Below are 72,089 nucleotides of genomic sequence, written 5' to 3'. Positions count from 1 at the left end.
GTCTCTTTCCCAAATAGAAAATTCATTTATATCAGTGTGAACTTCTGCAGGTTTTATTTTTTCAATTCAATACTACATATTGATTACATTGCTCAAGTTCTTCCAGATTTTTCTATTGGGAGTTGTTTCAGTAGTTTTATTTGTCATTTTTATGTACTTCTGTCATTTTAATTTTTGAGGACTTCCTTATTTGCTGGAGCTACAAGATGCATAGAGTCTTAGAGTTAGCCATATTTTCAAGGAGCCCCAGTTATTTTATTGAAGAATGATTTTGAAAATACAGCTTCTTATTTTTCTATATGATTTATCTTCACAGCTTATTTTGATTCTACTTTATCACTACTACTAGATTACTAATTATACATCTTTGTTTTACTGAAATTTCTGTGGTTTACAATATGCATCTTTTATCACATTCTAATTTAAAATAATACCATATTTCTACATGTACACTGTAAGAACCTTAAAGCACACTACTTCCATTCCTTTTGCCCAACCTTTGCTATTAGGTTTAGTCATTTTGCTTCTGTAAATGTTGATAATACCGTAGTATATTATTTTTGCTTTATATAATTTAATGTGTAATAATGATTTTTAAAATGGAAATAATTCTATATTTATCCATTTATTTCCTGCTGTATACATTGTTCATTATTTTGGTGGAGATTCAAATTAGCATGTGGTTTCATTTTCCTTTTGTCTGAAGAGACTCCCTTAATATTTTATGTGGTTTTTGTTCACTGAAAAAAATCATCTTACCAGAGTTTTGCCTGGAATTATGGGATCAGATGGTAATTTTATGGTTAACATTTTGAGAAACTTTGGCACTGCTATTTACACATTTGCATTCTCACCAATAATGTATGAGGATTCCATTTTCTCCACATCCTAACCAATACTTTCTTTTTCCTTTTTTAAAATAAAATTATAACCACCATAGTGGATACAAAGTGGCACCACATTATAACTCTGATTTGCATTTACCTAATTGCTAATTATGTAGAGAATCTTGTCATGCTTGTTGGCCATTTTTATTTCTTTTCTGGAAATATGTCTATTGAAGTTCTTTATGCATTGTTTGGTTGTTTGTCTTTTTATTGGTGAGGCGTAAGTGTTCTTTAAATGTTCTAGAAACTACATCCTTATCAATAACTGTTGATAGGTTTTTTATTATTCATATATTTGCAGGACTTTTTAGTTGTCATAATCTCTAAAGATGTTACTCTATTGCTGTATAGATTGCACAGTTTTTGACAAGAAGTCTGGTGTTATTTCTATGTCTCTTATTTTAGTAATACATGTCTTTTCTTCCGTTGCTCTTTCCAAGTTTTCTCTTTTCCACTTTTTTCCATAAATTTGATGTAATGTGTCCTGGTACAGTGTTTTTGTTATTGTTTTTGTTTGCTGTTTTTGTAATTCTCTTGATGTTCATTTAGTTTGAGCTTCTTGGATTTACAGATTTAGTTTATAACAAATTTTGAAAATTTTCAGCCACTATTTATATAAATGTTTTTATCACTCCCCTGCCTAGCTTTCTTTTTTTCTGTAATTCCAATAATATGTATGGTAGACTGTTTTATATTGTCCCACAGATCATTGCTGTTTGTTTGTTTTTTCAGTCCTTTCTCTCCATACTTTATTTTAGAACATTTGTTTCTATGTGTTCTATACACTTATTTTTTTTTCTGCAACATTGTAATCTGCTTTTCTGTTCAGTTATTTTCATCTCCTACTTTATTGCTAAATATTCTATGTTTTAATTAATCTTCCACTTTTGGCTTCATTATGTTCATATTTTCCTTTAAGCTCTTAAATATGTGAAGGGCTTTATAATAACTGAGTTTTTTAACCATTCTTACAATGAATTACAATTTCTCCACGTTCTCTTTCTGTTTGTATTTATTTATCTCCCTGTTATGGATCACATTTTCCTGCTCTGTATGCTTTATAATTTTTAATAGACGCCAGACACTGTTAATTTTACAATGTTGGCATTAGCTTTTTATTGTACTCCTTTACATAATGTTGGATTTGACATTGACATGCAGTTAAATTACTTTGAATAATATTGTTTCTTTGAATATTTTTCTTTAAACTTTATTAGAACAAATTCAGAGAAGTCTTTAGCCTAGGGCTAATTTATTCTTAATAAGGCAATGTTCTTTAAAGAACTCTAAGCAATGTTATGAGTACTTTAGATTTTTCCACTTTGGCTGTTTTTAAAATTATTTTCACACATATGTGGCCTCCAAAAATTGTTCAGTTGTCTTGTTTTTCAGTGGTTCTTTCTTTTTTCAAATGGGATTTTTCTTAAAAATTAACAGATTGGCAGTCAGTCACAAACTCAATAGAATCCCTCTGCAATTCACCTAATCTTTCTCTTTTTACCTCCTTCCTCTCCAGGAATTTGCATTGCAGTCTAATCAACTTGTCTTACCAGACCATTATTTCTCTACTATCAATGCAATCAGACTTTTAGATTCTTTTGCGTTTTCATAATTGCACTGTGGCCTGACTGTGTTTCCCAGGCAGTAGACTGAGGCAATTGTATTTGCTTTCCTCTTCACAGGAATCAGTCTTCCATTGCTTGTTGTCCAGGATCTAAAAACCATCTATTTTGAAAAGTAATACTTAACATTACTTTTCTGGTTGATTAAGGTAGGAGAGTAAGTCTGATCTCTGTTACTCTATTACAGATGGAAATTGCACTAGTCTGTTGTCACGCTGCTATAAAGAGCTTCCCGAGACTGGGTAATTTATAAAGGAAACAGGTTTAATGGACTCACAGTTCTGCATGGCTCAGGAAACTTACAATCATGGCAGAAGGGAAAGCAAACACGTCCTTCTTCTCACGGTAGCAGGAGAGAGAAGTGCAGAGCAAAAAGGGGAAAAGCCCCGTAGAAAACTATCAGACCTCATGAGAACTTTACTATCACGAGAACAGCATGGGGGAACCGCCCCCACGATCTAATCACCTCCCACAAGTTCCTTCCCCTATCAGGTGTGGATTACAATAAGGGGATTAAAATTCAAGATAATATTTTGGGTGGGGTCACAGCCAAACCATATCAGTAATGAAAGTTTTTGTGTGTATCTTTAGTTTGCCCTTATCACTTTTTCAGAATATTCTAATGTATAGTTATAAAACAATTTATTTTTGCAACATCTTGTTGGTAAATATTTGATTGTTTTGACTTTGAGTTATTGTGATGGTAATATTAAGTGTTGGGTGGATTGAAAGATGTGAAGTATTGTTTCTGGGTATGTCTGTGAGGGTGTTACCAGAGAAGATTAACATTTGAGTCAGTGTACTGGGAGAAGCAGACCCACCTTCAATCTGAGTGGGCACCATATAATCCGCTGCCAGCACAGCTAGAATAAAGCAGGCAGAAGATGGAAGAGCAGACTTGCTGAGTCTTCTGGCCTTCATCTTTCTCCTGTGCTAGATGCTTCCTCTCCTTGAACATCAGACTCCCAAGTTCTTTAGCTTTTGGACTCTTGGACTTACACCAGTGGTTGCCAGGGGATCTCAGGCCTTTGGCCGCAGACTGAAGGCTGCACTGTTGGCTTCCCCGCTTTTGAGGTTTTGGGACTCCTCCTGATCCACCACTGACTTCCTTGCTCCTCAACTTGCAGATGGCTTATCGTGGGACTTGACTTTGTGATCATGTGTGTCAATTCTCCTTAATAAGCTTGCTTTCATATATATATATACACACATATATATACATATATATACACATATATATACATATATATATGAAAATGCAAGCTTCAGACTAGAAGAATATTTGTAATACTTGCATCATTCACAACCAGAGTGTGTGTATATATATATATATACATATATATATATACACACACACACATATATATATATATATATACATATATATATATGAAAGCAAGTTTATTTGTCAGGGTTCTCTGGAGTGACAGAATAGTGTATATATATAAATATTATATATTATATATAATATAATATACAATTATGAACACGACTGCTAGAAACATTCTTGTCTTTGTGCTTTTACGGGCATATAACTTTTTTAGAAAATACCTAGGAGTTAATTTCTCAGTCATAGGAAACCTGTGATTCGTTTTCTTTCTTTAGGCACTTATTTAGCTTGAGCAGATATCACCAGTTTTCCAAAATGGTTGCAGAAATGTATACTTCTGATACTAATGTGTAAAAGTTACAGTTATTTCACATTCTCACCAACATTTTACAATGTCTGTCTTTTTAATTTTAGCTATTCTGTTTGGTGTGTAGGAGTGCCTCACTGTGGACTTAATTTTTATTTGCTGACTAATAATGGTGGTTACCCTATCCTTTCCTTATAAGGTGTTTAAATATTGTCTTTTCAGAAGTGTATGTTCAGGTCTTTTCCTGCTTTTTATGTTTTATTTTTATTTTCTTATTAACTTATGGAAACTAAGTACTCTGTGAGTGATGCAAGTATTACAAATATTCTTCCAGTCTGAAGCTTGCATTTTTTAACTCTTCTAATGATATTATCCCTTTTAATGAAGTTCAGTTTATTAACTTTTTATTTATATTTTACTTATTTAATGTTGAGTGCCTTTTATGTCCTGTTTAAGAAATGCTTACTTGCTCCAAGTTTATGATATAATCTTTATGGCATTTGTATTCAGGAATCTCTAGATAAATAGAACCAATAGGATAAACATTTGCATATAAAAGGAGATTTAAAATGTGAATTAGCTCATGTAACCACGGATGGCCTGGGAAAGAAGGGAGTGGAAAAATGGTCTAAATCTCAGAATCTGAAGGCCTCAATACCTGGAACTCTAATGTCTATGAACAAAAAAAGATGGATATCCCAGCTACAGAGAGAAAGCTAATTCTTCCTTCCTGTGCCTCAATAGATTGGATGGTGCCCACCCATGTTGTTGTGGGCAGATCTTTACTCAGTCTTTGATACAAATGCTAATCTCATCTGGAAACACCTTCACAAGCACACCAAGAAATAATGTATTACCAGCCATCTGAATATTTCTTGACACAGTAAAGTTGATACAAAAAATTAACTATCACAGTGTTCTTCTAGAATAGACATACAACTAGTTTTTGTGTATGGTTTAAGGTAGAGAAATTCAACAAACAAAATTTCTATGTTTTTCCATACAGGTATGCAATTGAATCAGCATCATTTCTTTTTTTTTTTTTTTTTTTTTTTTTTGTTGAGGCAGAGTCTGGCTCTGTCACCAGGCTGGAGTGCAGTGGTGTGATCTTGGCTCACTGCAACCTCTGCCTCCTGGGTTCAAGCGATTATCCTGCCTCAGCCTCCCAAGTAGCTGGGACTACAGGCACATGCCACCACACCCAGCTAATTTTTTTTTTTTTTGTATTTTTAGTGGGGATGGGGTTTCACCATGTTGGCCAGGATGATCTCGATCTCTTGACCTTGTGATCCGCCCACCTTGGCCTCCCAAAGTGCTGGGATTACAGGCATGAGCCACCGCGCCTGACCCATCATTTCTTATTCATCATAGTGTCACTTTGCTTGCATATCATCTGCCTTTATATATGCAGATCATTATCAGGATTCTATCCTTTTCTTTGGATGGTTTGGTTAACCTTGTGCTAATATCACACTCTTGGTTATCAAAGCTTTATAATTGTTTTTGATATCTAGTAGTGTAAATCTTCCAGATTTATTTTTATCCCTTCAACATACTTTGGCTGTTTTTGACCCTAATTTTATCCAAGTTAGTTTGACAGTTTTTTCAAAAAGTAATTTTTATTGCAATTGCATTGCATTTACAGATACATATCAGGAGAAATGACATATTTAAAGTGTTGAATCTTTCAATCCATGGGCTTAGCATATTTTCCGTTTATTTGGATCTACTACAGTATTGTCAAAAGCCTGTCATGATTTTGATCCTTTGTATGTTTTATTATTTTTCCTTTTTCCGTTTGGATACAGAAATGTGATTGATTTTATATTGATCTCAATTCAGTGATCTTTTAAAAATTACTTATTAATTTTGATTATTTGTTTATACACTCTTTTGCATTTTTAGGTACATACTGATAGATTCAGTAATAACGATACTATTATTTCCTTATAACTTGTGGTTGTTTTTCTTTCCTTATTCCACTAGCTACATCATTTAGCTCAATGTTGAATACAAGTCATAATAACAGGATTTCTTGCATTATTAGCAGTTTCAGAAAGAAAAATTTCAGTATTTCAACCTTGCATGTGTTCTCTGCCTTAGGATTTTTAAGATATTCTTTATTAAATTAAAAAAGTATTTTCTATTCCTATTTGATAAGTTATTCCTATTGTTTTTATTCTAAATCAGTGTTTAATTTTGGCAAATGCTTCATTCTGTGTCTATAGAAATGATGATATAATTTTTCTACTTGTTTTATCTTGTGTCTGCAATATCCTGGGAAGTGGTGGGTGGGTAGGATAGGATGCCTTATGTTCATCAGTTCAAATTGAAAAATTTCCTCTCCTCTAAAACTTAGTTTATTATTTTCATATTGCTCTCTTAGTATTTGCATATTAAAAATATATTTCTAACAAAAGTAACCAGACCTATTTGTTATAGTGGCAACCTGAGAAAGCCTTCTGCATATTATCTTAAATGTATGTTCTATCTTCTTTTCAAAAATTTGTGTTTTGATTGATTCATTAAATTTTCTGTTTTTTTATGTTTTACATTGTGAACTTCAGTTTTGTCTCTACTGTTGCTTAATGCTGTCTTTTTAATATATACTGAAAATTTAGATGCTCTAACTTTTATGTATGTTGTAAATCATTCTTTTGATTTTATCATGTATATTACAATATATAATGTCTTCAGCATCATTATCTTTAAAAGATTCTACAATATTGTTTCTATTTCCACTTTCACCAGAAAGATTTAATAATAACAATTTAGCATACTTACATGATAAAGGTATTTAACTATTTTGTTACTGGTTTCTAGTTTTATTGCATAGAGATCAAAGATAATAGTGATATATATTCTACTTCATGGAATTTATTGCTGTTTTCTTTGTGGTATGTTAAATAGTCAATTTTTATTATTTATACTTTGTATATTATTACATTTGAATATATAAGAGCAAAGTTATTGATAATAATTTTGTTTTATGCATTATTATTTATTTATTTATTATCCAATCGAGTTGACTGAGACTGGGAATAGTATGTTAAAATTTCTTATTGTTTTGTTCTTTCTATTTGTAGCTTTAGTAATTTCTACTTTATGCTATTTAGTGTTGATTTACTTCTAGTACTGGTAACTGCATTGCAAATGTTGGCCTTTACAAGGTGTTCTTTTTGGTCTAATTTAAAACATTTTGCCTGATTTTCATTTGTCTTCTTTCATTTTATATATTTGCCTGACCTTTGCTCATTCATTTGGTTTTAGTTCTCTGAATCACATTGCTTTGTGCGAGTATCTTTTATATTGCCTTTTTTACGAGCCAATCTGAATTTCTTTTTTCTTTTAGGAGGAATTTAAAATGTTGTTGTTAAATCAACATTTACATTTGTTGACATACCCGATATGTGGAGTCTAAATTATATCTTATTCTCCTGTTATTTTTCTGTGTCACACTCTTTGTGGGAATAAATGTCTTTATGTTTAACAACCTTATAAGGTATATTTGATGTATACAGAATTGCACATTTTTAAGGTGTATAATTTGATGAGTGTAGACATATGTTAACATGACAAGATAATAGACATATCCAACACCTCTCAAATTTTCCTTGTGTCCCTTTTTAGAAATGTAAAGTGTTTTATTTTAAAATTCTTTTGGTATATGATAAAAACATTTAACATGAGACCTACTCTAACAATTTTTTTAAGTGCACAATATTGTATTGTTAACTATAGACATTATGTTATAAAGCAGATGTTTAGTACTTATTCATCTAACATAACTAAAACTTTATACTCATTGAACAACCTCTCTCTGCTTCCCCAATCCCAGCTCCTGGCAGCCACTATTGTATTGTCTATGTAGGTCTATGAGTTTAAGTATTATAGATGCATTCTAAAAGTGGAATTTTGCACTATATGTTCTTCTGTGACTCATTTCATTTATAATGTCCTCTAGATTAATTCATGTTGTCACAAATTACAGGGTTTTCTTCTTTTGAAGGCTGAATAATATTAATATTCCACTGTATTAGCTTCATGGACTGGAATACCTAACAGCCCAACCATCTGGGCACAGAAGGCTTGGAAGAAAGCTAGTTTGGTGTGCTAGATGCTAGGGCAGCCATCAGAATGAGACCCAGTTGAGGGAGAGCAAGCTGGGTGATCCCCACAGCTGTTCGCTGGGCCAAAACACCAGGCTGTGGGTGCCATGTCAGCTGCACACCCATAGCAAACACACTGTGTGAGGAAATCCACTGTCCTTGACCTCCTATATCAACAGACCACCTACAGGTGTACTCTGAAACCTGTCCTGACTTTGCCAAGCATGCTGCAGGTCTTCTGATGACCTAATTTTTGATTGGGGCTACCCCTAAACAACAGAAGAGCACAGCCCACCACAGCTCCCCTTGGGGCTAAGGAAGTGCAGATACTGTGCCAGCGATTGGAGGGGACTCCCCGAAGACCCAGAATGGACCTGGCAAGGGGGTCATTATGTACCCCTCATCTCATCTACCACAGGGCACTGCTGCTAATGTGATGAAATACAAGAGCCCTGTGACAGTTAGACCCTATTTGCTGACCATTACTCTCAGACATCATCTACTGGATCTTAGCCTGAATTACAAGACCAAAAAAATTATTCTGGTATATATCACTTGTGAAAAACCCAATCCGAGTATCTAGCCACAGATAAAGATCCCAAACAAAGCTTATTTGTTTTGGGGTGATTTCAAAGGGCCAAAGCTTTGTTTGGGATCTTTATCTGTGGCTAGATTCTTGGTTTGGGTTTTTCACAAGTGATATATACCAGAATAATATTTTTAGTCTTATAATTCAGGCTAAGATCCAGTAGATATAAATGATCTAAATGCCCCATGTAGAAGGCATAAAGTGGCAAGCTGAATGAAAAACAAGACCCAACTGTCTGCCGTTCTGAAGAGACCCATCTCACATGTAATGACCCATCTTACACTCACTGGTTCAGAGTGAAGGGATGGAGAAAGATCTATCATTCAAATGGGAAAAAAAATACCAAGGGTTGCTATTCTTATATCACATAAAACAGACTTTAAGCCAACAACAGTAAAAAAGGACAAAGAAGAGCATTGCATAATGATAAAAGTTGTCATTCAATAAGAAGATTTAACTATACTAAATATATACATACCCAGGATTGGAGCACCCAGATTCATGAAACAAATTCTTCTTTAGCTACGAAAAGACTTCGACAGCTGCACAAAAATAGTAGGAAGTTTTAGCACCTGACAGACTGCATTAGAAAGATCATGAAGGCAGAAACCTAACAAGTTCTAGATTTGAACTTGACTCTTGACCAATTAGACCTAATAGACATCTAAGTATATTCCACTCCCAAAACAGAATATACACTCTTCTTCTCCTCTCACAGAACATAATCTGTGATTGACCATGCTCAGTCATAAAGCAACTCTCAATAAATTTTTTTTAAAAATCAAAACCTTACAAAGCACACTCTCAAGCCATAGTGTGTGTGTGTATATATATATATATATATATATAAATACCAAGACGATGTCTCAAAACCACACAATTACAAAGAAATTAAACAACTTGCTCCTGAATGACTTTGGGCAAATAATGAAATTAAGGCAGAAGTCTAAAAATTATTTGGAATTAATGAAAACAGAGATACAACATATCAGAATCTTTGAGATACAGCTAAAGTAGTGTTAAGAGGAATATTTATAGGGCTAAATGCTTATATAAAGAAGTTAGAAAGATCTCAAGTTAGGAATCTAACATCACACCTAGAGCAACTAGAAAAATAAAACAGGAGAAAACCAACACCATAGGTAACAGAAGAAAAGAAATAACCAAAATCAGAAAGGAAGAAACTGAGTTCCAAAAATCTATGCAAAACATCAACAAAACTGAAGTTATTTGAAAGAATAAACAAGATTGATAGACCACTAGCTAGTTTAAAAAGGAAAAGTAAAAGAGAAGGGCCAAATAAGCACAAGCAGAAATGACAAAGATGACGTTTTAACTCATCCTTCAGAAATGCAAAAGATCCTTGGGCGCTATTATGAATACCTCTATGCACACAAATTAGATAATCTATAGAAAATGAATACATTCCTGGAAACACACAAACTTCCAAAATTAAACCAGGAAGAAATGGAAAATTTGAACAGAACAATAATGGGTTCTGAATTTACATCAGTAATAAAAAATTACTAACCAAAAAAAGCCCTGGACCAGATGGAGTCTCAGCCTAATTGTACCAGACGTGTAAAGAAGAACTGGTATCAATTCTACTGAAACTATCCCAGCAACTTCAGGGGGTCTCCTCCATAACTAATTCTATGAATCCACCATTATCTTAATACCAAAATCTGACAGAGACACAACAAAAAAAGAAACTTCAGCCAATATCCCTGAAGAACACTGATACAATAATCTTCAACAAAATACTAGCAAGCTGAATCCAGTAGCGTATCAAAAAGTTTATTTGCTACAATCAAGTAGGCTTTATTCCTGAGATACAAGGTTGGTTCAACATATGCAAATCAATAAATGTGACTCACCACATTAACAGAATTAAAAGATTCAAAATCATATGATCATCTCAATAGATGTATAAAAAACCTTTGATAAAATCCAACATCCCTTCATGATAAAAACCCTCAACAGACTAGGCATCATAGAAACACACCTGAAAATAATAAAAGCTATCTATGTCAAACCCACAGTCAATGTCATACTGAATGGACAAAAGCTAGAAACATTCACCTTGAGAACTGGAACAAGACAAGGATTCCCACTTGCATCACTCCTGTTCAACATGGCCACTCCTGGAAGTCATAGCCAAAGCAATCAGTCAAGTGAAACAAATAAAAGACATTCACATAGGGAAAGAAGTGTTCAAACTATATTTGCTGATGATATTTTATACCTAGAAAATCCTAAAGACTGCCAAATGCTCTTGGAATGAATAAACTAGTAAAAATTCTGGATATAAAATCAACGTACAAAAATCAGCAGCATTTCTACAAACTAATAACATTCAAGTTGAGAGCCAAATCAAAAATACAATCCCATTTATAATGATCATAAAAAGAATAAAATAGGAATAAATCTAACCAAGGAGGTGAAAGATCTCTACAAAGAGAACAACAAAACACTGCTGATACAAATAAAAAATGACACAAATAATAAAAGGAAAATTATTCCATGCTCTTGGATTGGAAGAATCAATATAATTCAAATGGTTATACTGTTAAAGCAATTTACAGATTCAGTGCTATTCATATCAAACTACCAATATCATTTTTTACAGAATTAGAAAAATCTATTCTCAAATTCATATGGAAAAAAAAGGATCCCAAATAGCCCAAGCAATTCTAAGCAAAAAGAACAAAGCTGAAGACATCACATTGCCCAACTTCAAACTATAGTACAAGGCTACAGTAAACAGAACAGCATGGAACTGGTACATAAATAGATGCACAGACCAATGGAACAGAATAGAGAATCCAGAAATAAACTAGCACACCTACAACCATGTGATCTTCAACAAAGTCTACAAAAATAAGCAATGGAGAAAAGACTACCTATTTAATAAATGATTCTGGGATAACTGACTAGCCATATGCCAAAGAATAAAACTGGATCCCTACCTCTCACCATATACAAAAATTAAGATGAATTAAAGACTTAAATGTGAGACCTTACACTATAAAAATCCTAGAAGAAAACCTAGGAAATACCCTTCTTAATATCAGCCTCAGTAAAGAATTTTTGGCTGTTATCAAAAGCAATTGTAACAAAAACTAAAATAGACAAGTGACACCTCATTAAAGAGCTTCAGCACAGCAAGATAAACTATCAAGGGAGTAATTAGACAACCTAAAGAATGCGAGAAAATATTCAGAAATTAGACATCCAACAAAAGTCCAATATCCAGAATCTTTAAGTAGCTTAAACACATAAACAAGCAAAAAATAAATAACAGTATTAAAAAATGGGCAAAGGACATGAACAGACACTTGTCAAAAGAATGCATACAAGAAGCCAACAAATATATGAAAAAAATGTTCATCCCCACTAATCATCAGAGAAATATAAATCAAAACCACAATGAGATGCCGTCTCACGTCAGTCAGAATGGCTATTGCTAAAAAGTCAAAAAATAACAGATGTTGGCGAGCTGGAGAGAAAAGGAAACACTTATACATTGTTTTCTGGAATGTAAATTAGTCCAACCACTGCACAGAGGAGCTTGAAAATTTCTCAAAGAATTTAACTACCATTTGAGTCAGCAATCTCATTACTGGTTATATACCCACAGAAAAATAAAGTATTCTATCAAAAAGACACATGCCACCCATATGTTCATTGCAGCACTGTTCACAATAGTAAAGACTCAAAATCTACCGATGTGCCCAAAACAGTGGACTGGGTAAAGAAATATGATTCATATACACCATGGAATACTGTGCAGCTGTAAGAAATGAAATCATGTGCAGCATCATGGATGCAGCTGGAGGCTGTTATCCTAACTGAACTAATGCAAAAACAGAAAACCAAATACTGCATATTTTCACTTACAAGTAGAAGTTAAACACGGTACACAGGAACATAAAGATGGAAACAATGGACATTGGGGACTACTAGAGGGGTGAGAGATGGAGTGGGGCAAGGGCTGAAAAACTACCCATTGGGTACTATGCTCACTACCTGGGTAACAGATTTATTCATACTTCAAACCTCAGCATCACACAGTATACCTTTGTAATAAACCTGGACATGCACCCTCTGATTCTAAAACAAAAGTTAAAAAAAATTCCACTGTATGTATGTACCACCATTTCTTTAATCATTCATCTGTTGATGGACAGTTAGGTTATTTCCATATCTTGGCTATTTTAAATTTATATATACCTCTTCAGGATCCTGATTACAAATTTTTGGACATATGGCCAGATATGGGATTGCCAGATTATATGGTTATAGTGGTACAAATATGTATATGGCTCACTTTCTTCCATTTCATAGATTTCTTTTTTATTCTGTTGATTTTTTCCTTTGATGTGGGGAAACTTTATAATTAGATATAGTCCCTCTTGTCTACTGTTGCCTGTGCTTTTGGTGTCAGACTCGAAAACTTATTGCCACAATCAATATCAATAAGATTTTCCTAAAGTTTTCTTCCAGAATGTTTACAGTTTTCAATCTTATGCTTAAGTGTTTAATCTATTTGTAGTTGAGTTCTGTGTATGGTGTAAACTAGGGTTCCATTTTTATTTCTCTTGCTTGTGGGTTCCAGTATTTCCAACACTATCTGTCGAAGAGACTATCCTTTTCCCATTGTGTATTCCTGGCACCCTTGTCAAGATCAGTTGACCATATGAGTGTGGATTTATTTCTGGATTTCCTATTGTTTCATTGGTTTATATATCTTTATGTTAGTGCCATACTGTTTTAATTACTGTAGCTTTGTAATGTTCTTTGAAATCAGGCAATATGATGTCTCCAGCTTTGTTCTTCTTTCTCAAGATAACGTTGGCTCTAAACCTTTGTGGTTCCACATAAAACTAGAGGCTGCTTTTTCTATTTCTGTAAAAACTGTAATTGGGGTTTCAATGGGGATAACAGTAAACGTGTAAATCACTTTAGGCAGTATGAACATTTTTCCAATATTAAAGCTTCCTTCTCATTAGCACAGGGTATTTTACATTTATTATTGCCTCTTTCAATTTTTTCATCAATATTATTTTGCAGTCTTCAGTGTACAAGCCCTTCAGTTCCTAGTAAAATTTATTCCTAAGTATTATGTTATTAACCTTATTACAAATGTGACTATTTTCTTATTTTCCTTTTTGGATAATTCATTATTAGGGTATAGAGATGCAACATACTTTTGTTTGTTGATTTTGCTTCCTGTAACTTTATTGAATTCATTTGTTAGTTCTAACAGGACTTTTGTTTTGGTTTTTGTGTGCAGTCTTTATAGTTTATGATATATAGGATCATCTCATGTGCAAACAGATTATTTTACTTCTTTCTTTCCCATTTGGATTCTTGCCTAATTTCTCTGGCTATGACTTCCAGTACAGTTGGTCTTTGGTAGCAGTGGAGGTTTGGTTCCAGGACCATTTACAGATACCAAAATATGAGGATGCCTGAGTCCTTTATGTAAAATGGTGTAGTATTTGCATATAACCCATACACATCCTCCTGCATATTTTAAATCATAGCTAGATTACTTATAATACCTAATACAATCTAAATGGACATAATGTAAATGTTATGTAAATAGTTGTCATTCTGTATTTTCTAATTGTGTTACTGTTTGTTTTTGTGTTATCTTTATTTTTTTATAATATTTTTGATCCATGATTGAATCTGTGGACGCAGCACGCATAGATGTAGAGGGTTGACTGTATTATATTGAATAGAAATAGAGAGTGAGCATGCTTTCTTTAACACCAATTTTAGGGAAAAACATCAGTTTTTCACTGTTGAACATGATATCTGTGTGCTTATCACTTTGTTTATTCTTTCTTATTAGGAAAGGGTGTCAAATTTCATCACATGCTTTTTCTGCATCTGTTGAGATGATCATGTAATTGTATCCTACATTCTTTAGTGTGGTATATCACATTTATTGATATGCACACAGTGAACCATCCTGGCATCCTAGATATAAATCCTACTTGATCATGGGGAATGATACTTTCAGTGTGCTGTTGAATTTGGTTTGCCAGAATTTTGTTGAAAGATTTTATGTCTATGTTCTTCATAGATATTGGAATATAATTTTATTTTCTTTGTCTGACTTTGGTATCAGGATAAGGTTGGCCTCATAAAATGAGTTTGGAAGTTCTACTTCCTTTTAATTTTTTAGAATAAGTTAAGAAGGATTGGCATTAATTCTTTTAACGTTTAATAGAATTCACCCTTAGCCTTTTCTTTGTTGAGAGTTTTTGATTATTGATTCTGTTTTTGCTCATTATGAGTCTGTTCACATTTTCTATCTTTATGATTCAGTATTGGTGGACTATATGTTTGTAGAATTTTATCCATTTCAGCTAGGTTATCTAATTTGTTGTACATAATTGTTCATTGTAGTATCTTATGATCTTTTATTATACCAGTGGCATCGGTTATAATAGCTCCTCTTTCATTTCTGACTTTATTTGATTATCACCTTTTTTTCCCTTATTCTAGCTAAGAATTTGTCAATTTTGTGTATCTTTAAAAAAAAAAGAAAAAAAAAGTTGGTTTCTTTTGTTTTCCCAGTCTGTATTTCATTTATTTCTACTCCAATCTTCATTATATTCTTTCCTCGGCTAACGTTGGCCTTTGTTTATTCTTTTTCTAGCTCCTTATAGTGTAGTTAAGTTGTTTATTTGAGATGTTTCTTCTTTTTCAACGTAGGTATGTAAGGCTACAGGCTTTCCTTTTAGTACTGCTTTTTCTATATTCCATAAGTTTTGGTATGTTGTATTTTAATTTTCATTTTATCACAGTACTTTATGATTGCCCTTTTGATTTCTTCTTTGACCCATTGATTGTTTACAAGTGAGTTTTATTTCTACATATTAGTGATTTTTTCAATTTCACTTCTATTATTGATGTGAATTTTATTCCACTGTGGTCCGGAAAGTTACCTGGTGTAATTTTTACCTCCTTAAATGTGTTAATATTTGTTTTGTTGTCTAACATTTCAATCTTGGACAATGTTCTATATGTGCTGGAGAAAAATGTGTATTTTGCCACTAGTAGATGGAACATTCCATATATGTTTGTCAGGTGGTCCATTTGGTCTATAATATTATTCCAGTTTGATGTTGGATGTTTTATCTATTGTTGAAAGTAGGTTATTAAAGTTTTACTGCTATTACTGTATCCCTTTATGTTTCTTCAATTCTATTAATATTTGCTTTATATATTTATGTTCTCTAATGTTGGATGCCTATATATTTATAATTTTTATATCTTTCTAGTGACTCGATCCTCTTATTATTACATAGTATTCTCCTTTGTCCATTGTGACAGATGTTGACTTAAAGTGTATTTTATCTAATGTAAGTGTAGCCATCCCTGCTATCTTTTGTTTACCGTTTGTATAGACTGTCTTTTTCCATTGCTTTACTTTCTATGTGTGTCCATAAATATAAAGTGAATCTTTAATATAGAGCATATAACTGGTCCTTGTTTTATTATTCATTTAGTTATTTTATCTCTTTTGATTGGAAGGATTAATTCATTTATAACTAATGTTATTGTTAATAGGTAATGATTTAATATTTCCATTTTTTAATTGTTTCGTCTGTTTTGTAGTTTTAGTCCTCTTTTTCTCTATTGCTTTCTTCTTTTTGTTAATTTCTTTGTAGTACATTTAAAAAATTTGTTTCTTTTTTTCTTTTATGACTCTTTTATATATTTTTTGTGCTTACCATCAGGCTTACATAAAATATTACAGTTATAGCAGTCTATTTTAACCTAGTATCAAGTTAACTTTAATCACATATAAAAACTCCATAATTTTAATTCCCTTTCACACTCTATATTGGTGATGTTAATTTTAATCTTTTTATCTTGTGACTCTAGTAACACATTTGTGTAGTTATATTGTTAATTTTGTCTTTTTATTTTTACATTAAAATTTAAAGTGATTTTTACACCGCAATCACAGAATTACAGTATTTTGTGTTTGTTTATATATTTACCTTTACTAGTATATTTTATTCTTTCATATGTTTTTATGTTGCTATTGAATATTGTTTTATTTCAGCATGAAGTATTGCTTTTAGCATTTGTTGTAAAGCAAGTCTACTGGTGATATAGTTCCTCAATTTGTGTTTGGGAAATCTTTATTTCCTTGTTGTTTTTGAAATTTAGGTTTGCCAGCTTTAGTCTTTTTGTTTGGCAGGGTTTTTTTTGTCTTTTCTTATTTCACTACTTTGTATTTATCAGCTCACTCCCTTCAAGACTGCAAGGTTCCTACTGAGAAAGTCAACAAAGGTCTTATGGGGGCTCCATTGTACATGCGAAATTGTTTTACTTTGCTGCTTCAAAACTGATCTCTTTCTCTTTTATTTTTTTACAATCGGATTATAATGTATCTCTGTAGATATCATCTACTTCATTCTATTTGGAATTTTTTGAGCTTCACTAATGTATCACTCAGGGTTCTCTAGAGGAACAGAACTAATAGGCTATGTGGATATATGAAAGGGAGTTTATTAAGGAGAAATGACTCATGCGATCACAAGGTAAAGTCCCACGATAGGCCGTCTGCAAGTTGAGGAGCAAGGAAGCCAGAGGTGGATCAGTAGGAGTCCCAAAACCTCAAAAGCAGGGAAGCTGAGAGTGCAGCCTTCAATCTGTGGCCAGGGCCTGAGATCCCCTGGCAACCACCGGTGTAAGTCCAAGAGTCCAAAAGCTGAAGAACTTGGAGTTTGATGTTTGAGGGCAGGAGCCATCCAGCACTGGAGAAAAATGAAAGCCAGAAGACTCAGCGAGTCTTCTCTTCCATCTTCTCCTGTGTGCTTTATTCTAGCCGTTCTGGCAACTGATTAGATGGTGCCCACTCAAGAGAAGTGGGTCTGCTTCTCCCAGTCCACTGACTCAAATATTAATCTCCTTTGGCAACACCCTCACAGGCATATCCAGGAACAATACTTTGCATCCTTCAATCCAATGAAGATGATACTCAATATTAGCCATAACAGTGAATGTAGAGGTCAATTTCTTTCTCCAGATTTGAGAAGTTTTTTACCATGATTTAAGAAAAAAAAAGATTTCTAATCCTTTCTGTCTCTTTTCTCCTTCTGGAATTCCTATCATACATACATGGGTTCATATGTTTGTGTCTCATAAGTTCCATAGAATTTCTTCACACTATTTTTTTTCTTTTTCTATTATTGGATAATTTTAAATGACCCATCTGCAAGTTTGCTGATTCTTTCTTCTGCTTGATTGAGTCTTTTGAAGTTCTCTTTTGATGTAGTCAGTTTAGAAATTGTGATATTTTACTCAAAAATTTCTGATTCTTTTATTATTTCTGTCTGTTGATATTTTCATTTTGTTCATGTATCATTTTACTGATTCTATTTGTTAATCTGTGTGCTCTTGTAGCTCACTGAGTTTAAGGTGATTATTTTGAATTCTTCATCAAACAATTAATTATTCTTTATTTCTTTAAGCTCAATTACTTGACCTGGATTTTGTTCCTTTAGTAGTGAGTTCTTTCCCTGATTCTGTATGTTCTTTGTCTGATCCTGTGTGTATTTTATTTACGGTGTTTCTGTGGTCTTTCTCTGTCCTTTCTTCTGTCTTTCAGTCTCCATCTCTGCCTTTTTCTTTACTTTCATCCTAGCTCTCACTGTTACTTTCACTCTTGTGCTTGCTCAATCTCTTTCTTGAGTGGTTGATCTCTTGCTTTTTTGCTCGCTCCCTTAGAAAGAAAAACAAAAAGCAAAAAACTTTTTAATGTTTTGAACTGTGTATGTGTGTGTTTGTTTGTACTGATTTACATATCTATGGTTAATTTTATTTTAAAAATACAGTTCAAAATGCCCTTAGTGCCCCTTTTTTTTCTTTTTGTATCTATGTTTTTCCTGTTTAGCTTATCTGATTAATTTTTATCATTTGGTTTTAATCTGTTTATGCAATAACAATGAATTTATTCTGTTTTCTTCTTTCTTACTCAATTCTCCTCTCATTTATTTCTACTCATCTTTTATTTATCTTATTTATTTCTACGCATCTCATTTATTTCTCTTCATCTCCTCTCATCTTATTTCTACTATAGTAGAATCTTATTTCTACTATATAAATTTTTTTCATTTTTTACTCTTCTTTCACTCTTATTATATTTTTTAAATTTTATATTTGCAATTAAATGTATTTGTTTGCTTATCATTTAATTTGCCAAAGCTTTTGTGTTATCTCTTGTTGGATAAATTTTATTCTTTAATAGATTTCTCACAAAAGGCTTATGAGTTCAGGTATCTCATTGGTTGTACATGTCTATTGTCTTGATATCTTATTAGTAGCTTGGCTAGTTTGAAAATTCTTCTACTTTGTTTTCTATTTTACTCTATTTCTTCTTACTCATATGCTGCTGTGCAGAAATTTGATGTTAACTTCCTTTTCTTCTTTTTGTAAATGTCTTAGTCTTTTATGCTTTGAAGCCTCCAATAACTTTTTTTCTTTTATTTTTGGAGTCCAGTTATTTTACTAGACTATATTTTGGGGTTGAGTGTTCCTTGTTAACTTTTTTTAGTAATAGGTCCATTTATTATGGAGATTCAGGTTTTCTTTTTATTAATGGGTAGTTTTCCTGAAATACATTTAAAATATTAATTTTCATTGTTTTGTTTTTCTTCTAAAAGAAATTTCGTGTTACTTTTCCCTTTTTTCTGTATTTATCATTTACCATCTGATGCATTTTATCTAGTTTATGATTTTATTTGTGTTTCTTGACTCTTTTCATAATACTTCTCAATGTCCATTAGTAGATTTTTATTTTTATGAAATCTACACTAACTGGTTTATTTCGTAATCTCTGATTCATTACTGAGTTTATTTTGCCTTTTCTGTCTCAGTGTACACAATTGTCATTTCATATCTTTTTTCTTATTTCTTCCCTCATTGATTTATTCATTTCTTTTAAAAATATCTGCTTCAGAATGCTCTTATTTTCTGCAGTTGCTTGTTTTAAGTTACTTAGTTTTTTGTAATTACTGTTACAAGTTTTTGCCATTGTTTGTTTTGTTCTGCTTTGTTGTTTCTTGGGGTAATATTTTCTTCAGCTGAAATGTTTTAATTCTCATCTTGTGTTTTATTTTTATAGCAGCATAGTAAGAATGCTACTTCCTATTTTTGCTCATTTTTAAATGTCTTATATTTTCTGGGACTGGCAGTAGAAAATGTCTCTATGCCAACTAGGGTGAGGAACTTCATTGTGTTAGTATGTTTCTTACATAGAAGGTGTTCTTGTCTGTTAGTAAAGTGAAACAGAGTTCATCCACTGGATGGCAACTTTCTTTGTGATGGGAGACGTTGATGTGCCTTATTATTTTTTATCTTTTTATTTTCTTAATTGTCTATTTTCATTTTTTTTTTTCTTGCATATCCTGCTTCCAACTGACGCCTTCTGTTAAGTTACCTCACTCCTTCCTGGCAGCAATAGTTTCCCAAGACTGCCAACTTCTCTTCCTTGGTAGTTAACATTCTGGTCAATGAAGCTCTAGGCATCGGTATTACAATATTTAGCCAGTTTTCACACACTGTATGCCTCATCTCTGTAAGCATATCTACTGCACATGCTAAAAATAATGTACTTCCTGTTTCATTAGTGAGATTTCAAGATTCATTTATTTATTCAAGTAATATATGCTGACAATTTACCATACTAATGAGGGATAATAAGTAAAATGAATCCCCAAACTTACATTCTAGAAGATCCAACTAATAACCTAAATAGTTGTAAGTGCCATAATATTTATTTTAGAGGCCACAGCTAAAGTTAGTTGCCTTAATTCATACATACTTTCTAGAGGAAACAGAGAGAGATATTAATTAAGCAAAGAGATAAGAATAAGGATGCCACAGGCAAGACAAAACAACAATTGGATCTCACACTCAACAAAATACAGAATGAATGTTTATTTGATGTGTTATTTGTACTTTGCAAGTTGATATCACAAATCATTTTCAAATGGATTTAGATAATAGTTTGAAGACACTTTTCTCCATCAAATTCAATTAATAAATCAATTGCTTTAAGTGTTGTGTTTGCAAACATTTTAAAATGCTTTTGTTTCTAACATTATTGTCTTTCCTTAATAAATTTATTATTTTTGACATCTCTCTAAAATTCTCTGAAATATAAGAACACTGGATACATCTAGTTTTGCTTTGGTTGTTTGTTTGTTTTGTTTTGTTTTTACATTGAGTCTCACTTCATCACCCAGCCTGGAGAGCAGTGGCGCAATCTCAGCTCACTGCAACCTCCGCCTCACAGGTTCAGGCAATCTTCCCACCTCAGCCTCCTGAGTAGTTGGGACTACAGGCATGTACCACCACACCCAGCTAATTTGTGTGTGTGTGTGTGTATGTATGTATGTGTGTGTTTATATGTATATGTGTATATATGTATATATACACATATATACATATATACACATATATATACACATATACACACATATATACACATATACATACATATATACACATATATATACATATATATACTATATATATACATATATATACAATATATATACATATATACATATATATACAATATATATACATATATACATATATATACAATATATATACATATATACATATATATTTTTTATTTTTAGTAGAGATGGGGTTTTGCCGTGTTGTCCAGGCTGGTCTCGAACTCCTGACCTCAGGTGATCCACCTGCCTCGGCCTCCCAGAGTGCTGGGATTACAGGCGTGAGCCACCACACCCAGCCTCATCTAATTTTTTTTCTTTCTGTTTTTGTAAGAAATATGTCAATTAGGCTCTGTCTTAGCCTTAGAGACTTAGTTCAAATCTGAGATAAGCAGTGGAATCAGAAAAGCATGACATCAATTATTAAATTAATATCCACTGTCTAATATAGTACAGTGAATCGAGAAATATAATTTAACATTCTGAACTTGGAAGAGTTATTTACTATATGTTAAAATATTTTTAAAATGTATTCAGGATGATGGTGAATCAAGCAAGGATTCTGAGGACTCTCCATTTGAAGCCATCTGCAAATTTATCACAGCTCTTGGAACAAATTTTAGTATAACATTACTTTTTGTCTATAGTAAGATAACATTCATCCTATAGTACCTCTAGAATTATGCACATGCTCATACTTTTTTCATTCTTAGTAATGAGGTTTTGGTTCTCATTACCTTAGTTTTTAAATGACAAATTCTCATTCAAATCTAGTTCAAATTTCTTCTCTATGCAAAGTGATGGTACCACCTTCCATGATTCAGCATTTAATAAATTGCTTGGCAAATAATCATGTCATAAATATTGAACTAAAACTTTAACATTTTATTTCCTTTCAAAGTATAAGCAAAAAATGTTATAAAATGTTACAACATACATGTATCCTGATTTAGAGTAAACAGATATTAATACTGTGATAATTTGCTTCAGATTTTTTTTTCTTCTTAAGAAAGAGACAGAGAAAAATCAAAATTGGAACTAAATCTTGTATGCTCCCATCCACAGGTATAACTCCTCATTTTTCTCAGATGAAATCATTATGAATTTGAATATTCTTCATTCTGTATTATGTTCTACTATATATGTGTGTTTTATATAGTAGTGTTTAGTATTTTAACTTACTTATGAAATACTAAATAAGACATATAGAATGATAAATGAATTATTTTAATTTATTTTAAGACATACTATTTTAAGATTAATGGTATCTATATAAAATTTATTAATTTTATTTCTATAATGTATAACATATAAATATACATTTTTATGCATTCCCTTGTTGATCAAATTTTGTTACAGGCATGGTAGTTGATGCTTGTAGTCCTAGCTACTTGGGAGTTGGAGGCAAGAAGATTGCTTGAGCACAGGAGTTTGAGGCTGTGGTGAGCCATGATTGTGCCATTGCACTCCAGCCTGGGCAACAGATTAAGACCCTGTTAAAAAAAAATAAATTGTTAGATTTTCCTATTTTTTTCTTTATTACTAAATATTAAGCAGTACTAATTAAGTACATCTCTATGTGCAAATGTACAAGATTTTCTCTAAAAAAATTTACAGATTAAATTAGTTAAATATTGGTTACATTGTTAAGTCATAGATAATTTGCATTTTCAATAATAGTTTTTCCATCATTACCTTTCAAACGTATTTATAACATACAACTCTATTAGCTGCATATAAGGAGGAGTTTCTTTAAATTCATCCTTGCGCATACAAGTTATTTTGAATTTTTTTGCTAAGCTTATTTCATATGACATCTGTTTCTTTAAAAATACATTATCAGCCAGGCGTGGTGGCTCACGCCTGTAATCTCAGCACTTTGGGAGGCCGAGGCGGGTGGGTCACGAGGTCAGGAGATCAAGACCATCCTGGCTAACATGGTGAAACCCCATCTCTACTAAAAATACAAAAAATTAGCCGGGCATGGTGGCGGGTGCCTGTAGTCCCAGCTACTGGGGAGGCTGAGGCAGGAGAATGGCGTGAACCTGGGAGGTGGAGCTTGCAGTGATCCGAGATTGTGCCAATGCACTCCAGCCTGGGGAACAGAGCCAGAACCCTTCTCCAAAAAAAAAAAAAAAAAAAGATTATTTTAAGGTTAAAACTCGTTCATGTTTATTGTACATATCATGTGTTTATGTATTACTTGTCCTTTTAAAAATGCACCTTTTTAACTTGTAGGAATATATTTATTTATTCTTTTAAAAATGTATTCAGGAAATGCATTGAATGCCTCCTATGTTGAAAGCAAATCACTGTTACAGATTATAATCTTACAGCCACAAACAAGATGGAGTCCCTGTGCTTGTAAGTCAGTACTCTGCTGAGAGACAATAATACTGTGAAGAGCTGAGATTTAAAATGAAAGTACAAATCTTAGTAATTTCTTAAGAAAGAACATTCCAGAAAAAAAAAAAAAAAGAAAAACGTGAAGTATAAAGATTTCCAGTGGGGATGCGGTGGCTTTTCCCAGGAAGAGCAAAGACTATGACAGGTGACAAACAGTGATTATGGAGAAGCGTTAGGATCATGATGGATATGGTGACCACGCTGGATTTTAAGTGTGTTGAGAAATCATTGGTAAATTTTGATGAGTGAACTTTTACCTGTTTGCGTATTAAATAAATGGTCCAGATAAGTAGCTTTCAACAGGGAGTGATTATTCCCCCCAGGAAATATTTGGGAATGTTGGAAGATACATACACAAACACACACACACACACACACACGTATACATATGTGTACTTACATGCATACACATTACACATATGCATACGCACGTGTACACATACGTATATGCACGTGTACACATATGTATACACATGTGTGCATATGTATACATATGTGTATATATATGTATTTTATGTATATATATGTGTGTGTATATACATATATATATATAATTTCAAACAGGCGGGTTCCAGTGTTGTCTAGTTAGTAGCGGTGAGTTACAGCTAAATACCTTACAATGCTCAGGGCAGACTCTCCCAAACAGTTATCTAGCCCAAAATGTTAATAATGCTGAAGTTGAGAAGTCTGTCCTACTCCTACATCAATCTAAAAGCAGTGTATTGATTGTGAATTTTCTCTATTGGGGTGAGGAAATTACTAATTTGCTGATTTTTTTTCTTTTTACTTTGCCTTGGTTGATCTCTAGATTTATTTTTCTATATGAAGTTAACATTCAACCTATTTAGGAAATTATTTCGTGGTGATTCTTGAGCAACTTACAGTTTTGTGACATGGCAGCTTTCTTCTTATCCAAAATATTGGGTGGTTTTTATTTTCTTCTAAAAATTATTTTGTCTTTTTATTTCAGTTGTTTTGTAGCATGTCTTCTCTAACTTTGGTCTTTTCTTCATTGTACTTATTCTTATATATACGTGTGTGTATATGCATATATGTATGCATATATAGATATGTGTATACAAATATGTTTATCTGTATATATACAGTCTCTACAAATGACCTCCTGAATAAGTGGTATTTGGGGTAGACAGTGACACAGCTGCTTTTAACTACTGTATTAATGATTTCTGATCTTCCTTGTCACATTCTCTTTGGGCATGTGTGTGGAAAACAGTGTGTGGTCTTCTTAATCATTCCATGGTACATTTTTCAAATCCTCCATCTCCCTACTACCTCTCTAGTTTCTGAGTAGTAATTGTTTTGTTTATAATCGCTACTGTTGTGAGAAATACTGTTGACAAAGCATGTATAAGCTAATGAAGTGATGACAAAGTCATTGTGGCACAGAAGGCCAAACAAAATTGACGTAGCTTATTGGTGACTTAATTGTGACTTGCTTTTTAATATCTTAGTTCTAATTTTAAAAAGCTAAGTCTGAAAATGTTTGAAAATTAGACTTGTGAAAAATTCACTCAGTTTTCATATCTATCTCTCTGTCTATCCAGCTATATTTCACTGACTTTTTTTTTTTTTTTTTTTAGACAGAGTCTAGCTCTGTCGCCCAGGCTGGAGTGCAGTGGCACTATCTTGGCTCCTGCAGCCTCCATCTCCTGGATTCAAGCAATTCTCCTACTTCATCCTCCCTAGTAGCTGGAATTGCAGGTGTGCACCACCACATCCAGCTAATTTTTATATTTTTCATAGAGACGGGTTTTCACCATGTTGGCCAGGCTAGTCTCGAATTCCAGACCTCAAGTGATCCGCCGGCCTCAGCCTCCCAAAGTGCTGGGATTACAGGCATGAGCCACTGCACCCAGCCAATAGCTCACTGACTTCTATGGTAAGAGCTTGGAGGTTATGGCATTCAGTATCTAATTAAACATTTGTTGCTATATTTCAGTGGGTAAATTTAGGCTATGCAAAGAAAATCAAATGGATATTTTCATGTAATATAAAAATTCAAATAAGTACAAGCCATCACTGGTCTGGAAGATGTTTCCTAGTTTATGAGGTAATAAAAAGAGTGCTTTATCATTCACTGTGAAATTTTTCCTCTGTCTATTGTCTTATATATCTATGTTTCTAAAACGTATGGTATTGAAAGATTTGAGTTCTGATGTCAAATCTGACTCTTGGTCACTTGATGTTGATCAAATTATGTTCTAATTTCAATCGGTTTGCTTATTTGTAAAATCTTCATGCAGCAGTTTGAGTGTTATTGTAATGGAGGGTATTTAGAGGTTAAAATACTTCTTTCTAATCATTGCTTTACATATTGGTCACTTTTTTAAAACTAGTCTAAATAATATAGTGGTTATACTACAAAATGGTAAGTGAATATTTTAAAGTATGTTGTAAACACTCATATTCTCCAAATGTACAGAAATTGTAATAAGATCAAAGCAAGTTAGAGCCACATTCCTATGAATTTAGCAAGGACAAATTATGTATTTGCATTTGAAGGTGAAAACTAATGATGTAAGTGTTATGCATTCCTATAATGACAGCATCTAAAACCTAATACAAAGATATTGTCTATAAGAAATTTACCTACTGATATTGGAAAAGGTAACTACTAAAACCAACCCAGAAGGAATCATAAGAAGAGAGAAGATACAAAAGTAGTGATAATACTAAGATCTTTTAGAATTTTCTGACTTTGCCACAGATGATTACTTAGTTCAGAGAGGCCAAAGATACATTCATGACCACGAGAGTTCTCCGGAGATGAAGGACCATTTGTTGACCAACTGTGCAAATTCATTCATGAAAGTGACAGCACTCTTTTTTCTCCCTGAGTCTTTGAATACCCTTTTATCTTAAAAAAAAGTCTAGAAATCTATAAACTATAAAGAAAAGTATATTTTGGCCACACAAATACAGCCTACAATGATGAAACATGGAGAATATAGCCTCTATAAACATTCCTGTTACAAAAATGAATAATGGGAGGCTTACAGCAGACAGTAATCTCTAGAAATTCTGAAATCTCACTGGGCAGATTTATTAGGTTCATTACCTTGAGGGTAGAAAAGCTTATTTGGTTTGGCCCCATTTCTGTTTTCTTGGAAGGGATTTGCCACTTTACTTTTTATTTTTTTTATGACTCCTGATTCTGCTGCTCAGGAATATTCTTGCTTTGTCCTCATTCTACTGGACTACTGCTGAAGAGGCAAAGAAGAATATTCCATTCTTGGTAGCTGAGTAGAGTTCTCAGCCTGCTTTGTGTCTGTTGAAAGTGGAGGGACCAGAGGTATTTTCATGATTGGAATGGTCATGGACTCTTTAGATCAAGTTGGTGGTGCATTTGAAAACACAGCTTTTTCAAAAAGTTTTAAAGTTTTCTATGCATTCGATACTAACCAACTCCATTTATTAAAGCTGTGCTTAACAATTTTTTGAGGTTTGTTGCTCTCATATATATAACCATAACCTCTTCGAGTTCATTAAATGTTCTACTCTTGCCATATTTTTGTCATGGCAATAGCAGAAGCCCGAAAAAAGAAGCACGTTGTGTAAACCTATCTCAAGACTCTGGTTTACATCATTGGGTAAAAGTAGTTACATGTCTATGAGCAATACCAGAGGAGCAGAAAAATATATTTTCTGCATGTAGGTCAAAAGGGATGTAGTGAATATTTGCAAAATATTAATTCAACATATCAAACTCACCATAACAGTGATAAGCAGGATATCATAGGAGTTCCAGAGCTGAAAGAAAAAGCAAATACATTGAGTTACCATAGAAATTCATTGAATTAAAGAGTTAAAAAAAAGACAACACACAGACACATTCAGTGATGTCACACTCACATCCGTCACGGTGATAAATTACACTCTGAAGACCAGAAATTAGTCATTTCTTATTGGCAATGGTGTAGGCATAATGGAAAGAATAGAGTAATACCAAATTTGAGTCAAATGGGGTGTGTAACCTTACACAAATTATGAACCAATTTGTACCTAGTTCCTCTTTAGCTAAATAGGAGTAAATATTGCCTGGTTTACATAATAGTAGAAAGGTTTTATCTATCTCTTTACCTAAAGAGAAAAACCTACATTTTTATCATTATTTAAATGTTATATCCCTCTGATTCCTACTGTCAGCACACACACGTATCTGTGTTTGTTTTTCTCTTCATTGCAACTAACAAAAAGGATCAGATTTCAAAGTGAATTTTTGTACATAGTAATATGTACAGTTATGATTAAAAAAAGAAAATATTGTTATAAAGTCTTCTATAATCAGGAATAATTATTTCATGTAATGGTATATAAAATTGAGTACATTTTGGATTGTGATTTGGTAAATACCTCAAACACCACTAAGCATGTTCAGACTGTATCTACAGTGAATATTTATATCAACTTTAATTGTCACACTGAAGATTGATTAAATAGGTTTTGGTTTATATCCTTTCTCTAAGTGGAAAAAAGATCATTTTTATTGAACTGTGATTAAAAACAAAACTATGCACCCATTTTCATACAAAAGTCACAAAATCCTAGTGTATCAATCTGCATAATGCATCTTAGATACAATCTGCTAGACATCTGTATTAAAAGGGCAATTTGAGCACAGACCTAAATCATCCCTTCTTCTCTAAATTCTTAGTAATGCTATACAAAATGTACAAACACACGTTAAAGTACATATTTGCATTTAATAAGAGAAGAGACAAAATGGAAAGGAAGCACCCTGTGGGTGAGTAGGAGATGAGGCTTCTTTGTCCAGGGATTCTGAGATCAGCATTGAGGGCTGGAGATTAAATGCCAAAGAACTATCTGCAACAGATCTAGGTTTAGTACAGTATGAAGATGAAACTCTGGGTCCATTTACATGTCTTGTAGGGAAGCTGGAGGTGAGGCTTAGACTTAGTATTCTTAGGAAATCATTGATTGGTTCTGGGATTGGAAATATTTTTTCTGAGACATGGCAGGATCATTACTCAATAAAAATTTTACAGCCTGTTTTCCTCATACCAGCAGTCAGAAAACCACTGATAGGGTAGTCTCACTGCCCTCAGAAACCAGTCTTTTCGTAACAAGAGATACTTGCAACAAATTCCAATGTCTAAAGATCTTACACACTTATCTCAGACCAGAATGAAATAAAAAGCAATGATGAACAACAAAAGCAAAATAATCAGTCAACCAAATAAGTAAATTTTTTTGTTTGTTTGAGACAGAGTCTCGCTCTCTCACCAGGCTGGAGTGCAGTGGCTCAATCTCGGCTCACTGAAACCTCTGACTCCCTGGTTCAAGCAATTCTCCTGCCTCAGCCTCCCAAGTAGCTGGGATTACAGGCACATGCCACAATGCCCAGCTAATTTTTATATTTTTAGTAGAGACGGGGTTTCACCATATTGGCCAGGATGGTCTCAATCTTCTGACCTCGTGATCTGCCCGCCTCGGCCTTCCAAAGTGCTGGGATTACAGGCGTGAGCCACCACGTCCAGCCAAGTAAAATTTTTAAATGTGTAAATACAACAGAACAAGCTTCTAAACAGTCCATGGTTTAAAACATAAAAGTTAAAATTGTAAAATGCTTGCTTTATTTTCATTTTTTAAATGTTTATTCAGATTCAGCATGAGTGGTATTTAGAAGTAAACTCACGGCCTTAATTCCATTTTTAACACTGTATGAATATTTATAAATGAATTAGCTGACCATTGTACTCACAAACCTAGAAAAAAAAGTCAACAGAATAAATTTTAAGAAAGAAAAGAAAATAAATTTAAAGTACTGAAATAGAATAGGGATAGACATACAGATCAATTCAATAGAATTGAAGAGTCTAGAAATAAAGCCACACATTTATTATCAATTGATTTTTCAACAACAGTGCCAAGGCAATTAAATGAGGGAAACAATTATCTTTTAAACAAATGATACTGAGACAACTCTATATCCACACACAAAAATTTGAGTTTGGAATCTATCTTACACCATATACAAAAATTAGCTTATAAAGGATCAAGGAGTTAATGTAAGAGATAATACAACTGTTTGAAGAACGGAGATGTAATTTTCAAGATCTTGGTTTAGGCATTTTTTAAAAATACAACATTAGATGCACACAAATGTGATAAGGAAAAATAGATAAATTGAACTATATCAAAATGAGAAAATCTTGTGCTTCAAAGACATAATAAAGCAGCTTGGCATAGTGGCTTACACGTGTAATCCAAGCATTTGGGGAGGCTGAGGCAGGTTCTCTTAAGGCCAGGAGATTGAGCACAGTCTGGGAAATATGGTGAGACCCCACCTCTACAAAACTATTTAAAAATTAACCAGTCATAATGACATTTATCTGTAATCCTAGCTACTCAAGAGGCTAAGGTGGGAGGATCGCTTGAGCCTAGGCTTCTGAGGCTGCAATGAGCTATGACTGCACCACTGTACTTCAGTCTCAGCAAATAAGTAAGACCCTGTCTCTAAAAAGTAAACAAGTAATAAGTAATTTTTTAAAAAAGTGAAAAGACACCTAACAAAATATGAGAAAATATTAACAAATTATATATCTGATGAAAATCTGTATGTAGAATATATAAGAAAATTTAAACTCAGCCATAAAACACGATGCCAATTAAAAAGTGGGCAAAAGATATGAATAGTAATTTTTCCAAATAAGATTTAAAAATGGCAAATAACCATATGAAAATGCTCAACATCATTAATAAGGAAATATGAATTAAAACCACAATAAGAGATACCACTTCACATTCACAAAATGAATACAATAAAAAAGACAGACCAATCCCTAATGTTGGCAAAGATTTTGAGAAGTTGGAACCCTCAAAACTTTGGTGATGGGAATGAAATATAGTATATCCACTTTAGTAAATGTTTTGGCAGTTTCTCAAGAAGTTAAACATAGAGTTACTACGTGACGCAGCAATTTCACTCTAAAATATAGATCCAAGAGAAGTGAAAACGTAATTCACTCAAAAACTTGAACATGAATGTGCATACAGTATTATTTATAATAGCCAAAAAGTGGAGCCAACCCAAATGTGCATACACTTATGATAGTCACAAGGTGGTACACCCTTCCAGTGGAATTTTATTACCCCCAATAAGGAATGAAACCCTGGTATATGCTATGACTTGGATGAACCTTAAAATTTCAAGCTAAATGAAACAAGTCAGTCACAACATAAAAATATGACAATGAATAATTCTACATATATGAAAAATGCAGAATAGCCAAATCTATACAGACATAGAGTAAATTAGTGTTTGCTTAGATGTGGGAGGGACAGGGAGAGGATGGAAAGTGATTAATAATGGTTACTTTTTTTTACATAATAAAATGTTCTAAATTTAGATTGTAATGATGGCTGCAAAACTCAATATGTGAAAACTACTGAATTGTATACTATAAAGGCGAATTTTATGACATGTTAATATCTCATTATAGGTAGTTTTAAGTCAATGAAATAAAATACAAGCAGACACAATATAAATAATTTAGAAAACCATATTTATTATTTGAAAAGACTAATAAAATGATAAAATTCTGAAAAGACTCTTCTGTAATATAGGAGGGATGATGCATATTCCGTTCTTAGCTATGAAAGAAGTAACTTATCTACAAATCATTTATATTAAAGAGAAAAAACTATACTTAGGATGTTATTTTAAACCTTTATGGGCATAAAATTTATATAGCATGAAATTGACCCACCCATTTTATGAATATAGTTCAATAATTTTAACTAAATTTATAGTTTTAATACCATTAACATAATTCAGTTTTAGAACATTTCCGTAATGCCCCATCCAAATTCCCATGAGCCCAGTTGCAGTCAAATCACACTCTGCCCTTAGTCCCAGGCTACTGATGATCTGCCTTTTTCATGTATAACTGCACCTTTCCTGATATTTTATATAAATGAAATTATACATTATATAGTTTATGTGTATATGGCTTTGTGTGTATTTGTGGGCATGCATTTAACTTAGCATAATATTTCTGAGGCTCATTTATATTTTAGCTTGTTTGCATCTGTATTTCATTTCTTGTTATTGCTGAATATTATTCCATGGCATGGATATGTTACATTTCCTTTATCCATTCTCCATGATAGATATTTTTAATTTTGGCTACAATAAATAATGCTGCTGTGAACATTTACATACAAATCTTTGTTGAATATAGGTTTTCCTTCTTGTTAGATTCTTTCTTAGATTCTTAACAGTAAAATTGGTAGTTTTTATTTCTACTTATATGTAACTTTGTAAGGACTGCAAAAATGTGTTGTAGTTTCTCCACATCTTCACCAGCTTGTAGAATTAGCTGCCTTTTTATTACAGCCAGTGGGTGTGTCTCGTTGTGGTTTTAAATTGTATTTCTCTAATGACTAACGATCACAAATACTCTTTCATATACTTATTGGTCCTTTATATGTCTTATTTTTATGAAATATTCAAATATTTTACTCATTTTAAGTTAGGTAGTTGGTCTTATTACTCAGTTGTAAGTATTCTTTATGTATTTTGGTTAAGAGCCTTGTGTTAGATATATAATTTGCAGATATTTTCTCACAGTCTATGAATTGTATATTTTTCTAAGCGTCATTTAGAGTGTAATTTTCACTTATAAAAATAATTTTAAAACGTTTTAATTTTTGTGGGTACATAGTAGGTGTATATATTTGTGGGTTACATGAGATGTTTTGATACAGACATGCAATACATAATAATCACATCATAAAAATGGGGTATCCATCTCCTCAAGCATTTATCCTTTGTGTTATAAACAATTCAATTATACCCTTTTAGTTATTTTAAAATGTACAATTAAATTATTGACTAAAGTTTACATGTTGTGCTATCAAATACTAGGTCTTATTCATTCTTTTTAACTATTTTTTATATTTATTAACCATCTCCACCTCCCTTTAACCCTCCCATTATCTTTACCAGCCTCTGGTAACCATCCTTGTACTCTCTATTTCCATGATTAAAATTGTTTTGATTTATAGATACTACAAATAAGTGATAACATGTGATGTTTGTCTTTCTGTGCCTGGCTTACTTCACTTAACATACTGACCTCCAGTTCCCTCCATTGTTCCAGACGACAGGATCTCATTGTTTTTGATGGCTGGATAGTACTCCATTGTGTATAATTATCACATTTGCTTTCTCCATTCATCTTTATCACATTTTCTTTATTCATTCATCTGCTGATGGACACTTAGTTTGCTTCCAAATTGTGGCTATTGTGAACAGTGCTACAACAAACATGGGAGTGCAGATAGATCTTTGATACACCGTTTCTTTACTTTGGGGGTATATACCCAGCAGTGAGATTGCTGGATCATATGCTAGCTCTATTTTTACTTTTTTGAACACCCTCCAAACTTTTCTCCATAGTAATTGTGCTAATTTACATTTCTACCAACGGTGTACAAGGGTTCCATTTTCTCAACATCCTTGCCAGCATTTGTTATTGCCTATGTTTGGATGTAAGTCATTTTAACGCGGGGTGAGATGATATCTCATTTTAGTTTTGATTTGCCTTTTTCTGATGATCAGTGCTGAACGCCTTTTCATATACCTGTTTGCCATTTGCACTTCTTCTTCTGAGAAATTTCTATTCAAATATTTTGCCCATTTTAAAATCAGGTTAGTAGATTGTTTTCCCTATAGAGTTGTTTGAACTCCTTATATATTCTAGTTGTTAATTCCTTGTCAGATGGGTAGTATGCAAATATTTTCTCCCATTTGGTGGGTTGTCTCGTCACTTTTCTTATTGTTCCCTTTGCCGTGTAGTAGCTTTTTAACTTGATGTGATCCCATTTGTCCACTTTTGCTTTGGTTGCCTGTGCCTGTGAGGTATTGATCAAGAAATTTTGGCCCAGAACAATGTCTTGGAGAGTTCCCTTGATGTTTTCTTGTAGTAGTTTCATAGGTTGAGGTCTTAGATGTAAGTCTTTAATAAATTTTGATTTTATTTTTATATATGGTAAGAGACAGTGGTCTAGTTTCATTCTTCTCTATATGAGTATTCAGTTTCCCCAGCATCATTTTATTAAAAAGACTGTCTTTTTCCCAGTATATATTCTTGGCACCTTTGTTGAAAATGAGTTCACTATAGGCATGTGGATTTGTTTCTGGGTTCTCTATTCTGTTGCATTGGTCTATGTTTCTGTGTGCCAGTACCATCCTGTTTTAGTTACTATAGCTCTGTAGTATAATTTGAAGTCCAGTGATGGGATTCTCCCAGTTTTGTTCTTTTTGCTTAGGATATTTGGGCTATTCTGGGTCTTTTTTGGTTCCACATAAGTTTTAGGATTTCTTTTCTATTTCTGTGAATAATGTCATTAGTATTTTGCTACAGATTTGAATGAATCTCCAGATCGCTTTGGGTGGTATGAAAATTTTAACAATATTGATTCTTCAACCCATGAACATGGAATATATTTTCATTTACTGGTGTCCTCTTCAATTTCTTTTGTCAGTATTTTATAGTTTTCATTATAGAGATCTTTCACTTCTTTGGTTAATTCCTAGGTATTTGATTTTATTGGTGGCTGTTGTAAATGAGATTACTTTTTTGATTTCTTGTTCAGATTGTTCACCATAGGTGTATAGAAATGCTACTGACTTTTATATGTTAATTTTGTATTCTGCAACTTTATTGAATTTATCAGTTCTAACAGTTTTTTGGTGGAGTTTTTAGATTTTTCCAAATATAAGACCATATCATCTGCAAACAAGGACAATTGGATTTCTTCCTTTTTAATTCAAATGCCCTTTATTTCTCTTGTCTGATTGCTCAAGTGAGGACTTCTGGTACTATGTTGAATAACAGTGGTGACAGTGGGCATTCTTGTTGTGTTCCAGATCTTGGAGGAAAGGCTTTTAGTTTCTTCTCATTCAATATGATACTAGCTGTGGTTCTGTTATATATGGCTTTTATTATGTTGAGGTATGTTCCCTCTACACCTATTTTTTAGGGCTTTTATTATAAAATGATGTTGAATTTTATCAAATGTTTTCTCACCATCAATTGAAATGATTATTAGTTTTTTTCCTCATTCTGTTGATATGATGTATCACATTGATTGACTTGCATATGATGAACCACACTTACATCCCAGGGATAAATTCCACTTGTTCATGATGCATGATATTTTAAATGTATTGTTGAATTTTGTTTAGTAGTAGTTTGTTGAGTATTTTTGAATCAATATTCATCAGAGGTACTGGCCTGTAGCTTTCTTTTTTTTAAACATGTCTCATCTAATTTTGGTATCAGACTAATACTAGTCTTGTAGAATGAGTTTGGAAGTATTCCCTCCTCCTCTTTTTTTGGGAATATTTTGAGTATGATTGGTATAAGTTCTTCTTTAAATGTTTGGTAAAATTCAGCAGTGAAGCCATTGGGTCTCAGGATTTTCTTTACTGGAAGACTTTTGATTTACTTACATCTTGTTACTTGTTATTGGTCTGTTCAGGTTTTGGATTCCTTCATGGTTCAATCTTTGTAGTTGTATGTATCTGAGGATTTTTACATTATTTACAGATATTCCAGTTTGTTGGCATATGCTTGTGGTCAGAGAAGATTCTTGATATTATTTCTTTCTTTTTTAATGTTTTAAGACTTGTTTTGTAACTTAGCATATGGTCTATTCTTGAGAATGATCCATGTGCCTAGGAAAAGGATTTTTATTCTGCAGCTGTTGAATAAAATATTCCATAAATATCTATTAGGTCCATTTGGTTTATAGTGCAGATTGACTCCGATGTCTCTTTGTCAATTTTCTGTCTAAAAGATATATCCAGTGCTGAAAGTGGGGTGTTGAAGTCTACAGCTATTATTGTATTGTGGTCTATATTTATCTTTAGCTCTAATAATATTTGTTTTATATATCTGGGTGCTCCAGTGTTGGGTGCATATATATTTAAAATTTTTATATCCTCTTGGTGAATTGATCCCTTTTCCCTTTATCATTATACAGTGACCATCTTTGTCATTTCATATTTTTTTGCCTTGAAATCTGTTTAAGTACAGCTATTCCTCTTTTTTTTAGTTTCCATTGGCATGGAATATCTTTTTCCATCCCTTTATTTTCAGCCTATGTGTGTCTTAATAGGCGAACTAGATTTCTTGTAGGCGAAAGATCATTGGATCTTGTATTTGTATCCATTCAGCCACTCTATATCTTTTGACTGGAGGACTTAAGCCATTTACATTCAATGTTATTGATAAGTAAGAACTTACTACTGCCATTTGTTATCTGTTTTCTGACTGTTTTGTGGTCTTCTATTCCTTTTTCCTTGCTTCCTTTTAGTGAAGGTGATTTTCTCTGGTGATAGGATTTAGTTTCTTGCTTTTTATATTTTGTGTATATGGTGTATGCTTTTTGGGTTTGAGGTTACCATGATTCTTGCAAATACTATCTTATAACCCATTATTTTAAGCTGATAAAACACTATTTGCATAAACAAGCAAACAAGAAAAAGAAAATTAGTGATGACTCTATGCCTTAACTCCATTCCCCCACTTTTTAACTTATTATTTCTATTTATATCTGATGGAATCATCTGTCTTGAAAAGTTGTCATAGTTCTTATTTTTCATTGGTTCATCATTTAGCCTTTCTACTTAAGATAGAAATATTTTATACACCTCAGGTATAGTGTTACAATATTCTGTGTTTTTCTCTGTAGTTACTATTACCAGGCAGTTTTGGATCTTCAAGTGTTTTCTTATTACTCATTAATGTCCTTTTCTTTCTGATTGAAGTACTCCCTTTAGCATTTCTTGTAGAACAGGCCTGGTGTTGATGAAATTCCTCAGCTCTTGATTGTCTTGGAAAGCCTTTGTTTCTTCTTCATGCTTAAAGGATATTTTTGCTGAACATATTCTAGGGTAAAAGATTTTTTTCCTTCATCCCCTGAATATGTCATGCCACTCTCTCCTGGCCTGTAAGATTTCTAATGAAAAGTCTGCTGCCATATGTATTAGAGCTCCATTGTATGTTATTTGTTTCTTTTCTCTTGGTGCTTTTAGAATCCCTTCTTTATCCTTGACCTTTGGGCATTTGGTTACTAAATGCCTTGAGATAGGCTTCTTTGGGTAAAATCTGCTTGGTGTTCTATAACCTTCTTGTACTTGGACTCTGATATCATTCTTTCGGTTTTAGAAGTTCTCTGTTATTTTCTTGTTGAATAAGCTTTCCATCCTTCTCATGTTCTCTATCACCTCTTTTAAGGCCAATAACTCTGAGATTGGCATTCTACTCTTAGAGCTGGCATTCAAACCATAAGTCACATTCCTTCACATCCATTACCCTGCCTTTCAAAAGTGGAAAAGCCTCATCTTGTGGCCACCATCACCACAGGCCCATGGGGAGTATTGCTAGACTACCACTGATGGTTCCCTTAAGGCCCAAGGGCTCTTAAGTCAGCTTGTTGTGAATGTTGCCTGTCTTGGGACTCACCCTTTGGGGCAGTGGGTTCTCCTCTGGCCCAGGACAGGTCCAAAAATGCTGTGCAAGAGCAAAGTTCTGGAATCAGGGACCTAAGAGCCTGTCTGGTGCTCTACCTTTCTGTGGCCAAGCTGGTGCCTAACATGTAAGACAAAGTCCCCTTTACTTTTCCCTCCACTTTTCTTAAATGGAGGGAGTCTCATCCCTTAGCCACCACAACTGGGAATGTGATTAGTCTCACTTGAAGGCAGCAGATCTCAGTGGCTCACCCAGGGCCCTCAGTGTAGTACTGGTATCGCTGCTGGTTATTCTGGGCCCAAGGACTCTTCAGTTAGCAGGTGATGAATCCTGTCATGACTTGGTTTTACTCTTCAAGGCAGTGGGTTCCATTCTTGTCCAGGCTGTGTCTAGGAATGTCATCTGGGAGCCAGGGCTTGGAAAGGGGGCCTCATGACTTCGATTGCTGCCCTATCCCACTTTGGCTGAGTTGGTACCCAAAATACAAGAAAAAGTCCACCCTACTTTTCCTCTCCTCAAGCAGAGGGAAGAGGTCTTTTTTGGAGCCATGACGTGTACAGCCTGGGGTTAGGGGAGGAGTGATGACAGCACTCCGTTAGACACCCCAGCTGCTGTCTCAGTATGTCATGTGCCCCTAAGTCCACTGTCTATGAACCAAGTTCAGCACTAGGACTAAACTAGGATTTGCAGTCCTGGAGGCTGAAACTATCTTTCAAATTTATTTAGGGCCCTAGCACAATCTAGCTTGCAATGCTGAGGCCTGCGGGAACTCAAGTTTGGACCGCTGGAATTGGAGATTCCCCTCTTGCTAGGGCTGGTTTAAATGCTCCCTCCATGGGCAGGTATCACCTGATTTGGGTCAGATTTTGTTTTCTGCTATAAAGGGCAGCATTGAGTTTAATGTCTCACTATTGCTGCAGTCTCCTTCTCCCCATTGCACAAAAATGCTCTCTGCACCATGCCGTGGCTGCTGGGGGATAGGGAAGAGGTTGCGTTGATAATTCAACACTGTTTTTCCTACCTCTTCAGTACCTCTCTCAGGGATAGGAAATTAAAACCAGGTACTGTGAGTGTTCACTTGATTTTTAGTTCTTATGAAGGTGATTTTTAGTTATTAAATCGGTGACTTTGCAGGGCAGTGGGAGGGACAACCAGTGGAATCTTCTATTCTATCATCTTGCTCTGCCTCTCCTACTTAAGTACAATTTTGTTTGTATTTTAATAAAGTCCAATTTATAATTTTTATTTATGGTTCATACTTTTGGTGTTTTATCTATACTCCTTGTCTAATTCAAGTTCAAGATGATTTTCTTCTATGTTTTCTTTTGAAAAGTTTGCAGTTTTAGTGCTTATATTTAGAACTATGATCTACCTTGAGTTAATATTCATGTATGGTGTAAGGTAAGATATATATATATATTTATTTTGTTTTTGCATGTGGGTATCCATATGTTTCAGCACAACTTGCTGAAAAATTATTCTTTCCCATTAAATTATCTTGCTACCTTTGTTAAAGATTGGCTAACCATAAATTACAGTTTATTTGTAGACTGTCAATTCAGTTTCATTAATCTATGTGTTCGACTCTTTGCCAATATTGCACTATCTTAATTACTATGAATTTAGAGTATTATAACCATGTAGTATAAGTCATCTACCATTTTTCTTCTTTTTAAAGATTTTTTTTAATACTCTGGGTCCCTTGCATTTCTATATACATTTTAAGATTAGCTTGTCAATTACTCCAGAATGTACGGCTATGATTTAGATAGGAATTTAAGGAAATCTATAAACAATTTGGAGAGAATTGCTATTTTCATTATAGTAGTTCCTATAATTCGTGAAAATAGACAGTCTCTCTGTGTATTTACATCTTCTATAATTCTTCTCAGCACTATTTTATTGTTTTAGCATATAAATCTTATACTTCTTTGTTAAATTTATTCCTATTTATTCCTTTTCATGTCATTGTTAGTTAAATTGTTTTCATAGTTTCATTTTTCAGATTGCTTTTGACTAGTATGTCACTTATTTTGAACACATAAATTGTCAATTTCCTAGAACAAGAAATTCAGTATTCTGAGACATGCATATAAATATTTATAAAAGTATATTATAATTAAATTATAATTAAACCTATTGATTTGGAGATGTGTCATTTGGGTGAATATTCTTGCAATGAGTATTTTTATTCTGTTTTCTTTATTTTCATGTAATCTTTGTTTTAACTCTAAAATATTTCTCCTTTTTGTATCTGTTCCCAATTATAAGAGTATTTCATAAGGAAAAGGCAGACATATACATTTGACGAGGCCCTAATTTTACATGGATATCAACTCTACCTACCATCAATCCTGCTAACATAAAATCATATTCCTATAATTGCTAAATTCACTCAAGTAGAGAGAATTCTAACCGTCCTAAGCACTTTTCCATGTCTCAACCTGAGACTTTTGCTTTGGGACTATTACAGGAGAACAGTTCTTTTTGATAAAAACCTTACAAATGTAATAGCTAAAGAACTGCTTTGCAAATGGAACTACCAGATAAAATATACTGAAGAGAAACTATTTTTAGAAGTCTCAGAAATTTTTCAACATATGATTAAATTGCAGCTAATCTGGAAGTCAGTAGACTTACACTATATGTAATTCAAGAAATAACCAAAGAATTTGCTATGGTCTCAGAATCCCTACAAGCAAAAACTTCCAAGACTTGGGCAGAATAATTGGAGTAGAGCCCTTAAGAGTCCAATTTAATATTTTTAAACTGCTAGTTAAAATTTCTCAATATCTTTTAAAAACTGAAGGCGAGGAAGGTCTTCAGAAAACAGTAACCAGAAAAGAAAATCTAGAAAAGTACCAGAAAAAAATATATATATACTCCTTGTACCAGCCCCTGTAACATGTTAAGCTTTTGTAAAATAATCTAATATTCAAGAATATAGACTTGTCAAAGATATACAGAACAATTAATAAATTAACAATTACTTCTCCAAACCTAAACATAGCATGCTTGTTCCATATTTATACAAATTCTTTACTATAATAGATTGTATGCTCAGCTTTCATTAAGGTTTCTATTAATAAGTATACTTCTTTGTTTTCACTTGGGAGAAAAGTCAGCAGTTAACCTGGATAGTTATTCCCTTGGAATGTACGAAGTCCTTTGCTATTTCTTCCAAGTCTCATATAACACATTTAAATGCTCTGATCCAAAATATTGATGACTTTTAAAAATGTTTTACTGATTTGGACAGTTCAGCATTGACTTTATCTACTCACTGATATACAGGCACAGAGCTTCTGTTTTTTTAATTTGGCAGATAGTATTATATGCTTTTATTGTCCAATAGAGCGTCTAAGAAAATTTTCGAAACTCCATTTCTGGTAGACAACAGCTTGCTATCTCAGTCTCCATCTTTCATTGAAGGAAGGGCATTACCTAAAGAGAGATCACATATAATTCAAAATTATCCAAGGTGGGCCAACTATTTATTATAAATGTGAACATGAAACATTTCTGAACTAGCAATTCCTCTTTTTTATTTTGCTAAATTAAACATCAGAGAACTAATCCCGCAGAACTCAGAAACCTAAAATACCATCATTAATATCAAAATGTCTCTAACATCCACTTATAGTCTCTCTCGATCATAAATCTCATTTTTATAAGTAAATAAAAAGTCACATCTTACTCTGAGAGAATTTACTTAATTTACTTAACAATAGAGAATTGTTTTACTTAATTTACTTAACAATAGGGAATTTTACTTAATTTACCTAACAATAGATTTAACAATAGATTAAATTAAGTAATTTACTTAATTTACTTAACAATAGAGAATTTACGTAACAATATGTCATACATAAAAGACCTATAAGCCACTATTAGCCTATCCTTAAATCCAGGAGTGAAGGTTGATCCTTTTTACTATGTTTCTTAAATATGCTGCTTTGTTGTTGCTTTTCTATACATCCTTGTAAAATGTTTGGCTTTCAATGATGAAGGCAACATTTTTAGTGTCTCCAGGCAAAACGATGACACAGCTTTTATAACTTAAAACAATTAGATCTCATCGCACTCTCAAATACTGAACCAGTTCTGTCTGCATTACTGAAATAGGCTCCACTTGGTCATGATGTGTAACTTTAAAATATATTTTTGGGTATGATTTGGTAATATTTTGTTGAGAGTATTTTTACATATGTCAATGGGAAACATTAGTTTATAGTTTTGCTTTATTGTAATTTTTATCTAGCTTTGGTATTAGGGTAATGTTGGCCTCATGAGTTATTTATGTTTGACTTAATTTCTTATGTTTGTTTGAGTGTGTAAGTATATGTATTAGTCCATTGCTGCACTGCTATAAAGAAATACCTGAGACTGGGTAACTTATAAAGAAAAGAGGTTTAGATGGCTCATGGATCCACAGGTTGTACAAGTAGCATGGCTGGGGAGGCCTCAGGAAACTTAGAGTAATGGCAGAAGGCAAAGGGGAAGCAACTCGTCTTATATAACCGGAGCAGCAGGAAGAGAAAAGGGGAAGGTGCAACACTGTTAAACAACCACATCTCATGAGACTTACTATTAACAGAAAGCAAGGGGGATATTTGCTCCCATGATTCAATCACCTCTCATCAGGCCCTTCCTCCAACATTGGGGATTACAGTTTGACACGAGATTTGGTGGGGGGACACAAATCCAAACCATATCATTATGTCTCCTTGTATGAGTTTTGATAGTTTGCATCTTTCAAGAAATTGGACTATTTCATCTAGGTTATCAAATTTGTAGGCATAGTATTTCTCAAAGTATTCTTTTATTACCATTTTAATGTCCAGGGTATGAGTAGTAATGTCCCATTTCACATCTTATATTTGTAATTGTATCTTCTCTCCTGTTTGTTTGCTTTTAGCTTGGGTAGAATTTTATCATTTTATTGATCATTTCAGAGAACCAACTTTAGACTTTGTTAAAAGTCAATGTAATTTATCACATCAGCAGGCTGAAAAAGAAATATTACATGATCTTATCAATTGATAGAGAAAAACCATTTGACAAAATCCACCAGCCATTTGTGATAAAAATTCTCAATAACTTGTATTATAGAGAAACCTCCTCTAATTGATAAAGGACATCTACAAAGAACCTATAGCCAACGTTGTACTTGACAGTTAAAAAACTGGGCAATTTCCCCTACTATTGAGAGAAGGCAGGGATATTATTTTTTACCACTCCTATTCATCATTGTACTATCCTAGGGAGTGCAATAAATTAAATTGTACTAGATAGAATTCAATTGAACTGAATCCTAGATAGTTCAGTAAGACAAGGAAAGGAAATAAAAGGTATACAGATTGTCAGGGAAGAAATGTAAGTTTGTATGTTCACAGATGACATGATTGTCTATGCAGAAAATATCAAAGAAAAGACCAAAATAATTCTGGAAGTAAGAAGTGGGTCTAGCAAGTTCGCAGAACATGAGTTTAATGTATAAAAGTCAAATGCTTTCATATATGTCAGCAATGGGGATTAAAATTTAAAGTAAGATATACATTTATAATAATGAAAAAAGAAAAGAAATGAATGCTTAGGTATAATTCTAATGAAATATATACAGATTATATGCTGAAAACCACTGTACTGTGATAAAATAAATAATATCTAAAAAAATGGGGATATGATCCATGTTTGGATTGAGAGACTCAATATTGCTAGGATGTCAATTCTTCTCAACTTGATCTATAGGTTCAGAGCAATCACAATAAAAATCCTAGCCAGCTATTTCGTTAGTAACCACAAACTGATTTCAAGGTTTACATGGAGCACTTTGGGATGCCAAGGTGAGAGGATTGCTTGAGCCCAGGAGTTTTAGACAAGCCTGAGCAACATAGCGAGACCTCATTTGTATAAAAAATAAAAAAGCCCCCAACAGGCTTGGTGGTGAACACCTGTGGTACTAGCCACTCAGGATGCTGAAGTGGACGATTGCTTGAGCCCAGGAGGTTAAGACTGCAATGGGCCAAGACAGCCCCTGTACTCCAGCCTAGGTGATAGAGCTCTTGCTCTATGTTAAATAAATAAATAAATAAATAAATAAATAAAATTTACATGGAAAGGCTGAAGACCTAGACTGAGCAGTACAAAAATGTTGCAGGAATCATACCACCAGATTTCAAAGCTTACTGTAAAGAAATAGTAATCAAGACTGTGTAGGATTTGTGAAAAACTACATAACTATATCTATGAAACAGGATAGAAAACATATAAATAGACCTAAACAGATATAAAACTGATCTTTAAATTTGGGGCAAAAATAATTTCATGGAGAAAGGATAGTCTTTTAAACAGGATACTGGAAGAATTAAATGTTGAAAGGAAAGAAGGAAGGATAGGAGGGAAGGAGGAATGGAGGGAGAAAGAAAGGGGAGGGGAGGAAGGAAGGGAGGGAGGGAGGGAAGAAGGCAGGCAGGCAGGCAGGGAGTCTCAGACTGTACACCTTTCTCAAAAATTAAAATAGATCATGAGCCTAAATATAAAGTGAAAAGCTATAAAATTTATAGAATAAAATACATAAAATGTACATGAATGTGGGTTTGATAATTTTTGATATAATATCAAAAGAATGACTATAAAAATTGATAAGTTAGATTATATTAAAGTTAAAAACTTCTTTTCTGCAAAAGGTTCTGTTAAGAGAATAAAAAGACCAAGCCACAAACTGGGAGAAAATATTTCCAACACATACATCTGATAAAGGGCTTGAATCTAGTAAGTGCAAAGAACTCTTAATACTCTGTTTTATTTTTTAGTTATTAGTTGTTTATTTTAGCTATTGTTTATTTTATTTTCAACTCTTAGTTTTAAGAGTTGAAAAATAAACAACCTAGTTAAACAATGGGTGAATCATCTGGACTGATACTTTACCAAAGAAGACATTCAGACAGCATGTAAACATATGAAAAGATGCTTAATTTCTCATTTTAAAATTTAAACTAAAACAACAATGAGATTCCTATTGCATATTCATTAGAATGAATAAAAATCAAATAAACAAGCCAAGTAAAAATACACTAATTAGGTAATATTAGCAATTGTTGGCAAGTGCAGATCAACAGGAACCCTGATTGCCGGTAGAAATTCAAAATAAGAAAGCCTCTTCGGAAGACACTTTCACAGTTTCTTACAAAAGCTAAACATAGTCCCACCATAGGATTTAGCAATTCTAATTTTAAGCATTTGCCCATGAGTTGAAAACTTCTGTTCTCACAAAAACCTGTATGCAAGTGTTGATAGCAGTTTATTCATAAATTCTCCAAACCGGAAGCTACAGATACTCTTTTCAATAGGCAAATGGAAAAACAAATGATGGTATAGCCGTTAAATGAAATATTCTTCCATGATAAAAATAAATGAGGTATCAAGTCATGAAAATACATGGATGTTAAATTCATATTGTTAAGTGAAGTAGCCAGTCAGAAAATGTACATATTGTATAATGCCATTTATATGACATTCTGGAAATTGCAAAACTATAATGCATTTGCAAAATCAGTGATTGTAGGGGCTGAGAAGAATGCAGTGGAGGTTTGAATTGGTGAAGTACGGGGAATTTTTTTAGGGCAGTGACACTATTCTGTATAATACTGTAAAGTTGGCTACATGCCATTAAGCATTTCTCAGTTCTTAGAACTTAACATAAGAAAAAAAAATGAGCCTTACTATATGCAAATTGAAAAAACTATTTATGCAGTTAGGGTGTCCCAGAACAGAATGCAGAATGTAAAAAAAAAAAAAAACAAAACTGTTTAACTGTTGTCTTAGTCTGTTTTGTGTTGTAAGAATAGAATACCTGAGACTGGGTAATTTACACAGAAATGAGGTTTATTTAGCACAGTTATATAGGCTGGAAAGTTCAAAGGCAAGGCTTTGAACTTGGTGAGGGCTTTATGCTGAATCACAAAGGCAGAGAAGGTGAACTAGGAGAGTTGGAGATATCTGTATAAATTTATGTTTATAAATTTATAAACATAAACATAGATAAATTTATCTTTATTTTATTTTTTAAAGACAGGGTCTGTCTCTGTTGCCCAGGCTGGAGTGCAGTGGCACAATGATAGCTCACAGCAGCCTCAACCTCCTGGGCTCAAGTGTTCCTCTCACTTTAGCCTCCTGAGTAGGACTATAGGCACATACCACCATGTGGTCTAGAGACAGGATCTCACTATGTTGCCCAAGCTGGTCTTGAGCTCCTGGCCTGAAGCAATCCTCCCATTTCGGCCTCCCAAAGTGCTGGGATTACAGGTATGAGCCACTATGCTAGACCTATAGGAGTATTCACAGATACGTGCAAATGCAAACATTAGTATACACATACACATGCTTTCATTCTCTCAGCTGATAGTGCCTAGAAGCAACCAACACCTCAATAGCCATGCACATATTAAGTGCCCAGATCTTGGTTTCCAAAATTTTTCTCCAATAAAAGGAACCAGTGTTCCAAGTGGATTCTTGGAGAAATGGCTGATTCTAGGAATGAGACAAGATACACACACATACACACACACACACACACACACAAGCATATGTACATATACATATATACACACACATACATATATAAAAATGTATCTGTGTGTGTATGTGTATATAGAGAACCCTATTATCTTGTTATGCCAGAAAATGAGGCAATGCTTAAAGACAAACCAAAAAATGAAGAAACAGAAAATCAAAGTACAAATAAAAGTAATAGGTGTATAACAAAGGGACATAGGAGCCAAATGAAAAAGCTCTTAATGGCCAAAGATGGAAACAGAATAGTAACTAAACAAGTAAAGTAGCATTGACTAATAACCTAAAGTGTAAGATAATTATCCACAGACTTCTTTTTTAAAATTTCAATAGCTTTAGGGGTAGAAAGTCGTTTCTGGTTACACAGATAAATGTTATGGTCATGAAGTCTGGGCCTTTAGTGTACCCATCCTCTGAATAATGTGCATTGTACTCAACATGTAATTTCTTATCCCTAATCCCTCGTCTACCATTCCCACCTCTGAGTCTCTAATGTCCATTATACCACTCTGTAAGCCGTTGTGTACCCACAGTTTAGTGTGAGAACATGCAGTATTTGGTTTTCTGCTCCTGAGTTATTTTGCTTAAGATAGTGGCCTCCAGTTCCACCCAACTTGCTGCAAAAGACATTCTTTTATTCTTTTTTAGGATGAGCAGTATTGTATGGTATATATACCACATTATCCACTCATTCGTTGATTGGCACTTAGGTTGATTCAATATCTTTGCAATTGTGAATTGTGGTATGATAAAGATATGGGTACGGGTGTCTTTTTTATATAATGTCTTTTCCATTGTTTAGATATCTAGTAGTAGAATTACTGATTAGAATGGTAGATCTACTTGAAATTATTTGAGAAGACTCCCTCTGTTTGCAACAGAGGTTGAACTAATTTACATTGCCACAAATGGGGTATGAGTCTTCCCTTTTCACTGCCTCCACTCCAAAATTTTTGTGTGTTTTTTTTGACATTTAAACAATGGCCATAATGACTAGGATAAGGTGGTATCTCATTGTGATTTTAATTTGCATTTCCCTGATGATTAGTGATGTTGATTGTTTAAATATATATTTCTTGTCCATTTGTATATTTTCTTTTGAGAAATGTCTATTCATGTCGTTTGCCCACATTCATTCTGATATAAATAAATAATGAAATAAATTAACAAATAGGTGAGAAGACATACATCTCCAAAAAAAAATCAAAATTATTTGTGTAGATATTCTTCCCTTAATGAAGTAGAATGAAACTTGCCACTCTAAGAATGAGCTCAGCATAGCAACTTCATTTCAAAGAGTACAGTATGAAAATGGGGAGAATCCTGACAAACACTACCTCAGCCAGGTAATCTAGGTTTATATCACCTAACCTTGGTAAATCATCTTGATAGTATGTACCCTTAACATAAAGTGATAAGAATGACACTTTATCTGTGATCTTCCTCCAAAAAATACATAGCTGCAGTCTAATCATGAGTAGAACATCACATGAATCCAATTGAAGGACATTTCACCAAAATGCTTGATCTCTCCTCCTCAAAAAACACAAGGAAAGTCTGAGAAATAATCACAGTCAAGACGACCTTATGGAGATATGATGAATAAATGTAACACCAACATAGGATCTGGAATTGAAAAAAGATATTAGGTAAAAACTTTAGAAATGTGATCAAATTATATACTTTAGTTAATTATAATGTATCAATATGGTACTTTGGACAAACATACCATACTAAATATAAGGTGTTAATAATGAAACTAGATGCAGGATATACGGAAACCTCTGTATAATCTAAATAATTTTTCTGTAGATCTAAAAGTGTTCAAAATACATAAAAAAACAGCCTTCAGTGAAATGCCAATAGTAATTTAGAGAGCGAAATGCCATTTGTCAATAGTGAACAAAACATTAAAACTCTTAGAAATGATCATACCTATAAGTAATTGAGTCCTAAATAAAGGAAACTGTTTGGAAATATAAGAAATTGAGGGATTTGGAGTCAGCATGGTGTATTTTACACACATTTTTAGTGTGTAAGCTATAAAGACCAAAGAGAACAAGAGAGGAAGGTACAGAAGTACAACATCTTAACAAAATTCTGAAGCCATATGCACATTTTATGCTGAGGATAGTTTTGTACACACTCCACAAAGTTGATGTTCAGTTTGTCTGAAGAGGATGGGGATGAGGGATGAAAATTATCTCTGGAAACTTCAGGGAGATATTGTCAGTGTATGGGTAAATTTATGGATAGAATGCCACATAAGCTTTAGTTACAAATATGTTTGTCTCTAAATTACATAAAATCAGTTTCTATTCTTTCTTAATATAAAAATAAATACATTTCATAAGAAGTCAGTTTGTATAGGACCCAAACAGGATTATGCAAACAATGTAAATTAAAATCTCAGTGAAACTGATTTTTTCTCTTTCGTATCAATCACAAAAATCTCAGTATTCTAAGGCCATGTTTTCAATGATTAGACTGTGCTTAAGGTGAGGGTTGCTACCTTTGATAACTTTAAGTTGTATATTTTGAAAGCTAAAATAGGTTTTCAAGATTGATTAGAAGGGAATGTTAAGTAAAATATTGCCTGAAACCAAACATTTAGGCTTTTAAGTAATTGTTTTCTTGATTTTTTTTTTCTTTAAAGGTGAATAGAATTGTCACTACAGAACTATGCTTTTTATTTTCTCTAGAATGAACCTTGGTAATTCCACAAAAACTACTGAGAGCTTTTAAAGAACTAGAGAACTGCATGTCTCCAGGGACTTGCCAGCACTTAGCAGTGCTTGTTTTCTGTTCTCTTTATTTTCAACAAGAAACAAACTTTAGATTTTAGACAAGAAATGTAGTCTTCATTAAGTTCGAGCCTATGTGGAAAACAAAAGAAGCTAGAAACTTTCTTAGGGACTTTTAGCCAGTGGAGAGCAATGACAGGGAAGTGGGAAGTTTTGGTTGGGAACGGGATTCTAAATGCTAGAGCTAGGTGGTCTGGCTCTGTAGAGGCTGTGTACTCAGGGAAAGCCTTATGGAGAAGTTAGAAATGAAAGTAAATCTGGAAAATTGGAGCCCAGATTATTTTTCTATATATTATTCACTGCCCTAAAAGACTATACATAAAGTTAAATGAAAGTCGTGCTTTTTGGAGTCTGCTACCAGGTGTCATAGGCAGTGGGTGAGTGGGCCTCAGTAAAGTTGGCTTAATCCTAAGAATATTCTATTTCACAGTCTATTATGTCAGAGGCATTTGAACCACAGCAACTCCATCTTGAATAAGGTCTGAGTAATATAAGGCTGAGATCTGCTGGGCTGCATTTCCAGGAGGTTAGACATTCCTAGTCACAGGATGAGATAGGAGGGCAGCACAAGATAGAAGTCTTAAAGACCTTGCTGATAAAACAGGTTGCACTAATGAAGTTGCCCAAAACCCACCAAAACCAGGAGAGCAATGAGAGTGACCTCTGGTCTTCCTCACTGCTCGTTATATGCTAATTATAATGCATTGGCATGTTAAAAGACACTCCCACCAGTGCCATGACAGTTTACAGATGCCATGGCAATGTCTGGAAGTTACCCTGTATGGTCTAAAAAGGGGAGGAATCCTCAGTTCTGGGAATTGCCCACCCCTTTCCCAGAAAACTCCTGAATAATCCACCTCTTGTTCAGCATATAATCAAGAAATGACTATAAGGATCTTTAGGCCAGCAGCTCAAGCCACTGCTCTGACTATGGAGAAGCCATTCTTTATTCCTTTACTTTAGTAAGAAACTTGCTTTCACTTTATGGATTTGCCTCAAATTCTTTCTTGCATGAGATCCAGGAATCCCTTCTTGGGGTCTAGATAGGGACCCCTTTCCAGTAAAAATTATATTTATGTAGTATAAGTTATAGCACACCTTCACATATGAGTTTATTTCTTCATTCTAAACAAAATACTCCTCTTTTTCCTTGCCTTAGCTAAATCTTGAATGTAAGCTTCTTGTCTTCATTTTTTAATCTCAATTTACATCTAAACATACCACCCATTGAATCAGTGAAACTGACATATTAAATGTTATGTCTAATGGCTTCTCCTCAAACTTCATCCTACTTGACCTCTCTAGAGAATGTGATACCATCGCAAGGCCCAGTCAATCTTTACATAACTCTCTGAGCTTTCCAGTCATGGATCCCTTTTCTCTCTTTGGCCACTCATTTTCAATCTTCTTACCCTCTATTTGTATTTTATTTTTATATATTAAATTTTAGATTTCATAATCCCTTATTCCCTTTCCTTAGTTTCCTATATTCATCTGGCTTTAAATACCACCTACATGCCCGTGTTCTGAATCTCTCGCTTGAGCCCAGATTTCTCCCTGTCTTCCGGAACCTTATTCCCACAACCCACGAACATCTGATCTTAGATGTCACATAGCGCCTTCGTGTACACCATGGTCAAAAACAAAATCATGATCTTTTCTAACAAGACTGTTGCTTTTACCTCTAGACTAAGACACAAGCTAATCATTCACCTGGAAATCACTGGGTTATCCTGGTCTTTTCCTTGTGTTATACTTTTTCACATAATTAGTTACTGAGTCGTAGTGGTTCCTGTGAGTTATAGAGCTGCTCAGTCAGCTCTACCTTTTTACCTCTCCCACTGGCACTCTTCTGGTTTAGGCCTTTTTTGGGGGTCAGCAACTGATACCCCAAAATATAGCACTTGGATATGCCGGACTAAAGAAGCAGACTCAAGGTCTCTCTGACCATTCCTGCACTCTTCAGACTCTCAATTCTCTATCTCAAAGAAACCAACGAAATACTGAAATTCCCTTATCTGACTAAAGTACAGACCTTCTAAAGAAGAGAACAATTATCTCTGGTCTCTTCCCTGAGTTTTTGCTAACTTAACTCATATCATGAGAAAACTGAGGTCTGTTAATACACTTGTACAGTCTTTTGTTACCAACCACTGTCTTGCAGTCTCATTCAATATTTCAAAGAGAATCATTTACCAGCCATTATCTGCTCTGCAGGCTCAACAGACTTTGATCTAGGCCACTGCATATTCTCCAAATCCATTCATTACTATCCTTCAAGTTGCCAAATTTTCGCCATTTCCCCTTGCCTTATGAGGAAAGGTATATAAACATCTGTACCCCATTGAGTTTTGGGTAATCATTCCTCTGTGATCCTCCCACCCCCACCAATGTTAAAATTAATTTGGTATGCCTTTTCTCCTATTAATCTGCCTTTTGTCAGATGATTTGATTTTCAGTGAACCTTCAAAGAGTGAAGGGAACATTTTATTTGGCTTCAAAACTTCCTTGCTGTCTTAGAGTATTCTAATTCATTTCCTTGCCTCCTTTCACAGAGTTTTTCTAAAATGAAAACGTACCATATGATTCAAATCTTGATAATATTTCTCTTCTCATTGATTACAGGACAAAATATATCTTTCTCAGTCTCATGAATGGAGCCAGTTATAGTCAGGCTGGAACAGGGCCCCTGTTTACCTTCACTTGGTCTCTATTGAACTTTAGACCTCACTCTCTGTATGTCCCTCATATTGCCAAATGGTTTTGGTTGCTGATATCACTCAACAGGTGAAGTCTCATATTAACACACTTCTCTTTCCTCTTGTCATTCCTACTACAAAAAATTTAATCATTCACTTCATGTGGTCTCAAAGCTTTTCATAAAAACTCCTTTTCCCCGTCAATTCTTTTCCATCGTACTGCTTTTGGAATTACACTTTTACACATTCCAGCTCTCTAACTAGCTCTTTGACCTATTTTCCAGTGACTGGAAAAAAAAAACCAAAATTGAGAGCAAAGGCACTTGCTTGTGTATATATGTGTGTGTATATATATAGATATATACATATATGTATATATAGATTTGTACATATATGTATATATGTATATATATGCATATCTATATATCTAGATATATATAGATGGGGATATATATATCTAGATATATAGATATAGATGGGGAGCTGCTGGCCTAAGGATACTTATAGTCATTTCTTGATTTTTTTATATATACAAATATGTATAAATATATATATAAATATAAATATATAAATATATATATAAATATATAAATATATATATTATATATATATATATATACATATTTAGTCCAATAGCACGATCTTGGCTCACTGCAACCTCTACCTCCCAGATTCAAGAGATTCTCCTGCCTAAGCCTCCAGAGTAGCTGGGATTACAAGTGCTGCCACCACGCCTGATTAATTTTTTTGTATTTTTAGTAGAGACGGTTTTTCACCATCTTGGCGAGGCTGGTCTCAAACACTCGACTTCAAGTGATCCTCACACCTCAGCCTCCCAAAGTGCTGGGATTACAGGCATGAGCCACAGCACCTGGCCTGTTGTTTATCTCTGTATCCCTGGCATCTAGCAGGTTTCTGGTAATTTATAGGCATTCAAATACATCTGAAAAATAAGTGGCATGCATCACATTGTGAGCTACATGAAAGAGAATGTGTGAACAGCATCCAGCCTTGTCACTAGCTTCCAGATGGTTAAATTCTGGAGGACATAATATTTCACAAAGCTCAAAGGATGTGACTCAGGCTGCAGTGAAGGTCTGCCTCTCATTGCAACTGAATACTTTCTCTCAGAGCTAATTAAACAGACTTTTTCCATTTTTCCTAAAAAAAAAAAAATTCATGCCTGCAAAACATCAACTAAAATAATCATTTGTCTTCATCAGCAAGAGAAATTTAGAGTTTGAAATAGAGAATATCTGAGTTGCAAGGCTATGTTTTATCTGAGTTTGAAGCAAATAATAAGCAGTAATATTATAATACTGTATTGTATATGTTCTTTGTTATAGTTCGCATTTTTTCTTTTCCTTTTGTATTTCCTGTTTACCATTTTATCTTCCTTTTCACTGCCTAAGTACCTTCTTGTGATTGAAGAAATAGCTACAAGACAAAATGCAAGCAATGCTGCTCAGTGTAAAAGAGAGGACTAGAATGATTGACACTGTAAAGGTTAAATTATTAAGTGCTTATTCTGTACCAGGCCTGATACGGTTAGGCTTTGTGTCCCCATCCAAATCTCATCTTGAATTGCAATTCCCATAATTCACACATGTCTAGGGATGGGAGGTGATTGGATCATGGGGGTGGTTTTCCCCATGCTGTTCTTGTGATATTGAGCAAGTGCTCACAAGATACGATGGTTTTACGAGGAGCTTTTCCCACTTTGCTCCTGACACTTCTTTCTCGTTCCTGCCACCATGTAAGACATGCCTCTTCCCCTTCTACCATGATTGTAAGTTTCCTGAGGCCTTCCCAGCCCTGTGAAACTATGAGTCAATTAAACCTCTTTTCTTTATAAATTACCCAGTCTCAGGTATGTCTTTATAGCAGTGTGACAATGGGATAATACAAGACCCTCTTCTAAGAACTTTACAAAACATTTTCTTTTTATAACTCATTATAAGTATATTAACTCATTTAATTTTTGGAATAACTCTAATAGATAGGTACTATTATGTCTGCAGTTTACAAATAAGCAAATAAGTGATAGAGGGGTTAAAAATATGTCCAAGGTAAAAAGATCTAGATACAAAACTGGGATTCTAAACCAGAAAGTTTGCTCCACCAACTGTGCCTTTAACTAGCTTGTTATCCTGCTTGTTTATTGAGGAAAAAAAAAATAGTAACTCAGGGTAGTAAATTGAAGTTAGAACCCCTGGGAGTACATACACAAATATTTGAACACACAGGACATATCAAAGGGGAAGATATAAATAACTTTGAAACTATTTAAAGACATTTCCCATTTATACAAATCATTTAGTGGGAACTATAATTATACTGGAGATAGCTACTTATTAATATAGACAACTTAATCATAGCTGTTGAACTATGTGTTGTTTTTGAGGACAGTAGGTTTAATTTATTAAAATTCACTGTGTAGTGACCCAGAACCACATTCTAACAACAGGTGATTTAACCTATACAAAAATAAATCTAATGGTATTAATGAGTCAAGGAATCTCAAGTCTTTGAAAAGAGGTGGAACTCAGAACAAAAAGTCCTTCTGTAGTCATATTTATACACTATTATTTCAATTTCATCTGATATAGAGGATTTGTAAAAATGGCCAAATTCATTCTTTGTGTATTTTGTGAATCTTACTAATTATATGTTACTTCCTTTGTCTTGATGGGCAATTTTGTTTTGTTGTTTTGTACATTCACTTTCTTCACCAGAAAAATTCATCTAAATAGGATGCTTCTGTATTTGCATAGTCTAAACATCACACTAAACTTCAGTGTCCTTGATTTTGCTTCTCAGATTTGTCATCCTTATTAACTGCAGCCAGATAATTCTCTTTAGGGATTAGATGTAGTTCTGTAAGTGAGCTCCCTTCAGCACATTGAAATCCCTTTGCTGTATGCTTCCAACTTCACTTTTCTTTGTACCTTTCTTGTTGCCCTGTAATCTCACATGCATCTAACCTTTGCTTTTCTTTCTTATTTAGTGCCTTGGTCCCATACAAAGGAAATTTAGCAGTGGGTAGTGATCCCCAGGGCTCTGTCTTAAGCAGTCTTGCCATTCTATGCTGTGTTCCTTCCAGACCCATACTTCACCACATATAAATATGCTTATATTTATAATCATATACTTTTAGGCACATTTTTTCTGAAAAGTTCTGTGACTTTATCACCAGTTACTTGTTGGGTATTCCTACTCTAAAAAAACTCACACTTCAGTGGAAAGAAACAAAAGAGAAAACTACAGTTCAGAATGATATGAACGATGGAAAAGAGGGACATTTAACACAGTCTGGAGTATCAGGGAGATTCCAGGAGACTGGTATATCACAGATGAGTAATAGGAGCCAGTCAAGAACATAGGAAGACAAATGGTGCAAAACCACCACCGACAACAGAGGGGAGCTGCATGAAGCTTAGCTTGACAGCAGCATTGTGGATGAGAGGATAAAGCATAGAAATGTGTCTTAAGAGGTAAGCAGGGCCAAACCATAAAAGGCCTACCCTCTGAAAGTTGTCAGATAAATACTTTAGAACTATAATTCTCAGGGTGGCATGGCAATTAGATTCTAGAAAAGCAAGTCAGGAGTCAAGAAGATGAGCCAGGAATCTACTGCAATTCTTGTGACAGAGATGGACTGAAGTAGAAGGGTTAGCAATTAAGTTGGAGATAAGCAAATGGATTCAAGAAATAGTTTGAAAGCTAAAACTGACACAGCTTTGCAATTGGATATCAGGTATATGGAAAGGGAGATCTCAAGAATTATATAAAGCTATATGGTTTGAGTTCTAGGTAGATTCACGATGTGAACGCAGGAGTTTTTGTTGGAGATGGAAATTGAGATTCCATTTAAGACATGCTAAATATGAGGTTTCTATGCAATATCCGAGTGCAGATCCTTGGTAGATGTATAGACACATGGGTCTGGGGAACAGAATGAATATATGGACTCAAGATTTGGTTTTGAATATGGGGAAGGGATGATAACAAAGAATATGTGTAAGATCACTGGCTGAGACTAAGCAAGTGTTCTCTTAGAGGAAAAAGCAGGCATGCAAGGGATATAAAGATATTTGCAGTTAATGGGCGTGTGAGAAGTGGGATAGGTCATTTCTGATCTCCTAAGTTTCTTCATGATTTAGGAACTGAGAGTATCCACTGGATGTAAAATGAATGAGACTGGATATCAGCTTGAAGACAGTGCGGAATTTTGGAATGGCACTTAAGGCAACGTAAATGATTAAAGGCAAGTAAAGGAGTTGCCAAGTGACGTGAGAGCTGAACTGAGTGTAGAGGATAGGCACTCCTTGTGTTGTTTCAGAGTGTGTGATATAACTCAATTTGTGGCCGTCATACTGAAGTAGAGTTCAATGTTATCAGCGTAAGTATGTCAAGCCGCTGTAACCTAAATCCAACCATTTTGTAATATATGCTATTATTTAAGTCCCTGAAATAGCCCTATAGAGTAATACTAGTCTTATCTCCATTTTAAAGGTGAAAAAAAAGTTTGAGGAGAATAAGTAACTTGCTCCGGGAAACCCAGAAAGTCAGCAGGTGAAACTCAGAAACTCAGGGATGAGACCACATTACATTAGACAAATAATGCTTTTTAAGTACATTAGGTTTGCTTTCTTCATAGAATGACTTTCATTCTGTGAGCAACACTGGCTACCAACCTCTAGTAAGAGCTAGTGTTTTAGCAAAGGCTCGTGATCCCAGCTTACAGGCATTTTCGGGGATTCTGCTGAGGGTAGGGTTGAATTTGATAACTTTGAAGCACCTTCTAAATTAAATATTCTGAGTATCCCTCCTCTAAACGACAGTGACAATGTCTTTTTTAAAAATTTATTTCATGTTGTAAAATTCCAGGAGTGTCTTAAATTTTAAGTAACTCAATTTCTGTCTTCACTTACTGCTAGATAAAATACATGAGTTTGTTTAGTGTCATTGTGTGTGTGTATATGTGTGTGCACAGAACCAGAGATTTGACTTTTGCTCTTTATTGCATTTCTTAAACTAGCTACACTTGGCAATTCATTTACATCAATAATTGAAGAGCCATCAGTCTCCTCTTGTCTTAAACTCCTTGCTATGCACACTAATGATATGCATGATTGGCTATTGCCGTAAAAATGCACCATAAATTTTTTAAAGATAACTCAGCTACGGAGATGAATCAATATGAATCTACAGTGATGACATATGAGAAACAATTTCTCTAATGCCACTTCAAAGTAGTTAGCACTCCTCTTGATGAGAACCTGTCACTGCTTCCAGTTGGAGTTTTTAGGCAGTGATTTAGCACTTCCCTCTTTCAAAATCTGCCTAAGGTAGTCTGTTCTTATCCACCCATTTTGTAGACTACCCATCCCTACTGATACTTCTTTGGTTTTCTGCCTTCTAGTTTCTAATGGTTTAGGTGTCCTGTAAGGGAAAAAGACCTATTATGTCTTATGTGTGCCATAAAATTGGTCATGAAATATGTATTGTGCTTAATCATTCCTTTATTCATTCATTTGACAGACTGTCATTTGTTTGCCCTTAAATAGAGGTCTCATATGTAAGACTGCCATCCATTAGAAGACACAATTTGTAACAGAAATAAAACTAACCCTAAGCCCAGTCTGTGCTCACATAGAGGGGCAGTGTCTAAACTGAATAAGGATATTCTGGGCCCTAAACATGTGATAATTTTGCTTATTTTATTGTAGAAAGTTGGGACATGCTATTTGTAGGTCATTCAACAGCCTGGGAAGCCACTATGGGAAAAGGGTTGTAAGGCAGGTACAGCCACTTCTCTCAGCATTGTCTGTCATCAAAATGCATATATTTGTGCTCTAGATAGTATTGTTTGGCATACAGGGTTTTAACTTGCATACATGTTACTATGCTTTAATATCATTCTATGTCTTTATTCTTCTAAACTATATTTTATATCTATTCATATTGCACCATTTTATACCTAGTTCATTTGTCCCGTGATATATTCCAGTGGATCCATAACATATCTCTTGTCTACTCCTCTACTGATTATCCCTCAAATCTTTGATTACAATAAGCGTGCACACGCGCACGTGCATACACACACACTCCGATCAACTACTTTATACGTGTCCCATTATAAACTTTGTCTGTGATATGTGCTGAGGAGTAGAAGTGATTAATTATAACGTATATGCTCACTTAATGACATGAGGAACCACCAGAATAATTTCTAGAATGGCTAAGGAATTTGACATAATCAATGTGCTAGAGTTCTTGTCTGCCCACATCTTCACCACCACTGGGCATCCTGGCACCTTTCCAGTTTTTGCTCTTCTAATGAGTGTTGCCTTGTGTTTCATTTTTGTCTAATTACATTTTTTTTTCTTATTTCAACTTACTTTGAGTTATTCTTTGGAGAAATTTCAAATATTTTAGCATATATTCCATGAATTGCTTTTGCCCATTTTTCTATTGGATTTCAAACATATTTTTTCCCAAGTTAGAAACAGGATGTTTAGTGAAAGAGGACGAGAATAGTAGTAAAACATAGGGATTCTAAATCAGACAGAGGTTTTTAAATCCTGGATCCATAATGTACTAGCTATGATATTAGGGAAGTTGTTTAAGCTTCTGTTTCTTTTCTTCTACATGACATCACTAAGGTTTTAATAAATGTTAAGTAAGCCATTTACTATTACTACTGTATGGCCAACAGTAATCATTTTAAATGTTAACTGATATGTTTGATTTAATCAAAGAAGACCATGTGATCTCTGTCCTCTCCCCTCCCCATCAGCTTTGTCAAAAGGGTCAAGGTAAGTGATGACAGACTACCATCCTAATATGTATTGTCACTGTGATTTTCTTTTTGATAGAGTAATATTTTACTTGCATATAACTTACAATAAAATGTGCAGATCTTAAAAATTCCGTTCTATTATTTTTGACAATTTTATACATGCATGTAATTACCACCAAAAACATTTTAAACATTTCCGTCATGTCACATTGTACTTCCCTCAGGTCAACTTTCTCTGCACCCTCAGCCCTGAGGATATTTTCCTGATTTTGCATAACACACGGTAGTTTTGATTGTTCTTGAGCTTCTTATACATGGAATTATACTGTGTGTGTTCTTTTGTGTCGTGTTTCTTTGGATCAGTAGTATGCTCTCTAATTTATTCATGCTGTTGCAATTATCAGCAATTTATTCCTTTTCATCACTGACTAGAACTCTCTCATATGAATATACCACATATGTTTATGCACTTCCTACTGATAGACATTTGAGTTACTTCTAGTTTGGGGCCATTATGAATATGGCTGCTAATGATTCCTTATTAGGGTGTGTGTGCTTGTGCATGTGCATGCATGCAGGTGCACATATGCATTTGTATATCTTGAGGAAATGCCAAAGAGTAGACTAGCTAGGACATAGGGTTAAGGTAGATCTATGTTTACCTTTATCAGAACTACTAAATAGTCCTCCAGTGTGGTTAAACCACTGAACAGTCCTGGCAGCAAGGTAATAGAACTCCAGTTGTTCCACATGCTTGCCAACATTTGACATTGGCCATCTTTTTTTTTTATTTTAGCCACTCTATTGGGTGTGAAAAGATATCTCACTGTGGCTGTGATTTCATTATTTGATGACATATTCCCTATTCATGTGTTTATTTGCCATTTTTATGTCTTCATTTGTGGAGTATCTATTCAAACATCTTGCTTGGTTTTGTTTATATTGAGTTGTCTTCTTTTATTGTTGATTTGTACATATATGTATATATTTCTATATTGTAGAAATCAGCAATAAAAGAAGACAACTCAATATAAGCAAAAGGCTATATATATATACGTATATATATGTATATATATATATATACGTATATATATATATATATACGTATATATATATATATACATATATATACGTATATATATATACAAGCTCTTTTAAAAAATAAAGATTCTCTGAATATTTGCTCCAATTATGGCTTTTTGATTTTTTAAATATTGTCTTTTGATTAGAAGAAATTTAATTTCAATAAAATTTGATATCTCTCTCTTGTTTTCTTTTACACTCTGTGATTTTTTTTGTTTTCCATCTAAAAAATATTTCTTATACAATGTAATGAAAATATTCTCTGGAATTTTTCTTACATTAGCTTTATTATTCTAGCATTCATAAGATGTTTCGACCTATGGCTCATCTTGCATTTTTGTGTTTGGTGTGAAGTGGGAATCAATGTTTATTTTTCATAAATAGAGTTCTGGTTCTTTCAAACTACTTTTTTTTTAATTTAGGCTTTTCTTTTCCTGTTTATTTTGCATTGTTCAAAAATCAATTAATAAATATTTATGGGTGATTTATCCACTTTCTGTCATTGATCGTACATCAGTGCTACATTGTCTTTATTACTAGAGATGTATATTAAATCTTAAAATCAGGCAGTATAAGTCCTCCAATTTTATTTTCCCAATATAATTTTGGCTATTGTAGATAATATGCATTTCCATATTCGAGCTTGTCAATTTCTTCAACAGCAATGACAACAATAGCCTTGTGGGGTTTTAATTGCATTTGGGTTGAATCTATAAAAAATTTCTTATGAGAACTGACATCTTAACAGTATTGAATCTTCCAATCCATAAACATGATATATATCTCCATTTACTTAAGTCTTCAAATTCTGTCACTAATGTTTGGTAGTTTTCAATTTAGAGGTCTTACACATCTTTCATTGGGTTTATTCTTTAGGTTTTTAAATGCTTTTTCATATTTTTACAGATAGTAGCTAATATATACTTTTTAGTTTGTTGATAATACATAGAGATATAATTAATTTTGGTGCAATAACCCTGCACCCCATCATCTTGCTAATTTATTCATACTAGCATAGTTTTTGTAAATTTCATTTTTTTTTTTCTTTTTGAGATAGAGTCTCACTGTCACCCAGACTGGAGTACAGTGGTGCCATCTCGGCTCACTGCAACCTCCGCCTCCCAGGTTCAAGCGATTCTCCTGCCTCAGCCTCCTGAGTAGCTGGGACAACAGGTGTGTGCCACCATGCCAGAATAATTTTTTATTTTTAGTACAGATGGGGTTTCAACATGTTGGTTAGGCTGGTCTCAAACTCCTGACCTCATGATCTGCCCGCCTTGGCCTCCCAAAGTGCTGGGATTACAGGCGTGAGCCACTGCGCCCAGCTGATTTCATGTTTTATAGATACAAAATAAGTCATCTTTGGAGAATAATAGTTTTAATTCTTTTTCATCACATTCGTACAATTATTTCCTTTACTTGCTTTAATACATAACACTTATAGTACCATATTTAATGGAAGTGGTGGGAATGAGTAACTTTCCTCATTTTCAACTTAAAAATGTCCACTAATTTGGCATCATTAAATGTGATGTTAAATGTAGTTTTTATGGACAAAATATATAAATATTGAGGAAGTTTTTTTTTTTATTTTTCTTTAGATTCCTAGTGTACTGAGAGGTTTGAACAATTATGAATTGGTATTGGATTTTGTCAAATGCTTTTTCTACATCTATAGATTAAATAGGAGTATAATTTTAACCATTATTCTGTATAGTGAATCATATTGCTTACTTTTTATGTTACATCAACCTTGCCATCTTGAGGTGAGTCCCGCTTGCTTAAAATTTATTAGCCTTTATGTTATATATTCCTAGATTTAGTTGGCTGATATTTAGTCAAAAATGGTTGCCTCTATGTTATGAGAGATATTCATCAGTAATTATTTTTTTAAAGTTTCCTCTTAGTGTCAGAATTATGCTGAACCTATAAAATGAAGTGGAAAGTGTTTATTCCTCATCCATTTCTAAAACAAACAGATATCTTGTGTGGCATTGCTGCTAATCTCTCTTAAATGATTAATAAAATTTTTGGGTGGAGTCTCCAGGCCTGGAGTTTTCTTTATGGCAATGTTTCAGATTGTGATTTAATTACTTATAGTTCTATGCAGGTTTTTCATTTCCACTTGTAGCAGCTGTTTTTGAATAATCTTATTAATTTTAAAGTGCCAAATTTATTGCCATACATTTTTAAAATATTTCCTCATTATCATGCTAATGTTTGTAGGATCTATAGTGAGGTTTTCTTTTTGTGTTCTTAATATTGATCAGTTGAGATTGGTCTTTTGTTCTGTGTTTTGTCATGTTGGCTTTTTATCAATTTAATTAACTTTTCAAAGAAACTACTTATGCGTTTGTTGTTTTCTGTATTGTTTGTCCATTTTCTACGCAATTCATTTTTGCTTCTATATTAACATTTGTTGTTTTAACTGTTTTCTTATTTTGGATTTAGTTTATTCTTTTCTTGGTACTTTTATAAACTGGATATTAGATTATTAAGTTTTACACTTTTCTTCATTTTCTAATGTAGGCATTTAGTGCTATAAAATTCATTATAATTAATGTGTATAGCTGCATTTCACACATTTTGATAGTCTCTGCTTTCATTATCATTTAGTTTGAAAGATTTTCTAATTTCCCATGTGATTTATGTACCCAGGAGTTATATAAAATTGTGTTATTTAATTTCCCAATGCTTAGAGATTTACTTGTTGATATTATTATTGATTGTTAGCTAAATACCATTGTTGTCAGAAAATATGCTTTGCTTATTTAAATTATAAAATATTTATTAAGCTCAGCATATGGTTTATCTTAATGAATGTTGCATGTTCACTTGAAATTAATGTGCCTTCTTCAGCGTGGGAGTGTAATGTTCTCTAAATGTCAATTCAATCAAGTTGGTTGATAATTTGTTGTCGCTGCTGCTATTGTTGCCTTTTTCTCACATCCTCTATCCTTAATGATTTTTGGTCTGGGTGTTCTGTGAATTATTGTAAATATGGATGTCTTTATATTTCCCTGTGTAATTCTTTATATTTTCCTTTGGTTTTATCCATTTGTTTTTTCATGTATTTTAAAAAAGTTTATTGAGGTAAAATTCATATAAAATAAAATTGAACATTCTAAATTGAACAGTTCAGTGGCATTTAATACATTCACAATGTTGTTTAACCACCACCTCCATCTAGTTCAAAACATTTCCATCCATACAATGTGAAACATCTTACCCACGAAATAGTTCTTCCCCTTCCACCTCTTTCTCAGCTTCTGGCAACTACCAATCAGTGCTTTGTCTCTATGAGCTTATCTGTTCTGGAGAGTTTATATACATGGAATCATATCATATTTGTTCTTTTGTGTCTGGCTTCTTTCACTTAGCATAATGTCTGTAAGTGCCTCCATTTTGAAGTATGTGTCAGTACTTCATTCCTTTTTATGGTTTAATAATTCCATTATATGCATATGGCACAATTATTTATTCATCCATTGATGGAAATCTGGACTGTTTCCAACTTTTGGCTATCGTGAATAGGGCCACCATGAACATGAACGCACACATATTCATGTGAGTGCCTTTTTAAAATTCTTTTGAGTATACACCTAAAATTGCAGTTATTTGGTAATTTTGTCTTTAACTTTTTGAGGAATTACCAAAATCCTTCACAGAGCGGCTGAAACTTCCCACCTGTAATGTATACAAATTCCAGTTCTTCCACATCCTCACCATCACTTGTTGTTTTCCATTTTAAAAAACTGTAGTCCTCCTGGTGGGTATGAAGTGGTACTTCACTGTCATTTTGATTTCAGTTTCACTAATGATTAATAATGTTGGACATATTTTTATGAGTTGTCTTTGGAAAAATGTTTATTCAAATCCCTTATCCATTTTTAAGTTAGGTTGTTTGAATTTTGTTGTGGAGTTTTAACAATTGTTTATGTATTCTGTTTAACAGACCCTTACTAAATACATGATTTGCAAGTGTTTTCTGTAGATTCAGTAAATTCTCCATTCTCTTTAATTTTCCAATTAAAAGTTACCTTTTCACTTTTTAGATAAAAGTTCGTGCTTTAAAATGTATTAAATTTTGATGACATTCTATTTCTCTATTTTTAAAATAGTGCTTACTTTTTGTGTCCTACCTAAGAATCTGGTGGTAAATCCAAGGTCATGAAGATTTATCCATATTTTTTTCTATAAGTTTCATTGTTTTAATGCTTATATTTAGGTCATTGACTCATTTACAACTATGTTGTGTACATGATTTAGGTTGAGGGTTCAACTCCATTCTTTTTCTTTATTATTTTTTCGAATAAATTTTATTGCATTGAGCCATTGTCATATTGGCATTGTATATAATAGTGTTTAGATTTCCCTGATTAATAAATATTTTGGTACTGTTTTAAGCAAGTATTTAGAAATTGATTCATTCTTTATTTTATTTTTTATTTTTTTCGAGACGGAGTCTTGCTCTTTCGCCCAGTCTGGAGTGCAGTGGCATGATCTTGGCTCACTGCAACCTCCACCTCCCGGGTTCAAGTGATTCTCCTGCCTCTGCCTCCTGAGTAGCTGGGGCTACAGGCAGATGCCACCACACCTGTCTAATTTTTGTATTTTTAGTAGAGATGGTGTTTCGCCATGTTGGCCGGGCTTTTCTCAAACTCCAGACCTCAGGAGATCGGCCTGCCTCAGCCTCCCAAAGTGCTGAGATTACAGGTGTGAGCCATCATGCCTGGCCTGATTCATTCTTTTTAAGGTTATTTTATTTTATTTTTAGTTGACATGTAATAATTGTACATATTGATGAGACACAAGTAATATTTTCATACATGTATACCATGCATAATGATCAGATCAGGATTATTAGCAAATCTATCACCTTGAATATTTATCATTTCTTTTGTCATGAACATTCAAAATTCTCTATTCTAGCTTTTTGAAAATAAAATTATTGTTAACCATATTCACCGAATAGTGCTACAGAGCATTAGAATTTAATCCTAGCATTAGCTGTAACTTTGCATCCATAAACCAGTCTTTTCTTATTGTCCCTTCCCCTTCCCGTTCCTAGCCTCTCATAACCTGTATTCTAGTCTCTACTTTTATAAGCTTTTTGTTTTGCTCCCACATATAAGTGAGAACATGCAGTATTTATCTTTCTGTGTTTGATCTATTTCATTTAAGATAATGTTCTCCAGGTTCATCCATGTTGTCACGCATGACAGTATTTTCATTCTTTCTTATGGCTGAATAGTACTCTACCAACTTCATTTTTGTTTATAAATATCCATTTGTTCCAGCACTGTCTGTTGAAGAGGATATTCTATCCCCATTGAATAGTCTTAGCAACTTCTTAAAAATCAACTGGTCATAGATAGATGGACATATTGATATATTCTGAATTCCGTTCCATTAGTCTCTGTCTATTCTTGTGCCAAAAGCACACTATTTTTATTACTGCAGTTTTCTAGTAAATTTTAAAGTTGGGAACTCCGAGTCCTCCAACATTGTTCTTGTTTTTCAAAATTATTCTGGCTCTGTGGGCACCTTTCAATTACATACACATTTGAGGATTCACTTTTCTATTTCTTCAGAAAATGAGCATTAATAAATGCTACTGGTTGCATTTAATGTGTTGATCACCTTGGGTAGTAATGCCATTTTAACAACATCAGGTCTTCCAATTCATGAACACATGATAACTTTCAACTTGTTTATATCTTTTAACATTTATTTCAGCAATGCCTCATAATTTTCAGCCTGCAAATCTTCCATATATTGGATTAAATTTAAGCCTCAGTATTTCATTCCTAACTTCATTCCATTGTGGTTGTAGGATACATTTTGCATTATCTTAGTCTTAAAATTATTCACACGTGTTTTTGGTCTAACATCCACTTTGAATAGGTATATTTCATTCTTGTGGATGGTATTGTAAATATATTTTTTTTAATTTCCTTTTTGGATTGTTTATTGCTGGTTTATGAAAACATGATTGATTCTTCCCTGTTGGTCTTATATCGTGCAACTTTGTTCACTTTGTTTATTAGCTCTAGTTACTTTTTATGAATTCTTGGCTTTTTTTTTTTCTATAGAAGATCATGTCATCTGTGAATAATTTCCGTCTTTCCAAAAATAATGTTTTATTATTTATTTTTCTTGCCTAAATACTTTGGCTACAAATTTCAGTATATTTCAAATACTTTGGCTACAAATTTCAATATATTTCAAATGTTACTATTGCTATTGAATAGCAATAGTAAAAGCAGGCCTACTTGTCTTGTTCCTGATCTCAGAGGGAAAACTTCCAGTTTATCACCATTGACTACAACCTTACATGCTGGTTTTTCATAAATGTCTTTTATCATGTTGAGAACATTCCCTTTTATTCTTAATTTTCTGAATGTTATGAAATAGTATTAAATTTTGTCAAATCTTTTTTATATAAATTTATATAATCATATATAAATGTCATTTGTTCTGTTAATGTGTATGTTATAGTGATTAAATTTCTTATATTAAAACATCCTTCCATTCTTTGGATAAATCTCACTTGGCCATGATGTATAATCCTTTTAGCATGCTGTTGGATTTAATTTGCTAGTATTTTGTTAAAGATTTGAGCTTCTATATTTATAAAGAATATTAGCTTTTAATTTTATTTTCTTATATTGTTTTTCTAGCTTTGGTATCATGGTAATGCTGGCCTCAAAATGAGTCAGAAAGTATTTCGTCCTGCTCTATGTTTTTGAAGAATTTGAGAAGTATTGTTACTAATTTTTCTTTAAACGTTTAGTAGAATTTACCAGTGAAGGCATCTAGTTCTGGATTTTCCATTTTTGGGAGATGGTTGCTTAGGAATTCAATCTCTTTACTTTACTTTTTCTAAGTCTGTTCAGATTTTCTGTTTCTTCTTGAGTCACAGTTGATAATTTGTGTATTTCTAAGAATTAGTCCATTTTATTTAGGTTATCTAATTTGTTGCTATAAAAATTCATAGAATGTTTTTATAATTATTTTTATTTCTGTCAGTAGTAGGGGTACTTTATTCCAGTAGTAGCATTATCATTTTCATTTCTGACTTTACTTGGTGTTTTTTGGTTTTTGATTTTGCTGTTCTAGCTAAAGGTATCTCAATTTATTGATCTTTCCATAAACTGTCCTTTGTTTTTATTGATTATCTCTAGAGCTTTTAGTTTCTAGCTCATTTTTCTTTAATTGACTTTATTATTTATTTTCTTCTGCTGGCTTTGGATTTAGTTTGCTTTTCTTTGTCTAGTTCTTTAAGGTGTAGCATTAGTTTGTTAAATTCAGATCTCTCTTATTTTTTAATGTAGGTATATTCAGCTATAAATTTCCTTCAGAGCCCTGCCTTTGGTGCATGCCATATATTTTGGCATGTATATTTCCATTTTCATTATCTTTGAATATTTTTAATTATCTTTGTGTATTTTCTCATTTCATTGGTTGTTTAAAAATGTGCTGTTTGATTTTTACATATTTTAAAATTTTCCAGTTTTTCTGCAGTTACTAATTTCTAACTTCATTTCATTGTGGTTAGAGGATGTAGTTCATGTCTTTACTCTTTTAAATTTATTCAAATTTGGTTTTGGTTTAATAGCCCCTTTTAATTAATATCAACTTAAACTTCAAAATCTTACAAAAAAATCTATTATACATCTCTACTCAAACTTTTTATGCTGTTGTCAAACATATCCATATAAATTATATATAATAAAGATTTATAGTTATTTTTATAAATTTTAAAAATGATTCAGGAAATGAAAAGTGGAGTTACATTCTAAAAATACATCATATTGGTTTCAAAATTTGCTTATGTACCTATCTTTGCTGGAAGTCTTTACTTTTTTTCATGTGGCTCTGTATTGCTTTCTAAGGTCCTTTCATCTCAACTTGAAAGACTTCCTTTAACATTTATTGTGTGGCTGAGCTACTGGTAATAAACTCTACTTTTATGATCTGTGAATGTTTTAATTATATATTCATATTTGAAGAATAGACTTGCCACTTGTAGAATTATTGATTGATATTTATTATTCTTTTAGCACTTTTTACCCTCATACTGCCTTCTCTTCTACATGGTTTCTGATGAGACATCAGCTGTTAAATAAATTGAGGATAACTTGTAAGTGATAAGTTGCTTCTCTCTTGATGTTTTCAAGTTTCTGTTTGTCTTGGTCTTTCAACAATTTTATTATTATGTGTCTCAGTGTAGCTCTCTTTGGGATTACCCTGCACGGGGTTCTTTGAACTTCTAGGATGTATAGATTCATGTCTTCCATCACATTTGGGAAGTTTGGGCCATTATTTCTTTAAATATTATTTAGCCTCTTTCTCTCTTCTTCTGAGAGCTACATATTTGCATATGTTGATCTGCTTGATTGTGTCTTACAGGTCCCTTAGGCTCTGTTTACTTTTCTCCATTATTTTTCCTCTGCTCCTTAGACTGAGTAATTTAAATAGTCCTATATTTAAGTTTGCTAAATCTGTCTTCTCTCTGCTTAACACTGTTGTCGAACTGCTGTAGTTTTTCATTTCAGTGATTGTAAAACTATATTCAGTTATTATTTAGTTTTTTGAGCATATTTAACACAGGTAATTCAAGATATTTTTCTACTTGTCACACGGTCACTAATGTCTCTGTTCCTATGGCTTGTGTTCAACTAGTGTTTGATGGAAATTCAACTTGTGTTTAATGCCAAGAGATTTCAAAAAGCAACAACAACAAAAACCACCTTGTCCATTTGTAGATTTTCTCTGTGCTGTGGCACTTCTTTAACACTTTGCCAGGCTATTTACAACTCTGCCTAAGGCTTCATTACCTGCTTTCACTGTGCCTGGTGATCAGCCAGAGGTAAAGCATTGGGGCGTGCATTTGACTTTCAAAATTCTTCAGCATACATGTGTACTTTCGAGTGCCTTTGACATTTGGATAATATATTCCTATATTATCCAACACACATGTGTACTTTTGAATGCCCTAATTTTCCCAAGACTCTCCTTCTCCTGATATTTTTCTCTCAGACTTTAAACCACCTATTGTATGTCTCAACAGTAAGTTTTCCCCAGATACCATCAGATTCTTCTTCCACTTTGCAATGTTTTAAAGAAACACCTTTTAGTTTTCTTCCCTGAATGAGTTTTGATTTAAGTAAAAGAGAGATAAGCACCTTGCATCAGTCCTTCGAGTAGCCACTAGACAGGTTAGCAAAGACAGAAACAATAATGTGTGAATAAGATCTGTTCTGCTCTCTCTGGAACAAGGGACCAGGTTCCCATACTGACCGAGGCTGTGGGCTGCTGTATTCAAGACTGTCATGAAGCCAAAGAAAGGTAGATAGAATCACCAGAAACATTTCCCACTGTTTTTTAAGTTTTCTTTTTCTTGATATAGTTTTCTCAGTTGCTTTAGACCTGTGACTGCTTTCCAGAGTTCTAACAGAATTGGCTCTGATCATTTATGGTTATTTCTCACTGTTTCTTTGTACAGAGAGGTGGTTGTATCTGCCTATTCTGTCATTTTACTGACATAATTTGCTTCATATATTTGAAACACTTTTATAAAGTATATTTACATTTATGATTCTTATGTATTTTGACTATTTGACACTTTACCATTACTCTTTGCTTTGACATCTTATTCTGTATGATGCAAGATAAACACTCCAACCTCTTTATGTTTGGTATTTGCTTCATCATGTGCCTTGGAGTTTTTGATTGAATGCCAGCCATTTTTGTGAAGTAGAACAACAAAGACAGGTAAACAAGGTCTGAATCCAAATAATAGTGTACCATATCTTCTGTTAGGACAGCATTGAGGGGACTGCTCTGAGTGAGTCTAATCTTTTGATGGCCTGTGTCAGGTTATTCTTGCAGGTTTAATTGATTTTGTTTGCCTCTAATTTCAAATTGTTGGGAGCCGTATTGGGATTTTAGATTTCCTTTAGAAAGGCTCAGGACCTGAACAGTAGAGATATTCCAGAGTTCTCTTTATCCTTTAAAAATGAGCTGCCAGTTTTATGAATGCTGGGAGATCTCACTCTACTTTGCAGACTAGCACTAAGCTTTTTGGTTACTAAAGAATTTTCTGTGTTAATTCCCACCACGTCCCCTGCTTTCTGTGCTGCCAGAGATATCTCTCGTCTTTGCTGCTCCATTCCAACTTTCAGAGGACAGCTGCAGTGCACTTGTGAAAAAGACATTTCTGTCAGCTTTCCTGCTGGCCTTTGGCACATTTGCTGTTTTGCATTTCATATGGGAATGAGTGTTTGTGTTGGTGTAGCCTCAGTCTGGGGCTAGTACTCTTTAGGATTTGAATCAATTTTTCTAGTTCTCACATACATTTCATAAATGTGTAGAAGGTTGGATTTTTTCTTCAATTTTCTGGCCTGTGGTGAGTTTGTTCTCTGCTAGAGATGATAGCAATCCTGTGTCTTTTTTCTCACAGCAAGTTCTCATAGTTTTTTGACATTTAGTTTGGTGAAGCTCTCTTATGGGTTTCTAAAGAGCTAACTGCTTCTCATGTTAGATAGGAACAATGGTCTTTTACAAACTTCTCCACTATGCCTTTGGTTTTGTACATATATATATTTATTTCGAACACCAAATCTTCTCAAGAAGTCCGGACTGAGTTCCACCATGCTTTGAGCCTTTGGTAAACACTGTCAGAGTTCACAAAGGCAGTGTTCAACAGATAAAACTCCGAGCATTCAGTCTAGTTAGTATTTAGGAGTTTAGGCTGTTAAATTTTTTTTTCAAATGCAGAAATTTTATTTTTAGGTCACTGTGCCGCTTCAGAAAGTCTTTCATGTTGCTGACTTTCTTGACATTAGGGTGAAAAATTATGAATGGTTTAAAGGGACTGCTGATAACCATGAGAATTAACTATGTACAAATATATTTATAAGTGAGGCATTTGTTCATCAACTGACTCATTGTTATTTCTTTCTCTAATAACGGGTCTAATATATTTTACTATTACTAGTACATTGTACTAATGTATGTTCTGATTTCAAAATAAGGATGGTTTTAGAATGTTATTTTAGAAAACAAATCTAATATTTTAAAGAAGATTATTTAATGCTTAACAATATCAATATGTTTGTGATTTTCTTTTTTAAATATATGCACATAGTTTTGCATATAATGTAGTATCACATCAGGTAGGACATTTACTCTTATTTTATAAATTCAGGTATGTTTGAAACACTTTTTATTTTTCGTAACAAGACAAAGTTTTTCCAACATACATTTTCTCCTTCCACCCTCCTTTAACTTGTGTCTCCACCACCCAGATGACCCAAGCTTCTGTTTCTTTCTGTAGCCTACAATGCTATAGAAGCTTTAATTACCTGACCCTTATTTGAGTCTCCTATTTTGTGGGATTCCCATGTATATGTAGGTGATTATATATGTTTTTTCGTCTATTAATCTGTCTTACGTTAATTTAATTCATAGGCCAGCCAAAGAACCTATAAGGGTAGATGGAAGCCATTTTCTATTCCCCCACTTCTTCAAAATATTTTATTTTAGTTTTAGTTTAATAAGTTTTGGGGTACAGGTCTTTTTGGTTAAATAGATAAGTTATTTAGCAGTAATTTCTGAGATTTTAGTGCACCCATCACCTGAGCAGTGTACATTGTACCCAATACGTAGTCTTTTATCCCTAACTCCTCCCAACCGAGTCCTCATAGCACATTATATCACACATAGGCCTTTGCGTCCTCATAGCTTAGTTTCCTCTTACAAGTGAGAACATACGATATTTGGTTTTCCGTTCCTGAGTTACTTCACTTAGAATAATGGGCAGTTTAAAATCTAATGTGAATATATCTTAGAAGTCTAGAAAGCATGTAGAACTATTCTCTTTCTGGGGCTGTGAGCCCTTAGAGTTCTCCCTTCTGATTGCTTCATTTACTACACATAGCTGCTCCTGTACAGAAACTTTCTAAGATAATTCCTGTCCTCCCTTTAAATAAGCAGAAAGGACGATGGAATGAGAAAAGATTCTAAAAGAGGAGAAAGCTATAGGGGAGAATAAAGGGTTAGAGAGAGAGCCAGAAGGGAAAAGGCTGAGAGGCTGGCTGAAATATTGAAAATAGATGATTACAAGGGAGGCTCCTGGGAAAACTCAGGCAGGCTTCCTGGCAGAACAGGAGGCTGGTGTCTAGAGCTCAGTAACTCAGCTCCCATGTGTCCTCAGTATCATCTGTGTAGAAAGTCAGCTAGCAAAGGAATGGGGGAGGCTGGCTCTGTTCCTGTGAGTTATTTCTGGATGCATTATTCATATTTGATAAATCATTTAGAGGCAGCTACTTTATTAGCTTATAAAGCACATTATATGGTTTTAAATTGTTAATACAGGCTGTTGTGATGCATATTGTAGCTCAGAAAAGGCATGCATCACTTTAATTCATAGCCTCATTATAAAGCTTGTTACAAAGTGCTGCATTATTGCATGAAGGATAGTGGAGCAGCGTTTCTACAAGAAACCTGAATGTTTTATTTACATCACTGGTGGGTTGGTATAGCCCCTAAGAAATGCATTGGAAGATGGAACTAGATCAGATTTTAAACTTCTTAAGGACAGAGACCAAACATCCTCCTCTTCCAGACTTCTCTTACTCTAGACTTTGCACCTGGTGCTAGCCTGGTTTATGCATTATAAGTATTCGGAAAAGTTTTGCTTCAGTGAGCAGTCACTTGGTGACCTTGGACAAGTTGGCTTGTCTACTTCTTGTCAATGTTCAGAAAGACTGGTATAAGCCTGAGCCCAACTCCTAATTATAATCTATCTATTCACTTAAGAGACTTTGATCACTATACAT

Source organism: Nomascus leucogenys, chromosome 19, assembly GCF_006542625.1.
Source record: "Nomascus leucogenys isolate Asia chromosome 19, Asia_NLE_v1, whole genome shotgun sequence".
NCBI classification, from domain to species: domain Eukaryota; kingdom Metazoa; phylum Chordata; class Mammalia; order Primates; family Hylobatidae; genus Nomascus; species Nomascus leucogenys.
Note: the sequence above shows the minus strand (reverse complement) of the source record.